Here is a 72089-nt window from a genome sequence, read left to right on the forward strand (position 1 = left end):
AGAATTTGCCAAACAGGGCATCCATGTGGGAGACTGGGTCTGTATGAGCAGCCTCGTGGGGGGCCATGGCGGTCTGGGTAACTCTGTAGGTCCCCGCTGGGGAGGGAGAGAACTCCTGGATGGTGCGTTCCAGCAGAGAGACCGTAGAGGCCGGGGACGGTGTGGCTTCCTTGGGGAGACCCCTGGGGTTGCCTGGGGTGGCGTGGAGAGGAGGAAAGTCTGTATCTGACCTGAAATCCACTGTGCCTGCGGATCTGTGATCCTGAGACAGGAGCTGTGCTGCGGTGGCCATCTTGGATTTCTCCCTCACGTCCAATGAAGCGAACAGCGGGCCGAGATTGCGTTTAGCCAGTCCACCGGTCATTCAGAAATGTGCCCCAACACTTCGGGATTCCGCCCCTATAGCTCGGGAAGCGGAAGGGTAGCCGTGCCGTGCGGTAGGGGTTCCGTTGTTCCGCGAGGCAGCGGAGCTTTAGATGATCGCGGCCATCTTGGAAGCCTCGCGCATGCGCACTCGGTGTATATCTAACTTTATACTTACTATTGGCATAGTGGTTGCACTTAATAAGAGTGATTGAGTTGGTTGGTTTAACAATTCAGTTGCTTTAAAGTGGAACTTAACCCAAAAGGGGAATTTCCACTTTTTTGCATCCTTTCCCCCTCCTCTTTATTTATTGCCCTTTTTTTGGGGGGGAGGTTGAAGGAACGGGTACCTTGTTTTGACAGGTACTGGCTACCAAGTCCGGCCAGTTCACCGTGGCGATCTGAGCGGAAGTTCGGCCCTCTTCTGGGACAAATCACAGGTCCCAGAAAACTGCGGGACCATTCACAAAGCGCAGCATGGCTGTCGCATGTGCAGTGGGAAACTGGCTATGAAGCTGCAAGGCTTCACTGTCGGTTTCTCTTATGTAAGATGCTGCCATCTGGACCCGAAGCTGATTGAAGAATTGGCTCGGTTGAGGACAATGCTGGATCCTTGGACAGGTAGGTGTCTATATATTAAACGTCATCAATTATTGTATTTGTAGCTGGTGAGTTTTGATTTTTCTGGGGTAGACTGGAGCTCCTCTTTAAGTAAAGGCAGCTCCAAGAACAGATGGTTAGCAACAAATGTGTGCTGCACTTTAAGCACCCTTAAAATTAAAAAAGCGATTTCCCCCAAACAGAAATGAAAACTTCCACATTCCACCCCTCTAAAACAAAAGGCCACAAAGGCTTAGTAGCAAATAAGTTTGCTATGGATGGGACAGCAGCTATTATTGAGCACTGCCTTCAAATTTACCACTAACTAAAAGTAAAGACAAAAAGTAAAGATCAAAAAAGGCAGCAAAGGGGTGATTGCCTAAAAAGTAAATCAGTAAAAACTGTTTTATAAAAAGCCCTAGACTTTCTCTGTGCAGTTTGTCTCGTTTGCTTTCCTTATCTATTTCCTACAGAAGCGTTAAACCTCCTTATAGCAGTGAGCAGGCTGGCCTTTTCAAAAGTGTCCATAAGCCCACCTGCCATGGCTGAAAAGAATGCATATTTGCACATAAAATGGTCAGGGTTGTGAATTTTGGACTAACAGGATTAATGGTGAATTCAAATCTCACGCTTAGTTATCATGCATTTCCCACTGGATTAGTCAGTGAAACCTTTTTAAAAAAATGCAGGTATAACAGCGGAGTATGCATAAACAATAGTAGAATCTGACTGGTGGTCAATATGGGGAACTCCACTTTTTAAACATCCTACATATTACGGTAATTGGTGGAAAAAAACATGTTGCCTGTTTCACTGATTGTATTCCTCTTCTGGGTTCTTGAGCAGGAAGCAGGCATGACAATGGGACCCCATGAATGGGGCTCAAAGGAAAACCTGAGGATTACTGTCTTAGGAAGCACCATGGAAAAGAATGCTCATGTTTTGACAGCAAGGCACAGAGTGTCCCACGTATTATGTTGCAGACTGTCAGTGATAGATTTCAGTGTATAGTGAAAGGTGCTAGACTGCTGCCCTGCCTGCTCTTGCTCGTGGGTCTTCATTGTTTCTGTCTCAGCACACATTGTGAATTTAGTTTTATATACTTACAATTTACTCATATAAAGGTAACCTGAGGGTCTTAATACTAGCTTGTTAAGGCAAGGATCCTCACACGCATAGATACAGATATAGAATTGGGTATATGGGATTGTATGATATTATCATATATATATATATATATATATTTTTTTTTTTTTGTGGTTGAACTGGATGGACATGTGTCTTTTTTCAACCTGACTAACTATGTAACTATGTAAGATACACATTAAAAGGATCTCCAAATAATGCATAGCAATTGTTGCAGACAATGGTGTTGATCAAATAATCCTAAATGGAATAACAGTTGATGGACTGTATATACAAATTTTGTATCAGTGTCAGAAACCATGAAGCAGATGTCAGAAGAACAGTTAAATCACACTTGTTTAAAAATAAAAGTAAATAGAACAAACGTAGTCAAAACATAGCCAAAGTTTGGTAACCGGAACGGATAGTCAGACAAGCCAAAAAGTCAGGTAGCCAGGGAACAGTGTAGTAGAACAAGCAAGATCTGGAGCCAGAAGGAATGTGAGCCAAGCAAGACTTTAACAGGAATGCAGGAGAGTCTCTGTGATGGTGACCAAGGTGAAGGCAGAGATCATCTGGGCTGGATGGCTTAAAGCGGGGGTCCACCCTAAAATGGACCTTCCGCTCATCGGATTCCTCCCCCCCTCCGGCGCCACAATTGGCACCTTTCAGGGGGGAGGGGGGTGCAGTTACCTGGATAATCCAGGTAACTGCACCCACTTCCGGGCTAGCTCTCTGCGGAAAGGGGCGTACATTACGCCCCTTTCCGCAAGTGCCCGCCCCCTTCTGCAAGTGCCCCGCTGCCTGCTGGGAAACACACAGATCCCAGAGGCAGCGGGGACCGTCCTCATTGCGCAGCGCGGCTCGCGCATGCGCAGTAGGGAACCGGGAAATGAAGCCGAAAGGCTCCATTTCCTGATTCCCATACCCAAGATGGCGGCGGCAGCACTCGAGTGTCGATCTAGAGATCGGCTTCGGGTGCCGACATCGCGGGCGCGCTGGACAGGTAAGTGTCACTATTTTAAAAGTCAGCAGCTGCAGTATTTGTAGCTGCTGACTTTAAAAAAAAAAAAAGCGGAGTCCCGGCGGACTCCCGCTTTAAGTAGGCAGGACTGATGAGCAGGATATCATAAACAGGTGAGTCACTGTGGAGAGATAGGAGCTGTCAATTAGCCGACAGCTGAGCGACCAGCTCAGAGAAGGAAGGGCTGAGCCCAGCCCTGACAACAAACAAGTCCATCTAGGTCAACCAAAAAATAAATAAATAATACAATCCCATATACACAATCCTCCCCCCACAGTTGATCCAGAGGAAGGCAAAAAAAAAAAAAACCAGCAAAGCATACTCCAATTTAGTACAGCAGGATGAAATCTTTTTTTCCTCTAGATGAAAATAGTGCCCCCTTGTCCTCTGTGATGACCTTAAAGTGAGTAACTCAACACCAAAATCACTATATGGACCCGTTATGTATTTGCACATGTTGATCATATCCCTCTTAATCTCTTCTTCTCAAGATAGAATAAATTCAGTTCCTCTAATCTTTCCTCATAGCTGAGTTCCTCCATGCCTCTCATCAGTTGGGTTGCTCTTCTCTGCACTTTCTCCAGTTCCCCGATATCCTTTTTGAGAACAGGTGCCCAAAACTGAACTACATATTCCAGATGAGGTCTTACTAATGATTTGAACAGGGGAAAAATTATATCTCTGTCTATGGAGTCCATACCTCTCTTAAAGTGTTTGTGTTAAAGTGTTTAAAGTGCACACAGCCATGTATATATTGTTTGCCATTTTCTAAAATTATTCTTATCAATACAGTTTTTCTTATTCACGATCAGAGGTCATGTGACTGCCCAGCGCTGTCTTTCTCTGCTGTATGTATTACAGGGGATGGGCTGAGCTCTCCCTCTGACGTCTGTTGGGCAGTCACGTGATCTCCCTCTGTAATACAAACATCGGAGGAAGACAGCGACCAATGCATATGACGAAGGCACATAAACTGACCACGGTGTTAGGGCTCAGCAGCCATGATGAACTGTATTCAGTTTACAGGGGGTTGGGCAGAAACTGGCAGGATCAAACAGGTATTACAGGTGTTACAGGGGGCCAAATCACACAGCACAAGTACTCTGCTGTATAACATGCTTTAAAGAAACAGGATCAATATTTTTTGGGTTAACAAACGCTTTAATACAAGAAAGGACTTTACTCGCTTTGGAAACCGCAGCTTGGCATTGCATGCTATTATTGAGCATATGATCTACCAAAACCCCCAGATCCTTCTCCAATCCACAGGATGGTAATGCTTAAACAAGAGGATTCAATGTTGTATTCAACAAGATAAGTAGAAATCAGAAGTGGAGAAGGCAGAAACACTGCAAGACATAGTCTCATGCCATAATTGTGCCACAAGTTAACCAATGCATTTCACTGCGGTGGGCTTCTTCAAAGCGTGTGCTCTTATATAGTGGAACTCTGCTATATTGTTCCATGGATCCATCAGACAATAACCACTAAATAGACCTCTTAACTTGTACTTACTTGTCTATGGAGCTCTATGGAACTTCACAGACCAAAAGGTGAACTGCTGGCAGAATAAGGCAATCATCTAGTGGACTAACACATAGAGGCCAAAATGCTTTTGTCAACATCATCAACTTTTGCAGCTATGATGTCTGATCTTGTTGGTGTGATGCCAGCTGATTAGGGTGGGAAAAGGTGGAACATATAAAAAACATGCCATAGGGGCTGACCTTCTAAAAATAACAGTTACCTGGATGTCACTGGCTGCAACACTTTTTTCTTCAGGGATCTGTAACAAGCAAATTGAGAACTTCTGATATACATGTTTGCTCCAAGTCAATGACCCAGAACTATTAAGCGAATTGAGTCAATGTGATTGAGAAGCAACTAACATTTCCTGAAGTAGCAGTCAGCAATGGGATATTTAGATTTTTTATTAACTCAAAAAGGGTGTGGTACCCTTTCTTTTGGGATAAATATGTTCTGTAATTACCACTTACGAAATCTTCATATGTGTGTGTAGCACTGACCCCCGAAGGAGCTGCTGAATTTGTTTGGGCCTGCACTCTGCTAGTGAACCCCTATTGACTTGGCTCAAACCCCTTGACACAGCTGTGGTGCAATGTTGGTGTGGAATAAATGGTGAAAGATAACCCCACAATATATAATGCAATGACAGTATACGTTGGTTGTCACCTGGGTATCCAATGGCTCCACCTGCTGGAGAAAGAAAAATACTCCACACCAATGTACTTAACCAAAATGTGTATTTTACTATGGTTATGATAAGATGATAACTACAGTGGTTGTGCTGTCACATCAACATAACGTAACAATACAGTGAATCTAAACAACAGATAAATATAGCACAAATAAGGGATCTCCCCCTACTTTAAGTTCTAGTGCACAGCCTTGTAATAACACACAGTCTTTGATCTTCTTTCTTCTGCTAGCTATAAAGGTCTGTATTGACAAAGTAAGATAATACAAATTAAATCAAATACAATTAAAACAAAGTGAGATAATAAGGGTTAACGTAGAAATGGATCCTGGAACTGTTTCTGGAGGTAATCCGATGGTTATTACCTTTGGTATGGCACGGTACTAAAGTGTAATGAGGAGTAGGCTTTAGACCTGCCTAATGTCAGCCTTTGTTAGATCCTTCTCCATGGGACTATAGGTCCCAGCAACTCTGTACAGAAGTCTGACTGTATGCAAGTGCGTAATAAAGTGTGGCCCACAGCCCACTCACCAACTGGATCTGATGAAATGCAGTAGTTCCGCTCCGGTGCACTGTGTCTTGCTTCTAGCTCCGTCACACCGCTCAGTTCTGCAAGATGCACTGGGTTCCTCTAATGGCTCCAACGGGTGTCTCTGGATCCTTCCCGATCCGGTTACTCAGTCTCTCCAGCTATCAGATGAAGAAGGTTTGTCTTTGCTGCGATCTGCAGTGGCTGTAGGCCACGCTCTCTGGAGACACTCCTCACAGGTCCTCACAGACAGGCCATGCATCCAGAAGAGACCTAAGATGGCCCTGCGGGGCCCTTTTATATCCTACCCAGCATGCAGTTCAGTACAGGGTGGTCATGGGTAGGTCACCTGGCATTCTGGGTAGATAAGGTCAAATATCCAAAGTAAACACTGACACTTCCTGTTATCTTTCCAACACTATGAAAAGGAAAATCATTTCCAGTTTTGGTCACTAGATGGTGCCAAATACTAAGGAATAACATTGTCCACAGGTTTACATATTAAAGCATTACTAGGCAAAAATATCAGCGCTACATGTGTTTTAACCCCTTCCCGCCGAGCGTACGCAGATGTGCGTACTCGGCTTCCAGGGGGTATACCGGGATGATGCCCACACCTGCAGGCATCATCCCGGTACCGTTTTTTTCAGCAGGCGATTGGCTATCCAGGCATAACAACCGATGCAGCTAAAAGCCGCTCGGCTGTTATGCCGGAGGAGCGGGAGTGGACGTCCCCCCTCCCGTCGCCTCCCGCCGCCTCCCGCAGCCTCCCGCAGCTGTAACCGGTGCTCCCGCTCGATCGGGAGCACCAATTCAAATTCCGCTGCCTCCGGCTGTTGGGGAGGAGCTGGAACGAAGCTGTAATCGGCTTCGTTCCAGTCTCCTCATAGTAAACATGGAAGCGACGTCATGACGTCCCTTCCCGTTTACTCGGCTGTCAATGCGCCAGTTTTAAAAAGATATACGGTATTCAGAATCGCCGTTTTCAGCGATCTGAATACATTGAAGTGTAAAGGAGGGGTGGGGGGTCTTTTAGACCCCCGATCCCTCCATAAAGAGTACCTGTCACCACCTATTACTGTCACAAGGGATGTTTACATTCCTTGTGAGAGCAATAAAAGTGATCAATTTTTTTTTTTTTTAAACAATTTAGTCATTTTAAAATAAATTAAATAAATAAAAAAAATAATAATTTTTTGAAAGCGCCCGCCCTCCCTTCGAGCTCGCGAAGCAAAGAAAACGCATATGGAAGTCGCGCCCGCGTATGTAAACGGTGTTCAAATCACACATGTGAGGTATCGCCGCGATCGTCAGAGCGAGAGCAATAATTATAGCACTAGACCTCCTCTGTAACGCTAAGCTGGTAACCGTAAAAAAAATTTAAATCGTCGCCTATTGAGATTTTTAGGTACCGTACTTTGTCGTCAATCCACAAGTGCGCGCAATTATAAAGTGTGACATGTTTGGTATCTATTTACTCGGCGTAACATTATCTTTCACATTACGCAAAAAAATTGGGCTAATTTTACTGTTTTTTTTTTTTTTAATTCATGAAAGTGTCCCTTTTCAAAAAAAGTTGCGTTTAAAACACTGCTGCGCAAATACCGTGTGACATAAAATATTGCAACAATCGCCATTTTATTCTCTAGAGTCTCTGATAAAAAATATATATATAATGTTTGGGGGTTCCAAGTAATTTTCTAGCAAAAAATATGGATTTTAACTTGTAAACACCAAATTCCAAAAATAGGCTTAGTCATGAAAGGGTTAAATTAAAGTAGATGTATGAATCTGAATAGCTTAGATAAGATTCTACATGATAATGTATTTTCATTATTTTAGTATTCTAAATTTTTTAAATAATATCTAGAAATCCTGTCATGAAGGTCTGTCTTTGGGCACTTCCCGTAAGAGGGTACCAACACTTTGTCCCTGTCTTCCAATTGTGCTCCTGCATTGGTACCTTGTCAAACAGGCTTCCAAAGGATATTACAATGCCTGTTTCAACCCGCATTGTGAAGGCATGGTCCAATGTCATTTTGAGAAAGCCCACCTGAGACATGCCATGCAGCCATTGCTGGAGTGCATGAAGCCAGGAAATGGCTGCAAAGAGGCTGGAGAAATCAGAAGCACAGAAATGTGACAAAGGATGAAAACATTTCGAAAACAAGTACATTTTTTAAAAATGTAATTGTTTATGACACACATGGATTTTTTATATATTTTTATTTGTATATATTGATGAACCAATCAGGGCCTTTTCCTTGCCATATGGCTCACGCTAGGCCTGAGGAAGTAGTGAAACTCCGCAAACGAAGTGTCAGTTCCAGCTTGCTCTACTGAATACCACCGTCCTCCAGTTCACAGAATGATTCCACTCCACGGATGTTTGGCAGTTTTTTGTTTACACGCCTATTGCTAGTGTACTTTTAGTGAGTACCAAATTTTAAACATTTTTATTAAAGCACTCTTTTAATACTGCACTTAGATTGGCAACTCTGTTTCCATTTCCAATGTTCCTATAAGATTTCTTTGCTGCTTCTTAGTCTTCAAATGGGGCTGCCTTTTTTTTAACTACATGATATGGACTTTCATAAGCTATGACTTGTTTTCTTGTCATTATTCCTCTTGTGAATGTTTATATGCTATTTTAATTTGCCCTTTTCCCCCCTCCCCCCCTCCTTCCCCCTTGTTTATGAGCAATCTGATGGTGAAATATACAGTGTGAGCCCTTGTACACACGGTCGGAGATTCCGACGGAATGTGTCCTATCGGACCATTTTGTTGGATATTCCGACTGTGTGTGGTCTCCATCGGACTGTTTCCGTTGGATTATACGACGGACCAACTTTTCCAACTTGCCGGTAAAATTTTCCGACAAAATGCTCCGATCGGACATACTCTGATCATGTATAGCCTACTCCGATGGACAAAATGCCACGCACGCTCAGATCAAATTCCTAGACCAAAGCTATTGGCTACTAGCCTCAATGTAGTCCTGTCCTAACAAAATAACGTCACCACGTCATGTACAATCGGACAACTTTGTCCGACCGTGTATGCAACATCACTTCCGGACCTTTTCTGGAATTAATCCGTCGGAATTACTCCGACGGATTTGGTTGTCAAAATCTCCGATCGTGTGTACAAGGGCTAAGAGTTAGCGCTCACCTTACCCACCTGTATACATCAGTTCCAGTCTATGTGGACCTGGGTTAAAAACCCCAGAAGAGGAAGCGAAGAGCGAAAGAGGAGTCAGTTGACCATAAACACATAGGAGCTGTTGTTTTTTACCCTGATCAAAAGCAGAAAATATACCAATATATTCAAGCAATCCTATGTTGTAATAGTTTAACTGCAGCTTTCCATAACTTCTACAGTGTGTATATTAATCCTTTTGACAGAGTATGTGTTTCCTATTGTTATTATCTCACATGCACAGTGTCAAATAGCTAGGTTTGTGCTACTGTATGTGTGTAGTGGTCACCGTCCAGTATATTTGTATATGAACTTGTTTATTGCAATGTAGATTTATGCAGCTCCTGTTATTTTAGCTAACCCTGTCTCTTCTTGTCTGGAATTCTGTAGCTAGTTTTAGCTTAGTGCTCAATAACCAGCATAGGCTAGAGCCAGGTTAGCCATCCAAAGGCCACTTCTGGTAGTTATAGTGTCTGGCTGCATGACAGATTAGATGCTGCTAGGGACTAAGCACAGAGTAGATAGGCTGACTCTGAGTTCCAGTGCCACATCAGGGTTTCTGTTGGTGAAAAGTAGCATCCCTGGCTGGTTGGACAATGTCTGGAGGGTCTTTTAAATACTGCAGGTGGTTTTCAGGTCTCCAATAGACAGACGAATACCACATTGTGATCATCCTCAGGAGATGCTGCAACATTCATCTGAAGGTGTTTCTATTAATAACTATATATACCTGGGTATATGTGCACAATTCCACCAAGACTCTTTGTTGATAATACCTGTTTGTGCATTGGATGTATGTACTATTATAAATATTTTCTTATATAAAGCTTGAATTATTTCCATACTGTGCGCATCTATACTTATGATTATTATATACTGGATGCAGTAGTTCTGGTTTCAATTACTTTGATTACTTTGATTTGATTACTTATTAATTTTCCAAGAAGGGAATCCACTCTGTTCACAGAGGCCCAAAGTGGACATGATGATGCCATTAGTTGTATAGACAAGACCAAATTTAGCCAATTACATTGACTGATATCACCAGCATCCCACCTCTTTGTTTCTGTGTGCTGCAGAGTGTGGAATGACCCATTCAACAGATGATTGGAGTAAAAACAAGCATTATTTTGATGTTCGCATAGAGAGGAGTTTGGAGGATGCCAGAACTCATTGCTACTTATGAGTTGTGGTTACTTGGATGTACAACAACACAATTACTGCAGAAGGTTGCAGTGCTTTTAAACTTGAATGGGACTCCAATTAACTAAAATGGCACCCCAATGCACAAATGCCATGCATTATGTTGTATTGATTGGAAATCAGTAAAATGTGTCTGTATATGCAGTAAAATATGCTTGTTAAGCCCCATACACACTATCAGATTTTCTGCAGATTTTCTTCAGATTTACCAAAACCATATAATATGAGGTCAAACCTAAGGAGTTTCAATTTGTATGCAATCAGGCAGGGCCTTGCATTACATGGTTTTGGTAAATCTGAAGACAGAAATCAGCAGAAAATCTGATAGTGTGTATGGGGCTTTATACTCGCTGTGGAACCTAAGGAGTTAATGCTTTGCATTGTGTAAAAATGCTGTTTGATCCTGTATTCTCTTAACCTCCTCTTCTTCCACTGTCCCCAATCTATCTGCTGAGAGACAAGAGCCTTGGGGCAAGCTGCACATGCTCAGTTTGGCGTAGTTTTTTTTTTATTGGGAGGATGCATGATATCAGCATAGGGCCAATCAGCACTGTCCAGACAGAGGGTCAGATGTCCTGCATCCTCAAAGGACAATCAGTGGGGAATGAAAACTCCTCCTACAAGCTTTAACCAGACACTGACAGAGGTCACAAGACTGCTATATACTGCTGATGAGAAAAAATATTTATCAGTTTATAGTTACTAAAATAATTGCATGTTCTGTGTACTGTGGGAGACCAGATATAGTGGGTCCAGGGTCCTGAGTTTAGTAAAACTTTAATGCATAGCAGTAAAGTGTAAATGGACCCCAAGCCCTTGTACACACGGATGGACATTCCGACAACAAAATCCGTCGGATTTTGTCCGAAATTGGTGTTGCATACACACGGTCGACAAAGTTGTCGGAAAATCCGATCGTTCGGAACGTGATGACGTTATTTAGTTACAATGGGACTACCTTCAGGCTAGTAGCCAATAGCTTTGGTCTAGGAATTTTATCTGAGCATGTGTGGCACTTTATGAATAGAAATGGTGCTGCGCTTCTGCCGTGAAAGTGAAAGCTCAGAGGGATCCGAAGATCATCTCTGGCATAAATTCAATTGAATGAAAAATATCAAAATATCAAAAATACACAATATCTATAATAGAAATAAACACATGGTGATAAATAAATAAAATATATCACACTAGAAATACCAGGAATCAATATAAAAAAAAAAATAATAATATATATATATATATATATATATATATATATATATATATATATATATATATATATATATATAAATATAAAGTGCAATAGTGAATAAATAGGCAAAAAAACTGTAGAATTAATAAAATGTGAATATATATTGTGGTGTATATCCCAAACAGTGCAAAGGAAACACAGTGTCACATAAAGTGCAAAAAAATTATATAGCAATCAATGAAAAGTCCTCTAAGCCCTTGTACACACGGTCGGACATTCCAATGGACAATGTCCGATAGGACCGCATTGTCGGATAATCCGACAGTGTGTGGGCTCCATCGGACTGTTTCCGTCAGAGTGTCCGACGGACCAAGTTTTCCAGCTGGGCTATAACATTTTCCAACAACATGATCCGATCGGACTTTGTCGGATCATGTGTAGAGAATTGCGATCGGACAAAGTGTCACGCATGCTCAGATCAAATTCCTAGACCAAAGCTATTGGCTACTAGCCTAAACATAGTCCCGTCGTAATGAAATAACGTCATCACGTTCTGAACGATCAGATTTGCTGACAACTTTGTCTGACCGTGTGTATGCAACAGTTTCGGACAAAATTCGTCGGACAAAATCCAACGGATTTGGTTGTCAGAATGTCCGACCATGTGTACAAGGGCTAATTATTGCTAGAAGTTATTAATCCGTGCCAAACCAAGTGACTAGTGCCAGAAACATCCAGAGTGTTCACCAACTAGTGTATAAATTCAACATTTATCTTACAGCTGTAAGGTTAAACAGCGTAAATAATAACTCCTGGAATGGATGGAGCGAGGGGGAACACACAAACCAGCGTCCAGTTCCTCTAATCATGACACACAATGTCCGTGGTGGCTAAGGGAGAGTACTCAGAAGACAGACAGGGAGCCGGCCATAGTGTAGTATTTTTTAAAACCAGAATAAGAGCCTATCCGATCTAATCCTGGGATACGATCCTAGATCTTATCCCAGTTGAAGTCACAAGGCAAGTGACGTAACGCGTAGGACACCGGACGTGACGTAGTATGCACGAGCGGACCGCTCAGCGTTTGTTTTCATGTGCAATTACTTCTTTTAACTTGTGAGTAGCCTGTGTTTTTTAATAAACTATTCTGGGTTTAAAAAATACTACACTATGGCCGGCTCCCTGTCTGTCTTCTGAGTATTCTCCCTTAGCCACCACGGACATTGTGTGTCATGATTAGAGGAACTGGACGCTGGTTTGTGTGTTCCCTTCTCTCCATCCATTCCAGGAGTTATTATTTATGCTGTTTAACCTTACAGCTATAAGGTAATTGTTGAATTCATACACTAGTTGGTTAACACTCTGGATGTTTCTGGCACTAGTCACTTGGTTTGGCATGGATGAATAACTTCTAGCAATAATTAGAGGACTTTTCATTGATTGCTATATAATAATTTTTTTGCACTTTATGTGACACTGTGTTTCCTTTGCACTGTTTGGGATATATACCACGATATATATTCACATTTTATTAATTCTACAGTTTTTTTTTGCCTATTTATTCACTAGTGCACTTTATATATATATATATATATATATATATATATATATATATATATATATATATATATATATATATATATATATATATATATATATATATATATATATATATATATATATATATATATATATATTTTTTTTTATATTGATTCCTGGTATTTCTAGTGTCATATATTTTATTTATTTATCACTGTGTGTTTATTTCTATTATAGATATTGTGTATTTTTGGTATTTTGATATTTTTCATTCAATTGAATTTATGCCAGAGATGATCTTCGCAGCACCATTTCTATTCATAATTTATGCACTTTTTATTAGATTTGGTTTGGCTCATACGGTGTGTGCAGCATTTGCTTTATGTGATTACTTCACCCACTACTCCTATTAGCGCAGGAGCCACAATTATCACATGTGTGACACTTTGTCCGATCGGAATTCTCTACAAACGATCGGACGATCATGTTGTCGGAAAATTTTTATATCCAGCTCTAAGGCCGCGTACACACGCGCGGACTGTTTGCCCAACCTTGTTCGTCAAACAGTTTCGGCAAACAGTCCGCTCAAAATTTGCATGAGCGGACTTGCCCACACACGGCACTTTTTGAGCGGACTGTTTCAGCAAACTGTTTGCCAAACAGTTCGCTCAACTTTTGAAATGAACGGACTCGCCCACGTAAGGCGGAGGCAAATCCGCCCATTTCGAGCGCGTGTACAGGTAGGCGGGGCCCGCGAAGGAGACGTTGCGGGCTCCGCCGCCTGGAATGGACTTAAAGGGGAACCCCAACGCCGAAAAAAATCGGCGTGGGGTCCCCCCAAAGTCCACAACAGACCCTTGTCCGAGCACGCTACCCGGCCGGCCAGGAAAGGGGGGCGAGCGAGCGCGCCCCCCTCCTGAGCCGTACCAGGCCGCGTGCCCTCAACATGGGGGGGTGCCTTGCGCGGCCCCCCCACCCCAAAGCACCTTGTCCCCATGTTGATGAGGACAAGGGCCTCTTCCCGACAACCCTGGCCGTTGGTTGTCGGGGTCTGCGGGCGGGGGGCTTATCGGAATCCGGGAGCCCCCTTTAAGAAGGGGGCCCCCGGATACCGGCCCCCCACCCTATGTGAATGAGTATGGGGTACAATGTACCCCTACCCATTCACCTGTGAAATAAAGTACAAAAAAAAACACAACACAGGGAAAAAATATTTTATTGCACAGCTCCGGGGGTCTTCCGTCTTCGGGGGTCTTCTCGCCGGACTCCTCCGCTATCTTCTTGTAGCTCTTTTGCTAGCGGAGGAGTCCGGCTTTCTTCCTCCCCGCCGCCGGCCTCTTCTCCCGACTTCGGGGGTCTTGTCCCCCTCTTCGGTTCTTCTGCCGGGCCACCGCGCCTTCTTGTAGCTCTTTTACAGGCGGTGGCCCGGTCTTCTGTCGCCGCTGCCTTCCGTTCTTCTGTCGCCGCCTTCGGTTCTTCTGCCGGGCCACCGCGCCTTCTTGTAGCTCTTTTACAGGCGGTGGCCCGGTCTTCTGTCGCCGCTGTCGCTGTCGCTGTCGCCGCCTTCCGTTCTTCTTCTTCTTCTTGTTCTTCTTCTTCTCCAGGAGATGTTGACACGTCGCTCTCTCCGGCCGGAATGGCAGAGCCGCGCTGTGCGGTCACTTATATAGTGACAATGGGGCGGGGTCACATGGTATATGTCACATGGGTTGGTCACATGGTGACCCCGCCCCCTTACGATGTCATAGTCCCCATGTGACATCAACCCATGTGACCAACCCATGTGACATATACCATGTGACACCGCCCCATTGTCACTATATAAGTGACCGCACAGCGCGGCTCTGGCATTCTGGCCGGAGAGAGCGACGTGTCAACATCTCCTGGGGAAGAAGAAGAAGAACAAGAAGAAGAAGAAGAACGGAAGGCGGCGACAGCGACAGCGGCGACAGAAGACCGGGCCACCGCCTGTAAAAGAGCTACAAGAAGGCGCGGTGGCCCGGCAGAAGAACCGAAGGCGGCGACAGAAGAACGGAAGGCAGCGGCGACAGAAGACCGGGCCACCGCCTGTAAAAGAGCTATAAGAAGGCGCGGTGGCCCGGCAGAAGAACCGAAGAGGGGGACAAGACCCCCGAAGTCGGGAGAAGAGGCCGGCGGCGGGGAGGAAGAAAGCCGGACTCCTCCGCTAGCAAAAGAGCTACACGAAGATAGCGGAGGAGTCCGGCGAGAAGACCCCCGAAGACGGAAGACCCCCGGAGCTGTGCAATAAACTATTTTTTCCCTGTGTTGTGTTTTTTTTGTACTTTATTTCACAGGTGAATGGGTAGGGGTACATTGTACCCCATACTCATTCACATAGGGTGGGGGGCCGGTATCCGGGGGCCCCCTTCTTAAAGGGGGCTCCCGGATTCCGATAAGCCCCCCGCTCGCAGACCCCGACAACCAACGGCCAGGGTTGTCGGGAAGAGGCCCTTGTCCTCATCAACATGGGGACAAGGTGCTTTGGGGTGGGGGGGCCGCGCGCCCCCCCTTCCCCAAGGCACCCCCCATGTTGAGGGCACGCGGCCTGGTACGGCTCAGGAGGGGGGGCGCGCTCGCTCGCCCCCCTTTCCTGGCCGGCCGGGTAGCGTGCTCGGACAAGGGTCTGTTGTGGACTTTGGGGGAACCCCCACGCCGATTTTTTTTGGCGTTGGGGTTCCCCTTTAAGCCCATTCCAGGCGGCGGAGCCCGCGACGTCTCCGTCGCGGGCCCCGCCTACCTTCACACGCGCTCGAAATGAGCAGACTTTCCTCCGAGCGGGAACAGTTTGCTCATTTCGAAAGTAGCCTACACATGGGCGGACTGTTCGCTCAAACACAGTTTCAGCGGACAGTTTTTCGGAATTTCCGAAAGACTTTGTCCGTCAAACTGTCCGCTGAAACTGTCCGCTGAAAGCCCACACACGAGCGGACTGTCCGCCCAAACACTGTTCAGCGGACAAGGTTGGGCGAACAGTCCGCCCGTGTGTACGCAGCCTAAAACTTTTTGTTGGTCGGACATTCCGACGGAAAAAGTCAGATGAAGCCCACACACAGTTGGATTATCCGACAACATGGTCCGATCGGAATGTCCGACCGTGTGTACAAGGGATAAGAGTTTTCCCAATGCAATATTCTAGGGTGAAGGCTTATTCCTGCATTGTATATACACAAAATTCAATGTCAAGTATGTGCTCAGAACAGGAACCCTCATTGTAGCTACAGCTAGAATACACAGTCAGGCAGGAATTCTATTTTGCCCAGAATCTACATTTTCTTTCTTGACCGTAGTTATCCTTTTTATTGCATACCAAATACAGACTTGAACTTCTAACGATACAGAAAAAGCCCAGAAATGTAAAGTATTTTATATGATCACTAAAAACGTATAGTTGGCAGCTCTGACCTACATTTGCAGTCAAAGTACATGATGCATAATGTGACCTAGTGCTCACGTTATCTAAAACATATGGGCCACACAGACTAACACTGTAGCTGAAGTTTGTTTTAAGAGAGGTAAAAAAATGTCAGCATTCAATGAGAGATTTTTTTTTGAGTATTTAACTGAATACAAAGAAGTGAGAAACATTGGCGTACGCGGCTTTAAGAGGTAAAGAGTTAAAGGAAAAAAATCACTGCATATGAGTTATCCCAAGACTTGTAGCTCTCTCCCAGCCAAGAAAAATTGTGGTAAATTGCAAACAGGTGTTTCTGCTTCCTATGCCTTCAAAAGTTGCCGTGTAAGCATTCTGTGTGTGCAGGGAGCAGTCATCATAACAATACTAGAGCAATTCTACAGCACCTAAACTGCTTTCTTTGTATTAAAAATGAAAAAGTACACTACAATGAGGAACACCTTCAATTTTGTATTTGTCTTCTTTTCTCAGTTTTCATGAATAAGCCTTTCAACCATTTCCTGCCTGGTCTATTGCAAAATCATGGCCGGGCAGGACCTTCATGACATATGACGTCCTCTTGGAATGCACTTTGTGAAGCCATGCGGTCATGCTGGGGGCATGATCTGTCACCCGCTGTGTCCACCAGACACAGCCGATTATACTGTAGATCACTGCATTGGCCTGATGCTGGTACCATGTGATTGCTGTGACCAATCACAGCAGATCACATGACAATTGTAAACAATAGATGGCTTCCTTTAATGACATCCATTGTGTACAATTGTGTTGCTAGCTGTGATTGGTCACGGTGATCACATGATACAGACAGGGCCAATCACAGCCCTGCAATATGGCCAATCACAGCTAATCACAACAACACTCTATAAATAAATCAGTTTAATTCAGTAAAATTAATTGCTTATGCCAATGAAATTCATTGGTATAAGCAATCATAATGTGTAAGAAAAAAAAATCCTGATCACTTCTCCAGAGTAGTACAGTGTTACTATGGTAACACTATATTGCTCTGGTCACAGTGTATTAAAATATAATCATTTTTTTTTTTAACATACTGTCACCAGTCCGTGTCCCCAATCATGGTCACACCAGTTATGACACTGTATTGCACTGGTGACAGTATGTAAAAAAAATGAAGTTTACTTTTTTTTTTCATTTCTCAATTTTCCTAAAAATTGTGACAAAAAATTGCAACTTCAAAAAACTTGCCATGCCTCTTACTAAATGCCTTGGACTGCCAACTTTCCAAAAACGTTAATTTGGGGGATATCTGTACTGTCCTGGCATTTTCAGGCCTCAAGAAATGAGATAGGCTGTCAGTACATAAGAACTGATTAATGTTCAGATAAATGCCATAGTTTGTGGACTGTATAACTTTCCTACAGACTAAATAATATACACTGTTTTGGTTTATTTTCACCAAAGAAATGAAGCAGAATAAATGTTGGCCTAAATGTATGAAGAAAGATGATTGCTTTGCAACATTTTATAACAGAAACACAGAAAAAAATTGTTTTTTTTTTTTTTAAGCTTTTCGCTCTATTTTTGTTTATTTAGCTAAAAATGAAAAGTAAAAAAATACAGTGGAGATTAAATACCACCAAAAGAAAGCTCTATTTGTGTGAAAAAATAAAATATCATATAGGTACAGCATTGCATGACTGCGCAATTGTCATTCAAAGTACTATAGCACTGAAAGTTGAAAATTGGTTTGGGCAGGAAGGGGGTGAAAGTGCCCAGTACTGAAAGTGGTTAATCTACTATTGCTCTAGCAAACAAGTCATAAAAATGTATATACTAATGTGAATATTGACTGAAGTATTTAATAGTATTAAATGATGTTAATATTTGAAAATGGTTATAATTTCCCAAAGAACAATTAGAAAAATTCGATATTTGACATGTACTACATTTCATCTTTTCATTCTGATGCACACTGAGCATTAAAAATGCTGCTTTTAGGGGTGCCTGGTGTTTGTTTCTTCTGCCTCTAAATGCCCCTCCATGTTAGCCTATGTGTCTGTGCACAAATAGATGTTTAACTGCTTCCTGACCGACTCACGCAGATATACTGAAGGGCACGTACTGGCAGAATCACGTACCTGTATGTTGCCCTTTAAGGGGTGGGTTTTGGGCACGCGCCCGCCGGGAGCTTCATGAGCGCGATTGCGGGTCCTGCGGACTCGATGTCCGCAGGGATAACCCGATTGTCTCACGGAGAGGAAGAACAGAGAAATGCTAATGCTAGTGCTTAACTCCTTCAATGCCAGTCAAATTTACACGGTAATCAATGCATTTTTAATTGCACTGATTGCTGTATACATGTGAATGGTCCCAAAATCGTGCTAAAAGTGTCCAATCTGTCCGCCATAATGTCACAGCTTAAGTGGTTAATATTATATAAGAAAAAAGACTGCGCTGTATATAAACCTAAAACTATAGCTGCAACTCAAAGTGAAATACACACAAACAAAGAAAGATTAGATAAGGAGCAGCGCTCTCAGATTGACATATTGTCCAATGTGAATGCAAACAAATTGAGAAAAATTCTAAATAATAACAAGTCCCACTGAGTGAGTCATGTGACATATATAAAGTCCTCCAATGCACAGTGAAATCTTGGGAATTCCTCCAATGAGAAAATTAACAGGTTAACAGGTAGTGTCAGCCAGAGAGCAGAGACATGCATAAGTAAACCTAAGGCTCAGAGTATCTTATATATTAAAATACCTTAACCACTTGCCTACTGGGCACTTAAACACCCTTCCTGGCCAGACCAATTTTCAGCTTTCGGTGCTCTCACACTTTGAATAACAATTACTCATTCATGCAACACTGTACCCAAATGATTTTTTTTCCTTTTTTTCCCACAAATAGAGCTTTCTTTTGGTGGTATTTGATCACCTCTGGGTTTTTTATTTTTTGCGCTATAAATGAAAAAAGGCTGAAAATTAAAAAAAAAAAATGTTTTTTCTTTGTTTCTGTGATAAAATTATGCAAATTATTAATTTTTCTTCATAAATGTTGGCCACAATTTATACTGCTACAGATCTTTGGTAAAAATAACCCAAATTAGTGGATATTATTTGGTCTTTGTGAAAGTTAGAGAGTCTACAAGCTGTGGTGCAAATCATAAAAAATTAATCACATCTGATGTACTGGTGGCCTATGTCATTTCTTGCGACCCGAACAAGCCAGGAAAGTACAAATACCCCCCAAATGACCTCTTTTTGGAAAGTAGACATTCCAAGGTATTTAGTAAGAGGCATAGTGAGGTTTTTGGTGTTGTAATTTTTTCCCACAATTCTTTGCAAAATTAAGATTTTTTTTGTTTTTTCCCCACAAAATTGTCATTGTAATAGGTCATTTCTCTCACATGGCATGTGTATACCACAAATAATTCCACAAAATACATTCTACTACTCCTCCTGAGTATTATGATACCACATGTGTGGGACTTTTTCACAGCCTGGACATTTAGAGAGACCCAAAATGCAGGGAGCGCGTCACGTGTTCTAGAAGCATAAATTACACATCTAACTTGTTGACTACCTATTACACTTTTGAAGGCCCTGGAGCACCAGGACAATGACATGTGCCACTGATGTGGCACTGTTGGCAGATGGCACTGACACATGGCACTAATGGGACGTTTATCATATTTATTCGGACAGCCTCTATTCATATAGATGTCTCTATACAATGGGAGATTATTATTTACCAATTGTTTCCAGTATAGACACATAGGAGAAGAGGGTTTCTGACAATGTAGAGCAATAGCTTTTCTCTCATAAAATAATGTAATATTAACAAACACTCGCTCAGACACTGTAGGGAGAATAGCCTCCATAAGGCCCAACAAACATACAGACATTGAGACCGGCAAAGTAGCGGAAGTAATAGAATTCAACAGATCCACCACTTCTACCCAAAAAATAACTATATATGGACAGGTGCAGAAGATGTGTGTGAAATACCCTTGAGCCGCATACCAGCTCAAACTGGATCATACGGTCTCTCAAGGATACCAGAGATTGCAAAGGAAGATCCCACACACTCCTCCAGTCTTCCATGTCCAAATCCAGTATAGCTCGCATCCACCTAACTCTAAGACCCTCTAATGGTAGGAGGAAAACGAATGTAAGGTGAGAATACAGTCTCAAGGTTGACCTCTCCAAACATTCAGACCTAAGTACTGATTCTAAAGTAGATTGTGTAATCGTTAAAATATCTTGTGGGAACTGAAAGGTATGGGAACGCTGGCAATATCTGAATAAATGAGAACTAGGCAGATTAAAAGTTGAGCTAAGTGTAGAGAAAGTAGAGTTTCTGATCAGTAACCACCTGAGAAAGTAATTCAATATTATACTTAGTCCATGCAATAGGCTCTGGTAACTTACAAAATTGGGGAAGAGTAGGATTAAGCCATAAAGGAGCATTTGAAGAGATCACATCCTTAGGATAATGCTCACATCTAAGGCCAGCCTCCCAAGCTCGAAGAGTGTTAAGCATTGAGGAAGTCAACTGATAGGGTGCCTTATGGTCCCTAGATACAAGTACTTTAAGGGCTTCCATAGAACCTACTGCTACTGCTTCCAACCGAGTGAAGGAGTTTGACAAATCTGGACTCAGCCACCATACGGCCGTAACCAACTGAATGGCTAAAAAATATTTATATAAATCAGGAAAAGCCAAAACACCCTGGTCACAAAGGCATTTGGTATAATTTTCATTTTTAAAAGATTAATACGCTCCACTAAGGACAATGGTAGGGCTATATTAATTTGAATGTGTTAATTATTATTTATTAGTTATTTCAGAAGAATACTTATGCATTCTGCTAGTTCAACCCAGAAAGGAAATGGAATGAGCTGATTAGACGATATCGACTGGATATCGACTGGAGTCGGATGCATCTGAAAGTCATGAATGGAACAAAATCAATTTCAGAATACATATTGGCCTAAACTGATGAGTACATATTTATATATATATATATATATATATATATATATATATATATATATATATATATATATATATATATATTTTAGATATGTATTATAGTGGAAAGTAAAAAATATGATTTCTTTTTCAAAATTGTCAATCTTTTTTTTGGTTTAAAGCGCAAAAAAAAGAAAATCGCAGAGGTGCTGTATTGAAAAAAATGGCCTGGTCATTAAAGGCGGTAAATCCTTCTAGGGCTGAAGTGGCTAATTATTGATCAAATGAATAAACGCCCAAGCACTTGTTGCACCTAAATGCATGTACCCGTGTTTACACATTTCAAGCATTTTTTGCCAAAACATTGCTGCCAGAAGGAAAGGCATTTAGGAGAGCTAGGCAACATTGTTTAAAGCAATTGTGGTACAATGTTGCATTGGTGTACCATGCTGCACATTACTGCAAGGCATAGATATGGATGGGCTCTGGATGTAAAGTTCCTTCTCAAAACAAAAGCAATGATAATGTTCTCCATACATACTCACCAATACACATCTGTTTTCTTACTTTCTCAGTATTGGAGATAAGCAAATAAAGTAAAATTTACTCTACTGGCACCTCATAAGTTTCACGCCCAAACTGGCTCTGTTAAGCCAGTTTCACGCCCAAACTGGCTCTGTTAATACCATAGAAACAAAAGAAAACTGCAAAATAAGTTACTGGACTTTGTTTGAAAGTATGTTTTTTTTTGCTTTTATAACTAATGTTTTCTTTGTGAAATTTAAATTTATGCTGAAGGCAGTACAGAGATTATGCAACAGATTTACAAAAAAGTTTCAGTTTTAATAGAAAAACCTCCCCGCTTTGCTACAAGCACTGCAACAATACATAACCTTTCCTCAACCTTTTCTGAGCATTTATTGGTAAAAATCTGTCTCATTTGGATAATCTGTCTCAGACCTTTGTAAACCTGTCTCAGTGCATACACAGGGGTAACACATTTATATAAAAAATTTTGCAAATATGTTGCTTAAAGAGGAAGTAAACGCTGATGGGTGTTACTTCCTCTTTGCATTGCATAGTAGCCCATTATGTGACTCGTACCTGCAGGAGAAGCCCGTGATGTCCCCGTCTTCCTCACTAGTAGCGAGCGTCCATTCTTCACCCCTCTTCCTTCCGGGGCCACAAACTCCGACTCGGTGACTGGCCGGAGTCGCGTGATGTCGCATAACGTCACTTCTGCCCATGTGCGTGGGAGCCACCTTTAACAGCATGACCCGAGCTAGAAACGCCACAGCGTGCCCTTTCTAACTCCGGCAGAGGAAATCGCCATATGGCGATTTGCAAATATCTCCTAGACCCTGCAGGTCTGGGAGATATTTCAAGCACCTACAGGTAAGCCTTAATCTAGGCTTACCTGTAGGTTAAAGTGGTTGTAAAGGGTTTACAACCACTTTAACCTCCCTGGCGGTATAATTATTTCGGATTTTAGGTGCTGAAAATGGTACAATTATTTTGCATGAAAATTTGGCGTTTTAGATTGTAGTCCTGAAATTCTTAGGAATAACTCACTTAAATCTGTCCAAACCAGAGTCTAGCAGACATCCCGGGTATGATAAAGTTTGAAAAATGAAATCATAAATTATAATATAATAAATAACTATAAATAATTGTACCAAATAATAATATAACAATAATAAAAATTATTCAATAATGTAATCAAATCAAAAACACTGAAATTTGCTCAGTTGCAGAATTGTCACTGTCATTACTTTTCAGTATTTGATGACGCATCTCCCCACAAATCGCTATCGCTCAATTCTGCGAGTGATTCCAATTTATTATCACTGTTTTCTAGCTGGTCTAAAATCATTTTTGATGTAAAAGGACAGTTTTGATTGCTATGGACAATCTCCAGTTTCCAGGTATAAAGAACAGTTTTTATAATATAAAACTGCATGCAGGACACTGGGCAGACCACTAGGGACAAAGGGGATGTGAAATAATTACATACAGCAATGTAATCTGTACGATTACATTATACTGTATGTAATGTGTGTGTTTCACTTTTTGAATTTGGCGCCGATCTCTGTCCCCGTGCGGCGCAACACTTGCAGGGAACGGAGATCAGCTCCGTGATGAATCGAGCGGAGGATGAGCCGCTCACACAGAGCGGGGACATCACTAGATCCAGGGGAGAAGGTAAGTAAACCTCCTCCTGCATACAGCAATGCGGTCCCGAGTCTGGCTCGGGGTTACCGCTTTTGGTACAAAACTTCCACCCCAAGCCAGACTCGGGAACACCGCCAGGGGGGTTAATGAGCAGCAGTCTGAATTGCAATACTTGTGTGCCCAATTTTGGGATTAATTTACTAAGGCTATATCCAAATAACTAAATACTGAATATGCGCTGGCCAGATGAGCACACTGGAAAGAATAAGATCATGTCATTTAGAGATGTAGATCCACGTCAATCATGATGCCCAAAGCCTGCTGATCCACTGAAAGAAAAAATAACCCACTGTTGAGAGCAGGTGGCCTGGTGTGGTTCAGGAGGGGGAGCTACACATTTGGCCCCTCCCTTTCCTCAACAATAATTTTGGGGGAATCTAATGCATTTTTCGTTTTTGCATGGGCTCTCCCTTAAAATTTATACCAGATATTAAGGGCCTGGTGTGAATGGGGGTCAGGGGGTAGGGGGAGGTAGAAGGAACCCTATGCTTCAAACCAATCCCAGGTATTTTCATCTTATCAGTAATGGTAATGCCTGACATAAGAAAATTAATCCGTTTTTTCCCAACCGTTTTCCAACTTTCCGTACTGGGAGATTGTCAGTCTTGTGCCTAATTCTACCATGGATTTACAAAACAAAAATGCTTACGGGCATATTTATAATTATATAATTATTAACCAAACATTCACTGCAGGTGAAAAAAGCACTCTAATTTAAAGTACATGCACTGGAAAGATACATCTGCAGTGAATCATTGGTGAATGTTACATTCACTGTTTTATAAATATACTGCATATTTTTCTTAATTAAATGCAGCTACAGGGATTTTAGGATTTTCAGCATCTGCAACATATACAGAACTAGCGAGTAACTGCTTGGGATGCTACCTTCCTAAAACATCCTCTTCTTATCCACTCTCTCTTTCCAAGCACTACATCACAAGGTAGTTTGCACTTGTATACAGGCATACCCCACTTTTAAGTACACAATGAGGTTTATTTACTAAAGCGGGAAAGTGCAAAATCAGGCTCACTTTTGCATAGAAACCAATGAGCTTCCAGGTTTTATTACAAAAGCTTAATTGCAATAGGATTTAATAGGTAGAATGTCAATGAACTGCTGCATCAAGTTGGCAAGCTGTATCCAGGGTCAGAGCAGATGTTGGGTAATATGGTGAGGTTTGCCATTTTCATACCTAATGCACCTTACTGCAAATGCTGGCAGATTTCTGACCTGCCCAAATTCACTCACTTGGGAGTTGGGACAGTCCTCAAAGTATGCATAAAATGCTATAATACTGCATAATTGTGCCAAGGGTAGAGACTCAGGAACCTACACAGCAACCATGGTCTGGGTTGGATGTTCACTAAATCCTTTACATTGGAAGGCATGTAGGCATGATCTGGTCATCCTCCAGCACTGCAGTTGAATAACATAAACATTAATTCTTGACACAGCTGGGGCGCCATATTTATTGCTTTGTAGCGGAGAGGGGAGTGATAATATGCTACTGGTGCTATTTACCCTTAGGGGAATGACTTGAATGTTTTCTATCTCCATGATAAATTGTTCCTTTGAAAATGGTAAACTGCAATATATTTGACCTTTGTTCTTGGGGTTAGATTCACATTAATGTTATTAAAATTACAAACTGACAAACAGCTCAGTTCTGGGAAGTCAGGCACTGATGTTGGACAAGATTGCATATACATATATATATATATACATATATATATATATTTTTTTTTTCTTGTCTGTTAGATAAATTGCATAGTTAATATTGCAAAACTAGCAGTGTTCAGTCATAGTCATTTATTAAGTTAATGGAAGTAGGAGTAAGCCATAAACATTAAAATATTTTGGCAGTGTTCTTTTCCTTTCAGTCATAAAATTCCATTTACAGTATCAATGAATTTCACCAAGAAGTCACTGCAAGATGTTTTTTTTTATCTCTAAACTGGTTATAAACCTTCATATATACCCAGTGAAGTGACTGGCCTCAGATTATACAAAGAGATGAAACAAATGCTCCTACATAAATTGTACCTGCCAATCTGCAGTGATTTGTCCTGTACAGCCTTCTACAACACAGAGATTAACACAGAATCTGTCAGCATCTCTCAGCTGCACAAAGCAGAAGCATCCATCTGAATTCACACACTGTACAGCGAAGGGAGAAGAACTCTGAGCCCTGATTAGAGGGAATGGACACACCCCCTCCTCATTCTACACAGTGAACAAGTGCAACTGTGGCTGTGAACCACAGGCTGTGCGCTGGAGCTCTCCCCCCATCTCCTTTTTTCTTTTGGTGTCACAAAAATGTCTCACTCTCAGAGCTTTGGAGAGAGCCAAGTACACAACATAGAAGGATAAGCTTTGTTCATATTTCATTTCTGATGTTTACGACCACTTTTAAATACATTTAGATGTACCTTGCAATAAGTAATATTGACTAAGCTTATATGTAAATAATGATTAGTTGTACCAAGAAAGTTTCTCTGGCAGACTGACTGCTACCTGAAGGTAAGTTAAGACATGCTAGTACTTGCACATGGTAGCTTGAAGAGTTAAGCCTCATACACACGATCGGACTTTGTACAAACTTTCCTGTGGATTTTTGTACAAAGGGCGTCGGCCGAGAACTTGTATTGCATACAGACGGCAGGACTTTTTCAGCCAACTTTCACCAAATCATGTGGTTTTTCTGCTCTTTACCGCCACCTTTGGTCAACTTCTGTATTGTTGTCTGATCTTTTGCATTGGTTCTGAGCATGCGTGTTTGTACTTTGTACAAAAGTCCTATGGTTTTCTGTACACACGATCAGACTTTTCTCCATCGGACTTTTGTTGCCAGAAAGTTTGTCCGTTCGCACAGCCAACAAAAGTCCGATGAAAACCAAAAACATTTGTCCGATGGAGCGTACACACGGTCGAATGTTGCTCCAAAACAGCTAATTTGCATGTTTGTTGTCAAAAAGTCTGATCGTGTGTACAGGCCTTTAAGGCCCATACACACGACCAGATTTTTTGACAACAAACATGCAAATTAGCTGTTTTGGAGCAACATCCGACCGTGTGTACGCTCCATCAGACAAACTTTTTTGGTTTTCATCTGACTTTTGTTGGCTGTGCGAACGGACAAACTTTCTGGTAACAAAAGTCCGATGGAGCAAAGTCTGATCGTCTGTACAGAAAACCATAGGACTTTTGTACAAAGTACAAACAGGCATGCTCAGAACCAATGCAAAATATCAGACAACAATACAGAAGTTGACCAAAGGTGGCGGTAAAGAGCAGACAAACCACGTGATTTGGTGAACGTTGGCTGAAAAAGTCCTGCTGTGTGTATGCAATACAAGTTCAGGGCCGACGCCCTTTGTACAAAAATCCAAGGGAAAGTTTGTACAAAGTCCTATCGTGTGTATGAGGCTTTATTGTATTTAAAGAGAAACTTTACCTTGGCCACCATTTTTTTAAATCCCTGCTTATCTAATGCTATGTGGCCCTTAGTCCATAAACTCGCCCATACAGTGGATCCAGCTTCTTTGCTGAAACTGCTCAGGTCCTGCACTATTAATTTCTTCCATGACATCATCAGGAGGCAGCTGTCCCCTCAGTTTTCAGGAAGCCATCCCTGATAATGTGCCACCAAGCAAATCCTCCTGATTCATTTGCTGATTGGAAGCCAATGCCACAAATCCCAAAAGACATAAGGACCAGGAGACATTATTCTTACCTAAGATAAAATAAAGGTCAGGAGGTAGGCCAAAGCAAACAAAAAAAGGCAATAAAAAATAAAGGGATGGAGTGGAGGTTGTGGGATGTAAAGTTATTTTTTTAATTTGCAGTAGTCATTTGTTAGGGGTTTTTGATTGTATTAACTGTAATATTTTATATTTCTTTTTCCAGGAATAAAATGTCTGTTTACTTATTTGAGATCCCTTCTGTTTCAGTGAAAACCTTGTAGCACTTTGGGTTTTTAACGTCCACCTCCACCTTCACTTTTTAGATATTAAAAAATGATATGGTGACCACAACACTTCCGGCGGAAGCAGTAAGGGGCAAATCAGTCATCACACTCCATGAGAGGAGCAGGCGTTTTGGGTGTAGTGGGTGGGTCTTAGTACATAAAAGACAGCCCCTCAGCTTCTGAAGAAGCCCAGTGGGAGGGACGTAACACATCATGCGGGGAAAAGATACATGAGACCTAGTGACGGCTGATAGCACGCCAAGGCAGCGATTTTTACTTATATTCCCTTTCTTTGATGTAAGTGCATTTGTTTTTGATTTTGCAATAAACCTAAGCAATATTACGCTATACATCTCTCACTTCATTGGTATATCACATACCTTTACCATCCCAATGGAAACCTGACTACCGGAGGTGCAGGAAGGAGATATCCAAGGCATTGATGTAGGAAAAAGGCCTTGTGTTTTTAAAGCTTACTGCTGGTGAGTGGGGACCCAGGAGGGGAGCACAAGCAGGAATTGAACACGTTTGACAATTTTTTTGCATGGATGGACTTTCACTCATGATTGCACCATTAGGAACTTTATAATTGCAGTAGCACTTTAATTATAGTTTATTTATTTTTATGTATAGGAGCAGCGCTAATTTTAATATTTTGTACTATTAAAAAATGATTGCCCAGCACCCTTACAAATATAAAAGTAGTACTGACTGCAATACCTACCTCCTCTCTGCTTCTTTAACCTGAAGACTTGCCACTCCTTGAACTAGCACCAGTCCTTAATAATACCTAGCATCATCCAACTCACTTCCTGTGAGTCATGGTATCATGTTATCAGAACCAACAGTGCTTGGAGTCAAGGAGTAAGGAACACCTCAGCTGTTCCTGTTACTCCTTAAATTGGAACTAGCACTTATGGAAGGACCCATGATCTCAATGGACAGGCCCAAAGAGTACAGGAACAATGAATAATACAATTTAAAAAATAGGCAGGGGGACTTAGGGGTGAGGTAAGGGGGGGGGGGGGTGTAGAAAAGCTTTCAGGAAGCCGGTTGACCAAGCAGAGCTTTCTTGCATGCAATAACTTTAAACTGTAATTGTTTTGCTATGATCTACATCTGAAAAAATAGAGCAGTCACCTGAAATGAAGAATGTGAATTTTTCAGGGAAACTGCATTGATGCATAATTGATTAACTAAGTAATGTTAACAGACACAATCTGCTGATGAACTAGGGATGGGGGCTGGTACTGCAGACTAGGGGATTGGACAGATATTTTCAGGGAAACAATGAACCTGCTAACTCAATGGGGTTGATTTACTAAAGGAAAGATACATTTTCACCTTGTAAGGTGTTACCCCCTTCCTGACCAGGCCATTGTTTGCAAACGGCACTGTGTTGCTTTAACTGACAATTGTGTGGTCATGCAATACTGTACACAAATAAAATTGATGTCCTTTTTCCCCACAAATATAGCTTTCTTTTGGTGGTATTTGATCACTTCTGCGGTTTTTATTTTTTGCGCTATAAACAAAAAAAGACAATTTTGAAAAAAACAATATTTGTTATGTTCTGCTATATAAAACATACCCAATTAAAACATTAAAAAAATCGAATTTCTTCATCAATTTAGGCCAATATGTATTCTGGTACATATTTTTGGTAAAAAAACAAAAACAATAAGTGAATATTAATTGGTTATAGCATCTACAAACTATGGGATATTTTTAGGAACTTTTTATTTTTTTTAATTGTCTTTACTAGTAATGGCGGCAATCAGTTATTTTTAGTGGGACTGCAACATTGAGCCGGACAAATCAGACACTAAGTGACACTTTTTGGGGACCAGTGACACCAATACAGTGATCAGTAATAAAAAATAAAATTCACCGTCGCTATATAAATGGCACTGGCAAGGAAGGGGTTAACACCAGGAGCGATCAAGGGGTTAAAGTGTTAATAAACTCACAACAGTAAAATATGTCTGTATATGCAGAATAGTATACTTGTTATACTCCCTGTGGAACTTAAGGGGTTAATGTTCTGTATTGTGTAAAAAGGCTCTTTGATCCTGTATGGACAGATCCTCCCCTCCTGCAGAGTCTCTCTTGGCAAGGCCAGATAGGACACAGTGAGGGTAGTAAAGCTGCGCATGATCAGTATGGTCTGTATTGCTGGAGAGAAAATTTTCTTGTTGAGCTGAGATTTTATAATAATAATAATATTGACATCACACATGTGGGTGTGTATACAGATCCTAAATGACAGCCCAGTCCCTCCCTCCTCCTCCATGCCCAGTAACTAAAAAAGAACACAGTTGGGTGGAATGTTACATCTTGATTGATGGATGATCCGCCTCCCATAACAGCATGAGGACACAGGCTATAGTGGAAATTTCCTCCTACCTGAACACTCAGCACTCAGGCAGACCCTGCAGTTTATCATGTGGCCATGGTATACAGATCAGCCAAAAGGGTATATAGTGGTAGTATTTTAATGTAAAAAGTAGATTTATAAGCTGTGGGCACTGCTGGAGGGCGAATTAACTATTTTCATATTACTGGGTTTAGTAACACTTGAAGTGTGCTCCTAAGGAATGCTTTCTAACTGTGGGGGGAGTGGATGCACTGGATGAAAAGAGATATCCTTGTTTCTGCTTACTAACACAATACACAATATCTCTCTTTTACTCCCTGACAGAACAGTGGTCTGCCTTGTTAACATATGCAGAACGTCCGTTCTGACTTACTTCCGGAAGACCGACGGGTCCCACCACAGATCGCATGCACAAAATCACATACAGGTATGTGATTTTACGCAGCTCTGCAGCAGTATATATGTGGTGGGCGGTCGGGAGGCGGTTAACTTAATAACCATGGTGAAAATGCACTTTTCAGAGATTATCCAATCACATGCAAGAAACATAACCATGGATATTTCCAATAGCATTTGTGGCACTGAAGGCCAAAATAGAGGAGGAAAAAAAATTAAAATAGCACACATAAATGCAATATGGCAGTGATGGCGAACCTTGGCACCCCAGATGTTTTGGAACTACATTTCCCATGATGCTCATGCACTCTGCAGTGTAGTGGAGCATCATGGGAAATGTAGTTCCAAAACATCTGGGGTGCCAAGGTTCGCCATCACTGCAATATGGTAATGGAATATCAGGTTTAATGCATTACCTGTTTTGGAGAAAATCATAGCTCACAAATGGAATGAATATCAGAGGTAAGTACTATCTTGTTTATCCAATTTTAATATTATTTAGAGTATTTTGAAAAGAGGATATTAAAAAAAGCACTTCTGAGGGCCACAAAATCAACCTCTTGACAGGCCAGCAATGGTTAGACCTCAGATGACCTCTAAACTTTTGATTGATTTAGCAACTCAAGCATTGATATTCCGAAAGGCTTCTTTTTCAAACATGACACCTGCAAAATTTGCCAAATCTAATGAAGGACCAGGGAAATATTTTTAATGAAGGACCAGGGAAATACCTTAAAGTGACACTAAATGATATCCTTATTTGCCAAAAATAATCAATGCACCCCATTAATTAATGGCTCTTTAATCTATTTTTCATTAAATAATTTCTTACTGTGTTTTCGGCCTCCTTGTACTGTCCAGTTTGAGCCAGCAAAATCCTGTAACCACCCTCTAACAGCATCAAATAAAAACAGAGAGTTTGGAGATTTTGGAGGAGGCTGAGATTAATAGAAGTTTCCTCTTGAGTTAAGAAAATATACTTGAAAATATTTATTTTTTCTTTTAAACCAGAGTTTAGTGTCAGTTTAAACTCCTATAATACAGTTTATATTTTTTCTACTATATAACATTAAAGAGGTGCTTTAAAATACTTACACTGTTTGATACTGTATGTGTGTGTTTTTGTGTTTCTGAAATGTATACGTATTTCTTTAATACATAAAAAGGGCGAGTGAGGTGAGACACTGAGAAGGTCGGGTTTGGTTTGCCCTTTAGAAAATTAAATGTTAAGTGAAAAGTTTATGCAATGTCTTTTAATGTGTCATAAAGAGGCTCTCTTAAACCCAATGGACGCTTCCACAGAGTCTTCTTAATTTTCAATTTGGAAGAGAAGATATATAATTTAGGAAGGCTTCCAGAATCACGGAACATTCAGCATTAAAACATTCAACACTAGATGCATAGATGAAGGCTTCTGGTTTGTCAGCATGCCACTAACAGTACTAGAATCTGTATTTAATTTGAGTACACTAAGATAGTGGTCATTTTAGGTCAAAAACAGCAATATTTTTGTGAATTAGCCACAAATGAATGCTTCATTCTCGGCGAAGTAAAGGGAGTCCAGGACACCTAAAGACTTTAGTGATGAAAATAGAGTCTTCCTGATATAGCATCACACTTATTTTGCCTTCCCAGAGCAGTCAAATTTACCCTGACGACAAAAGTCACTTAAGTGCAACAAAGAAGACATAGACTGTTTCTGTTAGTTGTCAGTAGAAAATACAATAAACAAGATAGCGGATTGAAATAAAGCTGTTTAAAGCTAAAATGTTATAAAGTTGAACTTGTTAAAACAACATAAGACACAAGCCAGAGTGTATTTTTTTCCCCCCTAAGGCTAATGCTAACATGCGATTAAATCTCTTCTACTTAGAAATTTAACTGCTTGTTGAGAGTCATCTTATTAGTAACACACTGATTTCAGTGTGCTGCAGAGGTGACTGCCAATACTGTAAGTAGCTCTAACTTACGAACTCATTCACACCTTTTCACGCTTTTTTTTGTAATTGATGTGTGCTACATTATTACCCCCCCCCCCCTCTTCTCTTCTCCATGACATAGGGAGATGTGCTTTTCAGTTCACACAGATGAACAGGGCACAAAAAAACATTTCTTTCCAGAGATATAAGAAAATGCTTTCAGTGGTATATTTAACAGATTAAATACGTATATTTTAATTATTATTATTTGTATTCAATATTATGGTTAATATTATTATTATTAATGTACAGGATTTATATAGGAGACATTACAAGTACAATATGGGATAGGAGGACCCTGCTCATGACAGCTTAGAATCTATTAGGGAGGGACAAGTAGTACAAAAGGTGATAACGTTATAGAAATGAGTTGATAAAGATGAAAAATATGATTGTTAGAAAGGTAGGATAGGCTTCCCTGAAGAGATGAGATTTCAGGGATAGCCTAAAGGTGGACAGAGTGAGAGATGCCTGGACAGATAGAGGTAAGGAGTTTCAAAGGAAAGGTGAGGCTCTGGAGAAGTCCTGGAGGTGAGTATGGGAGGAGGTATCAAGGGAACTAGAGAGCTCTTGGGAGGAGAGAAGTGGACTTGGAAGGAGTGGAAGGTAAAGTTTGGGTGAAATTAGGTTGATGATGTTGCTGGGGGCAGATTGGGAATGGCTTTGTATGTTGTTGCTAGTATTTTGTTTACATAAACTTTGCAGCCTGTTCATTTTGAATGGGCACTTAATGAGCATTGGTGCTTAAAAAAATACCTGCATCATACAATGCACCACAAGACACAGTGCATTCACATTGCACATCGCACTGAAAGACAGGTGCATTTCTTTATATTTAAGGATGAGCCGAAACACCCCCCCAGTTTGGTTTGCACCAGAACCTGCGAACAGACCTAAACTTCGTGTGAACTTTAGAACCCTATTAAAGTCTATGGGACTACAACGTTCAAAATCGAAAGTGCTAATTTTAAAGGCTAATATGCAAGTTACTGTCCTAAAAAAGTGTTTGGGGACCTGGGTCCTGCCCCGGGGGACATGTATCAAATGCAAAAAAAAGTTTTAAAAACGGACGTTTTTTCAGGAGCAGTGATTTTAATAATGCTTAAAGTGAAACAATAAAAGTGCAATATTCCTTTAAATTTCGGACCTGGGGGATGTCTATAGTATGCTTGTAAAGGGGCGCATGTTTCCTTAGAACTGTCCCTGCACAAAGTGTAATTTCTGCAGGAAAAAAGTAATTTAAAATCACATGCGGCTATAATGAATTGTCGGTTCCCGTAATACAGAGAACAGTCTATAAAAAAAAATAAAAAAAAGCGTGAGGTTCCCCCAAATTCAATTACCAGGCCCTTCAGGTCTGGTATGGATATTACGGGTAACCCTGCGTCAAATTTTAAAAAAAAATGACGTGGGGTTCCCCCTAATTATCCATACCAGACCCTTCAGGTCTGCTATGGATATTAACAGGAACCCCATGCCAAATAAAAAAAAAAAAAATGACGTAGGGTTCCCACTAAAAATCCATACCAGACCCTTTATCCGAGCACACAACCTGGCAGGCTGCAGGAAAAGAGGCGGACGAGAGAGCGGCCGCCCCCTCCTGAAACGTACCAGGCAACATGCCCTCAACATTGGGAGGATGCTTTGGGGGGTCACAGACCCCTCAAAGCACCTTGTCCCCATGTTGATGAGAACAAGGGCCTCATCCCCACAATCCTGGCCGGTGGTTGTGGGGGTCTGCGGGTGGGGGGCTTATCAGAATATGGAAGCCCCCTTTAACAAGGGGACCCCCAGATCCTGCCCCCCCAGTTTGAAATGGTAAGGGGGTACAAAAGTACCCCTACCATTACACAAAGAAAGTGTAAAAGAATGTTAAAAAAGACAAACACACTTTTGAAAAAGTCCTTTATTAAAAAAAAAAAAAAAAAAAAAAAAGATTCCAGCAGTGGTTATCCACTCTTGCTATCCAGCGACAGATGATCATCTCTCCGGGATCCAGCAATGGCTGATCTGATCCGTCCAGCGCAGCGTAGTCCATCCATCCTTCCTCTGTCTCCACTGGCGGTGACACTGCAGGATCCCAGCAGCCTGACATTTCTTCTGACCCCACCCCCCTCTGACGCAAGTGGGGAAGCCTGGCTTCCCCAATGACGTCCCCCTCTTATGTAACGCAGGTTTCCGTTACATGTTATCCCAGCATGCAGTTATCCCAGCATGCAGCCCAGCAGGTCAGGAAAGGGTGGGGACGAGCGAGGGCCCCCCGAACCATACCAGTTCGCATTTCCTCATCATAGGGGGTGGGTGCTTTGGGGCAGGGGAGGCTCTGCGCCTCCCCATCCCAAAGCACCTTGCCCCCATGTTGATGGGGAAAAGGGCCTCTTCCCGACAACCCTGGCCAGGGGTTGTTGGGGTCTGTGGATAGGGGTCTTATCAGAATTTGGATGCCCCCTTTAACAAGGGGGCCCCCAGATTCTGACCACCCCCCATGTGAATTGGTATTGGGTACATCTTACCCCTACCCATTCACCAAAAAACAGTAAAAAGTAAAAAAAAAAAGAGACTTTTTTTGACAAGTCCTTTATTAATAGCGCTGAGCTGTCTTCTCCCACCACCGCCGCCCCTCCCCGAGCCGTCTTCTCTTGCTGCCGTCTCTCCCGGTTCTGTGTTCTCCCACCGCTGTCCTTCCCGGTGCTGTCTCTCCGCCAGGCAGCGGATGACAACACATAGGGGGGTCGGGATCTGGGGGCCCCCTTGTTAAAGGGAGCTTCCAGATTCTGAGAAGCTCCCCACCTGCAGACTCCGACAACCACCAGCCAGGGTTGTCGGGAAGAGGCCCTTGTCCCCATCAACATGGGGGCAAGGTGCTTTGGGATAAGGGGCGTATGTTGAGGGCATGCGGAGTGGTATGGTTTGGGGGAGGGCGCTCGCTCGTCCCCTTCCTTTCCTGACCTGCCAGGCTGCATGCTCTGATAAGGGTCTGGAATGGATTTTGGGGGGACCCCACATAATTTTTTTGTTAAATGTTGGTGTGGAGGGGTTCACCTCCAAATACATACTAGACCCAAAAGGCCTGGTATGGACCTGGGGGGGACCCCACGCCATTTTCTTCACAAACCGCTTAGCAACCAGTTATAAGTGTTTAACCGGGTGTTTAACCGGGTGTTTAACCGGGTGTTTAACCAGTGTTTAACCGATTGCGGACCAGCCGCCACAGGTTGGTTCGCTGCACAAAATCACCTTATTGTACGTGATCTTGTGAGGCCGCAAGCTCCGTGAGTCCGACCGCAGGTCTCACAGACTCGATGTCTGCGGAGATACCCGCAATCGCCTCACGGAGAGGAAGAACGGGGAGATGCTGAGGTAAACAAGCATCTCCCTCTTCTGCCTAGTGACACTGTCACTGATCATAGCTCCCTGTAATCGGGAGAGATGATCAGTTAAGTGTCACACACAGCCCCTCCCCTCACAGTTAGAATCACTTCATAGGGCACACTTAACCCCTACAGCGCCACCTAGTGTCCCTTCAATGTCAGTCACATTTACACAGTAATCAATGCATTTTTGATCGCACTGATTGCTGTATAATTGTGAATGGTCCCAAAATAGCGCTAAAAGTGTCTGATGTGTCTGCCACAATGTTGCAGTCATGATAAAAATCACAGATCGCCGCCATTACTAGTAAAAACATTTTTTTTTTATAAAAATGCCATAAAACGATTCCCTATTTTGTAGACGCTATAACTTTTGCACAAACCAATCAATAAATGCGTATTGTGATTTTTTTAACCAAAAATATGTAGAAGAATATGTATCAGCCTAAACTGAGGGAAACTTTTTTATATATATTTTTGGGGGATATTTATTATAGCAAAAAGTAAAAAATAATGCGTTTTTTTCAAAATTATCGTTTTTTTTGTTTATAGCGCAAAAAAATAAAAACTGCAGAGGTGATCAAATACCAACAAAAGAAAGCTCTATTTGTGGGGAAAAAATGACATACATTTTGTTTGGGAGCCACGTTGCGCGACCACGCAATTATCAGTTAAAGTGATGCAGTGCCGAATCACAAAACGTGCTCTGGTCTTTGACCAGCCAAATGCTCCGGGGCTGAAGTGGTTAAAGTTCAGTCACTTTTTTTTGTTTAAAAAACTGATGCCAGCAAACATTAAAACGGATGAAAAAATTGACATCCGTATCTGTTTTTGGTCCATTTTTTTACAAAAAGAAAACGTGACTGAACTGAAATAAAAAAAAAAAACGGAGTGCCCATGTGAAACCAGCCTAAGGCTAATTTAATGCAGACAAGGCACCAATTGAGTTTAATTACCACCTTAATCAGCCACTGAACCTGTTTAATTAATATGTGTTCAGTTTTAAAGGGATTAGGTGGCAACTCACGTTTGTTGCCAGCGGTTTAGACATTAATGGCTGTGTGTTGAGTTATTTTTAGGGGATAGCAAATTTACACTGTTATACAAGCTGTACACTCACTACTTTACATTGTAGCAAAGCGTAATTTCTTCAGTGTTGTCACATAAAAAGATATAATAAAATATTTACAAAAATGTTGGGGGTGTACTCACTTTTGTGATATATATATATATATATATATATATATATATATATATATATATATGTACATATACATACATACACAGGCGGTCCCCGGGTTACAAACAAGATAGGGTCTGTAGATTTGTTCTTAAGTTGGAACAGGTAAGTTTTTTTAAGTGTAGCTCCAGCCAAAAAAAAAACAATTTTTAAGCTATTAAGCTATGTGATAAAGAAAACGTTAAGTAAAAAAAAAAAAATTTTTTTAAATGTACATTTTTTTTTTAAAGTTACACCCAAGCACATAAAATCCCCCCCCCCCCCCCCACATATATGCATGTACAAACATAAACACATGCATCGGGGGAAGCCTATGCATCAAAGTATCAAATGTGATACACATGTTGCATATTGCCATGCACACTGAAGTGAGAGCAATCTTTCTAGAGCCAGACCTTCTCTCCTATCGGGGGCTTTTAAAGCATTACCTATGGAAAATATAGGCTACTGAAGATTGGCGCCATTTCACTGGGAAACGCAAATTTAAAGTTTGACATGTTGGATATCTATTTACTCAGTGCAATCTCATCGTTTGTATTTTATCAAAATAAAGGGTAATTTATTGCATTTGTATGCCCCATAAAATTAAATTTAGTGTATTATTTACTGAAATTTTGAGTTTCCTATAACTATGTAGTAATATCATGTGAAATAAAAAAAATGAAACTACCACTATTGTGTCTGCTTTGTCTGCTTTGAGAAAATATAATCATCAGACCTAAAATTATTTCTTAATCATGTGTGCAAAAAAATTTGTAAATGGCAGCAAGAGGGTTACAGCAAATTCCAAGCTTGTAATTTAACCCGTTCCCACACGCGCTATAGCCGAATCACGGCTACAGCATGGGCTTACTTGCCAGGAGGGTGTCTATTGACGTCCTCCTGTGATTGCGCTTCCCGCGCGCCACAGGGGGCCTTCGGATTCAGCTGATCACAGATCACAAAATTGCCCACCAGTGCTGCAAATCAGTGCCCACCAATGCTGCCAATCAGTGCCCACCAATGCTGCCAATCAGTGCCCACCAGTGCTGTCAAACAGTGCCCACCAGTGCTGCCAATCAGTGCCCACCAGTGCTGCAAATCAGTGTCCATCAGTTCCTCCTCATCAGTGTCAACTATCAGTACTGCCTATCAGTGCCGCCTACCGATGCCTATCAGTGCATATCAGTACTTATCAGTGCCCATCAGTGCCACCTATCAGAGCCCATCAGTTCCTTTTGTCTTTTGATATACTTTAGGGTATTGTTTGTATTAGTCTCTGACCATTTCAGTGTAATGTTTGTTTTGGCCATTGCACTGATAAAGGCTTGTCCTTATCAAATCTTGTCCCTAAAAACACATATGCCGCATACGACTGGACTTTCCGGCAAACTATGTCCGACGGGATAAGTCAGTCTGACAATCCGATTGTGTGTGGGCTAAGCCGTTCGTTTTTAGGGAATAAAATCCGGTGGACCTAGAAATAGAACATGTTTCAAATCTAACCGACGGACTCAATCCTGACGGACTCAAATCGGGGAAACCGTTTCGTCTGTGTGCTGGTCTGACAGACCAAATACAACGCAAGGGTATCTATTAGCTACTGGCTATTGAAAGTTATGTTTACGTCATCACGTTCAAAACGAACGGACTTTCAAACGGACTTAGTTCATTCGGAAAGTGAGTTGGAACTCCGCTGAAAGTCTGCCGGGAAGACCGTCAGACCTAGTTTTCCGGAAAGTCCGGTCGTGTGTACATAACATTTTATCTATGCCCCTAACTAGTGCATTGTTCCTTTGGCAGAATCTCAGGCTCATGGGGTTAAAAAAATACTCAATTAGGTAACTAATTTGAAAGAATAGTTATGTGTGCTTAGCAGGTAGCTGAACTGAACTTTTCTTCTTTTTAAGGCTATTACCTCACAGCCAAAATGCTTGTGAAGCTGGGGTGATATCAACAATCTGAACCTTTTCTAAACTCAAGAAACTATGTTCCTTTCAGTGCTAGTTTCAGTGATCCAATAAAAGGTTATTTTATGATAACGCATTGTAATAAAATACGTGTTTTCCTTTGGGTGGTTAGATTATACTGTGGGGATTTTCTGGCGTGATGCCTGGGCCTGCTGTGATAAATGGTAAACTCCCAAGATCAGCAGCCTGCTAAGGAACATGAAATTTGGGATTTTGCTGTAGCATGTGATGAACATGACAAGTACTTTCTTAGGCCGCGTACACACGGGCGGACTATCTGTCCAACTAAGTCCATCAGACAATCCGACAGACAGTCCGCCCTACTTTTGAATGAACGGACTTGACCACACACGACGAACAGACAGTCCGCTGAAAGCTTGCACGATGACGTGTACGGCACGTACGACGGGACTAGAAATTCGACGTCCAATACACTGCAATGCAACCTTCGGCCGTGTAAATCCTTTCTGAGCATGCGCCATACTTAGTCCGTCGAACTAGCCTACTCACGAGCGGACTGTCCGCTGAAACCAAGTTTGGACGGACAATATTACGGAAATTCCGAAAGACTTAGTCCGCCAGACTGTCCGCTGAAAAAGTCTGCTGAAGCCCACACACGAGCGGATTGTCCGCTGAAACACGTTTCAGCGGACCAAGTCCGTCAGACAGTCCGCCCGTGTGTACGCGGCCTTAGTCATATAGCTTAGAATTAATGGACTCAAAATTTCTGAGATATCTAACAATCTGTACAGTATATTACCATGAGACCTGCATAACAGCAAACAATATATGTGACTAATTATGATGTCAAAGCTAAAAACATCAAGCAGGTCTTAGTTACTTTTGTGAGTACCTCTATTTATATAGTATCCAAGCTGTGAAAAGAGCAAAAGAACACAAGAGCAAAAGAACCCCAAAACATTTTTCCACTCAAGACTTGCTCCTTTCATCATACACAAATAACTGGGTTTTGGCTATCACAACCTGTCTCCACTCTACATCAAAAAAATGTAAGCTGCACTTAAGAGTAACTGCACAAAAGACTACATACAATAATATCTCCACCTACAAAACCAACCTTCTTTATTGACGTGTTTCGACACTGCTGGTTTGCTCACAAGGACAGGGGAAGTCCCCCTATCCTTGTGAGCAATCCACCCGCAGTGGTGAAAGTGGTGTTCAGTAACAGTGTGCTCTCCACACAGGTCCCAGACAGACTCCATGTGGAAATAAAATCGGCTGTTCAATCACCTCCAATCCTGACCCTGGGGGTCAACAGGAAGTTCTCCTGATATAAGGCTGTGCTCCTGTTGCAGGGGTGGTTGGAGCAAATCCAGTTCCCTGGCTGTTGAGGCGGACTATAAAAGTCCATCCTTTGCCCCATTGCTAAGAATGGGCTTTTCTTGCTTTGACAAAAGCCAAACAAGATCTTCCAAATGCCTTTTCAGCGTGTAACTGTCTATGAATCATGAGAGAGAGAGAGCGAGAGAGAGAGAGAAAAAACAGCCCGTGCAGCAGATATTATCACATGGGTGGAAAAAAAGGAGTCCAGCCAGTGCTACATACTGTATATATAATCATAAGGGTCCATTCACACCTATGCCATTTAAAGTGGTTCTAAAGGCAGAAGGCTTTTTGTGTGTACCCCCAGCCCCCCTCATATTTACCTGAGTCCAACATTAATCCAGCATTGTGCATCCTTACCCCATCCCAGAAGCAGCAGCAGGAGCCATTGGCTACTGCTGCTGTCAGTCACGGCTAGTGAAGAGGGAGCAGAGGGCAGGGGCCGAGCTGCACTGTGCGTGTGAACGGACACACAGAGCGCATCTCATGCATGAGTGCCCCCATATCAAGCAGCTTGCTATGGGTGCACTCAGCAGGGGGGAGGAACCAGGAGTGGCAGTAGGGGACCAAAGGAAAGGGGGATCAGAGCTGCTCTGTGCGAAAGCACTGCACAGAACAGGTAAGTATATCATGTTTGTTATTTAAAAAAATAAAATTTCAATCACTTTAACCCACACTCATAATCTATACACCGGTTAGACACTGGGGTTGAGTAACAAACGGGAACTAGGCTATTCATTTTATAAGGGAATTTTCACTTTGCAAGGGAAATCTCTCTTAGCTTAGTAAATTAGCTGAAAAAATGGCATCTTGCATAATCAAATAATTTGCAAACACACCGTTTTTTTCCCCTTGTAGATGGATTGGTATTCCTTGTAAAGTGAATTTTCACCCCATTCACTAAGCTAAGGCAAAATTTCCTTGCAAAGTGCAAAATTTCCTTGGGAAAAATAACAGCCTATTGGCCTTTAGTAAATCAATCTCATTACATGGATAGTGCTTTTGTCACATCCGTGCAATGTGTGTCAGCTGAAAAAAGTTAATGTCCATTGGATAACGCATTCCATGTTCATGGCAATGAAAACAAAAAAAAAGGCACATGAAATGCATGTAAACAAATTTAAGAATTGTACCAGTGTCAGTGTGAATGTCAAATCAATAATTAAAAATACATGTAAAAATATATATACATGCACACAGAAAAATATGAATGCATCCTAATTCAATAAAATGATTAACAAAAATCAGACAACATTCTACTAACTGGTGTGACTGTCTATTACTTAAAGGGTAACTCTACTTTGTAGGGAAAAATATTGCAAAACAAATAAAATAAATAACATTGTATATACAATTGCAACACAAACCACGCACCATCGTAATATAACATTATTGAAATTGACCTTTCCTGTTCAGACTGCACTCCTGTAATTTTCTGTAAAATGCAATACAATATGGCAACCTGGAGGAGTTCTGTATACAGATGGTGTATGGAACACCCCCCAGAAATGTAATTTCCTGATTGTGTGATTGGCTCACTGCACTGAAATACAAATCATATTTTGGGTGGATCCTCTGCAATAAAAATGTATTTTTTGGTGAGATACTACCAAAGGGTTAATCAGGTCTAAGGCTCCATTCATCTGCTGTAAAATTGCACCATGAATGGGGTGTCATTTGAAGTGACGAGGATCGCACAGGCGTCCAGCGATTTGCCGCTTCATTTCAAATCATGGGCAGAATTGCTGCGATTCAGTTTGCTCAGATGTGAACTGAGCCTCAAGAGATGCAGTCCCTGCCACTTTTCTCATTAGAACCCTGCACGTGCAGCAGCTGTTCAATAATGAAAAAGTCACTCCCATTCGCATTCACTCTCATTCACATGGATGCAGACAAACAAATATCTATTTCTTCAGAATAGCAAAAGTTAGAAATTTCCAACAAAGTTTGTTAACCCAGATTGGAATGATTTTTTTTTCTCAACAAAAGTAGAGTTACTCTTTAAATAAACTCTAATTTATTAGCTAATGTCTCATAATACAACGTGTGAATAGACTTTAAAGTTGATCTATCCACATTTAAAACATGACATGATCTCTTTTTTCATATACTAATAAAATAATAGCTTTATCTAGTTATAGTAAATCACTATCTCACTGCGCTATGTAATTGATTCATGACAAACAACATTAAACTAACATCAGAACCATTGACCAAAGTTGACTTATGACCATAGTGTGGAAAATGACCAGATTTAATGAATTCACACACTGTACCAATTTGATCCTTTAACCACAAGATGGAAAAGACCACACATGAATTTAAAGTAACACTAAAGAAAAGTGCAAAATTTCTACCAGAACATAACTCCCTTTGATCCAGTGAAACATGATAGTCATAATGGTCTCTCCAAGAGTGCAAGTGCAATATTCAGATTATCCAAATACAAAGGAATTGGCAGGATATAAATGAAGATAGGAAATGGAAGACTGATAAGATACATTATGGTTGTTTTACTAAAGGCAAAAAGGCTGTTCACTTCACAAGGGATTTGTCCTTGCTTAGTGAAAAAGGTGACTTCCTTGGTCCAATTATGTGAAAGCAAAAATATTGTATGGTTTTAATTGTATTTATTTATTTTGCACGTGATTGAGTATTCCTTACAAAGTACATTTTCAAAACATTCACTAAGCTAAGGGAAAATTCTCTTGCAAAATTGTAATTCCCATGCAAAGTGAACAGCAAATCAACACTATCATGTTGAATGGACATTTATCTCAATCTTTTGAGGACAGTAAGCTACAAATTTTGGAATAAAAAGAGCAGGAAATAGAAAAAATAAATAGTTCATCCGACAAAGAAAAAAGGGAACCAAAAAACAGGGGATATAAAATACAATTGTGCTATTTACTGTATTTATATTCACTTATTTATCAAGTGAGTAGTTTTGAAAACAAAAAATAGAAAAGTAAATACAGTACATTTGTATATATATATATATATATATATATATATATATATATATATATATATATATATAGGCACACCCCAATTTTAAGTGGGGTTTATTTACTAAAGCTGGAAAGTGCAAAATCAGGCTCACTTTATTTATTCTTCTAATGAAGAACCACCAGATCTTGAAACAAGGGTTGGGTTTGTTTGCAAATAGAGATACACATACATTTTAGTTACAAATTGGGGATAGAGAAGACAACGCTGTATCCTAGCCTAGGCTGAGAGCAGCACTTTGCAGGCGGCAGATCGGAAAGAGTCCCCGCCAGCTTGTGCTATTAGTGTAGCGCCAGTCTTATGGGGCGGACTGGGCTGAAAGGCAAATAAGTCTAGCGCCCCCATAAAGCGGCCGCACTGCTTCTGCAACTGTGGGGGAGGGGGGCGCCACATCTAATTTTGACTGTACTATCATCCTGGACCACCAACCTTCCTCACTGTGTTTTCTGCTGCACCATTGGCCTGGTTATATCTTCTTAGTCCTCTCCATAAAATTATCATACATTTGTGCTTAAAGTAGAACTATAGGGCATTTTTGACACAATTTTGGAACCATTGTCATTTATACAGCAATGATTGCTATACAAATGCACTGATTCCTGTGTAAATGACACTGGCAGTGAATGTGTTAACCACTAGGGGGCAGTGTAGGGGTTAAGTATATCCTGGGGAGTGATTCTAACTGTGAGGGGGCGTGGCTACGTGTGACATGTCACTGATCTCTGCTCCCGATCACAGGGAGCAGAGATCAGTGACACTGTCACTAGGCAGAAGGGGGAGATGCTTGTTTACATTAGCATCTTCCCGTTCTTCCTCTCCGTGAGGCGATTGTAAGTATCCCCGCGGCAATCGAGTCCAAACCTGGAAGCTAATTTGTTTCTATGCAGAAGTGAGCCTGATTTTTCACTCTACAGCTTTAGTAAATAAACCCCATTGTGTACTTAGAAGATAGAGGCCTACCTCCCATTCCCGTTTAGTGACTAAAAAAGAGCTGCTATTAACAAAAACACAAAGCTTTTCTTTTTGATAGTTACTGGTCCTCTTGCAAACCAGCAATCAGTAACTTCCAGTGACTTATGCACCTGTATGGACCCTCTAAATGTAATGGTTGTGGCTAGGCTGTAGCCAGCCTGAGCTTTGTTTATGTTTTAAAACAAAGGGACACAGTTCGCTTCTGCCTGCTACTGTTGATTGTTCTTTAGTGGATCCAGTGAGAGTATTAGGTTATGAAAAATTAGTCTGTCCTAACCAATCACTGAAGGGGTTTTTGCCAGTTATTTGGGGGAGAGGATAAAAGTACAGGAAGGTTCTTGTCTCTGCCTGAGAAGGGTGTAGGTGCAGAGAGGTACATGCATTACTTCCCATACCCTTTGCCTGAAGAGGAAAGCCAGAAAATATTTTTTTCTGCTAGCTGTTTGCCTGGACCTAGGGTGCCCTACATTGGCTTGTGATAGAGGTTTGAAGGGTCCTAACTTACCTTAGCCCATCTGGGCCTAAAGAATGCTGTGAAAATGTACTGCACAGAGTTTTTTTTTGGTGCTGTCTTTGGTATCCTGTACTCTTAACTCTCTCCATAAGACAACTGAGAATATAAATTGTAAGAAAACGATTGATGGATTGGATGTATGATTGCTACCATTGGTGAGTTGGTAAGTGTTTGGGTACAGCCAACCAGACCACAAATAGGGAAATCAGGGAAACCTGTTAAAAAACCATCTGCTCCTAAGGGGGGTCATTGCTACATACCTTTAAAGGACTTCATGCTGTCAAATAGGGAAAGATTGAATTAAGCAGGCCTGGCCGGGTCATTTTCCAAAGTGTCAAATTATAATAACAGTTAGGTCCCAGTTGTGTGTATATTGATTGATAACATTTAAAATTAAACACAGCCAGGTCTGAGTAAAAATCAGGCATTTGAAATAGGCGGCAGTGTTCTCTGTTTTTGAACTAAAACCTCCAACTAACAAGAACTGACAGATACTTGGCAGCTTAAAAATAAAAGTATAATGTATTATGTCACATATGCACAATACATGATACATTTTGACCCCTCTCCTTCTAGTTGAGATCTGAATTCTGTTATCCTGCAGTAACTGTATTAGGTTACTGCTGGGGACAGGGTGCTACTATGTTTTTTCAGCAGATAGTATAGGAATAGTTAGCTGATCTAACCTCTCCCCTATATCCTCTGATACGCTACTGGCAAGGGACCTCTGCAAAAAAGTCACACTAAAATTACAGCCAGACATGTGTATACAGGTTGCACAGCTGATAGAGTGGGATCTGGGTGCAGGATATCAATGCTCCTAAGTCCTGCTGGTACTGCTTACAATGAAGGGACAGCTCTGAAGTTGAGAGTGAATGATTCCTATATGTTGACAGATCATCCCCTGTGCGTTAACATGCATATTCACAACATTTTTTTTACAGTTAAAGGAGGCAGTAACTACTGTGTTTGGAGATGTGCTTTTTTGCCATTTGTAGCACCCCCAGTGCAGTGTTTCTCAACTCCAGTTCTCAAGGTGCCCCAACAGGTCATGTTTTCAGGATTTCCATTATTTTGCACAGGTGAGTTGAGAAGCACTGCTCTAGTGTGCTAGAAGGGTGGTAGTCAAGCCTGGGTGTGTTTTGATATGGGTTGGGAGTGACTAAGAGCAGAGCTGGGTGACTCACAGGCAACATCACCAATACCTACCACTTCTTTCCAGAATGTTCTAGTGTTTTCTGGAAGGGAAGGAGGAAAGGGGAGGTGGTGCTATCGGCGGTGTTCTAAGGAGCCCTGACCAATCCCCAATCTGGATTGGCAGGGGGCAGGCCAGCTGGGGGAGGAGTTTATCAGGTGGAAGCTGAAGATGGAGTATTAGGCTGTCGGGTCCTTTCAGGGAGCTCCCCAGTCTGGGGGGTGACCTTGGGCCTAAGGCTCGGGTACGGACAGGACCCTTCTCACGACATATGGATGTGTCCTGGACAGGTGGCATGGAAGCAAGAGAGGACAGTGGGAGAGCACTGCCAGGCAAAGTCTCCAGGAGAGGAACAACAGGTCGCAACCAAGAGGGCTGGTGAGTGTTACACAGTTGGGAGATCTGTGAGGCATGCCTGGGAGGACTGGGAGAGTGCAGTCTGAGATGGGTGCAGAGACAGAGGAGTGGACTGGGGTGTCATGGGCAGTGGAGAGAAGCAGCTGCAGCCATGAGGCCTGTTAGTGCCTGAAGATGTGGTACTGGGCTCAGTAGCCATATGGACAGCTAGCACTGGGACTATCTACAATTTTGCTACACTAAAGGGGCCTTCAAAGAGCATTCACCTTTGGCCTGGCTGAGCCAGCGTCAAGCCTAAAAATAAGTGCTAGCTAGTCTGGGAAGTGCAAGTAAGTGATGTTCTGGAGGTGTTGAGGAGAGATAGTCTGCAAGCAAGTGATGTTCTGGAGTTGAAGAGTTGAAGATTGTATATATACCGGAGGTGTATATATTCGGTCCCATGTATATTTTTATGCAATTAGGGCATCTCATGAATATCCCATCCCCATCCAAGTTTATTCCCCTCAATAAAAATACAAAACAAAGTTCAAGGACTAGTTTTCTGCCTGAGGGTGAATGAGAACTTTGTGCATGGCTGGGCAGGGTGGAAGACAGACTACAACACTCAGCAGCCCCTACAGGGGGTATCGCTACACATTACTACCACAGTTGGATATTTTTGTGACTTCCATTGGCAAAGATGACAAAAATAGAGGCTTACTGGACTTACCTAGGTGGACATAATGTATTGCTCACTTCCTTCCACTCTTCACATTGCTAACATCCCATAAACTAACAGAGGCCTAGTGGCACATAGATTGCCACATCTTTCATTCAACCCTGGGGATTACTTCTCTCCATGTTTGGGAACTACCTTTTTAACTTGGGTCTAGCCTCCACCAATGGCTCCAACCTAGCCTGCATCAACCAAAAATCCTGTGCCTGCTGCTAAAGTTGTGGTAATTTTTTTCACCACCATTTTTTCTAGATGAAAAAAAAAAATACTGGTACATATATTTTATACATATATTCTTTTCTTTTGTGTTGATTTGTATTGATTGCTGAAGTACACTTAGAGTGAGTTCCGATGTTAGTCATGGAAGTATTTACTCTTGTTTTTAGTGTGAGACCACTGTATGCCAACCATATTTATTATGATGTGCACATGTGCATAGCATATACATTGACTCACACTATATAACATATTCATTTAGTTTAGTGCAAAAGAACTTAGTTTGTGTTTTGGTCGCCATGGAAATGTTCCCACATAAAGGTAAAACCTGGCTATTGGTATCTGACATAGGGAAAGTATGTATGTCTTTTTACTTTCTGAATATTTTGCCAAATTTTGTTTGCTCAGCGCATTTAACATATGGTGGCCAGCTGAAAGGTGTTTAGAGAGGGTTCACTTTAACTTGATTATGCTGTAAATCTTGGCTGAAATATGTGTGGTATAGTTGTCATTTTAAGGTTGAAAAGTGTTACATTTCAGTTTACTTCATCTAAAGTCAGATGGTCCAGAAAGAAAGAAAAAAAATATATATATAAAACGGTAGTACGGGAATTTTTGCATGATAAAATGTCTTTCCACTAGCAGAGACTAAAAAGTAGTAAAATGGTTTAATTTCTGAAGAGACAACTGTAAGTTGAAGGCATTTTTATTGGAAAGACCAGCCTGGGTTACAAACAGGGTCTTGCGTTGCCACTATACTACATGCTTTTGATAGCACCTTTTCAGTGCTTTACTATAACAGCACATGCATTTGTAAGCTTTTTTTTCCAGTTTCTTACAAAGTTACATAGTTTATATGGTTGAAAAAGACAAAGTTCCATTCAGTTCAACCTATGTGTGTGCAATATGTGGGACGCACAAAACGCCCCCTACAGGTCAGACTTAACGAACACATAACTAACATCATTATTGGTTTCCCAAATCATTCTGTGTCTAAGCACTACTTGAGATTTCACAACAAAGACCCTTCCAAGACCCTTTTTTTAGGGATTGACAAATATAAGCCTCATTGGCGGGGCAGCTCTTTAGTGAGGGAAATTTCAAAACTCGAGATGTCTTGGGTCCATCGCCTCAAAACTTATATCCCCTTTGGACTTAATATTGACACTGATGTCAATGCCTTCATTGACAATTCCTGATTCATTCCCTTTTTCATTCCCAATATTATGGTTGATAGCTTCATGTAAGACACATATACATTCTTTAGGTATTATGTATGTCAAATCTATTTTCTATATGTACCATGATAGTCTTTGCGGCCTTGCCAGTTCTGAGATGTTGGACTGGGTTATGATATCTAGATATAGGTTATTTTCATTATATGTATACAAATTTGTTTTTGCACAGATTTTATGCATTACATATTTTAAATTTTTGATTTTTTATTTTTTTTATTTTTTAATATATCTTATTATATCCTTTTCATTTCGGATTCGTGGTTTTTTCTTTCGTATTGATAAAACCTTCGTCACCATTCAAGTTATTGTTCCTATGCAATTAAAGGGTTTGACTTTGATGTATGAACAATTTCTTGTGATTATTTTGGTGAACCCATACGCATGGAATATTTTTATAATCACTTTCTCTGGTCATTATATAGTCAATAGACCCTCTGATCAATGTGATTCCTTTTGGCTATCTATATATTTTTAGTGACCATTGATGTATAGGGGTTAGACATGTTAGATATGTCGAATGCGGTTTAACATGCTTTCTTTGTACCGATCCCCTTACATGATTTAATGTTATTTATCCCACTATTTGGTTAATTCCCTTTTATTTTTGGACTTTTCCTGTTTTTATATATTGGGATGCGGTGCGGTGCCGGTGTAATACTTACTTTGCACCTGGCGGCGCACTAACACTCAGGAGCCAGCACTTAATGTCATTTTCAGTATGTGCAAGCCTTTTTTATCCATTTTATTTTTATTTTATTTATTCTTTGAATATCCGCTGCATCTGCATGATGTTCATCAAGTCAGCGATCTATAGTATATCGTAGTCCTTTTGTATCACCAGCAGTGGACAGATCGTATCTTTAGGGCTATTTGCCATTATTCACAATGGCGTGCTAGTACCCAGCCCTGCATCTCAGAATGAGGCTTGGTACGCTGTAGTATCTTTATGAGGTGGAGCGTCACTGCGCTGCCCGTTCCCCATTGACAACGTCAGGTGTGACGAAACGCGTCTGGGAGGGCACGCAGTGACGCCACCACGCTGTTTGAGAGGAGGACGGGCTCCTGTTTTACCGGCCGGTTTCTTATTACTGTTTATACAAGCTGTATTTTACTCATCCACATGTAAGTGTGCTACCTTTTTCTTTAATAAATTGTTCAAACGATATCATGCCATGTTAGCCCCTTTCTTTTTCGGGAATTACTGAGCTCCACGAAGCATATTAATATCTGGAGGGCACTATTGGGAGATGGAGATTTGACCCACTAAAAAGGAGGATATCTTTTGATGGGACCCATCGATTATATACCAACGCCCAAATTGCTTATTTTCTGGTAAGCACATTCATTGTACGGTGACGGGCACTTTTATGAGCTTTTGGATCGTTTCTAATCACCGTGGTGTCACAAACGCTTATTTGGATCCACATAGGAACTTCCCTTGAATGGACTTTTATTTATGTTTTTTTACTTTACACATTGCTGTGTTCTTTATGCACTTAAGGTGTTTTTCCATTGTTATAATCATTTAAGGTTAATACCTATTTATTTTGTTATTACTTTTTGACATTTTTTACTGTAGGGTTGGCGCAGTTTTTTGTTTCTGTCTATGTGTGTGTTTGTGTGATTAAAAGTTAAAGTGTAAGCAAAGTTAAAAAAAAGAAACATACGAGCAAAATGGCAAAACAAGTGGTAAAAATTGTCAGAAAAGAAAGAAAACATGCAGAAAATCATTACTGAAAATGGATATATCACGTTGAGGAATGATACTCTCCAGTTTTCCGGTATCAATGTTTTTTTTTTTTTAAAAAGCGTCAATTTAAACTTAAAAAGCAGATCAGAATATATTTTCACCAATTTATAGTGCAAATTTGTTTTATAAAGACTAAATAACTTTGCAAACAAATATTTCTAAAAATCGAATCTAAATTAAGGGTAAAAGGGTGTAAAACTACTGCACTTTTACTGTGGTATCTCAAAAATTATTATGGACTCAAAAACGGGTTTTGAAATTCAACTTACTGTCCACTGTATCTCTGATATACAGTATGACCTGGCAACTATGTGCAGATTTGTCACCTTTTTTTTTCTTTATAGCATACAGTACAAGCATGTAATAAATGTGATATAATAAATAATAATATAAATATGATATAATAAATGTACCACAGAATACATCTAAAATGTTATTATCTTGGGATCTTATTCTGTCCCATTCTACTTGGCCCCACTTCTCTCATACGATCCCCAAAACGCCGACCTTATGTAGATAATGGTAAATTCGGACATTTGCAGTTGAATTAAATGTATTCAATTTACTTTTCTGGCCATTTATATATATATATATATATATATATATATATATATATATATATATATATATACAGTATCTTTAATATATAATGTTTTATAAGTAATTTTCTAATCCTATTAACATGGCAAGTACAGGTGGAAGGATTAACCACTTCAGCCCCAGGAGAATTTACCAGCTTTCTGAGAGCACTTTTGCGATTCGGCACTGTGTCGATTTAACTGACAATTGCACGGTCATGCGACGTGGCTCCCAAACAAAATTGACGTCCATTTTTCCCCACAAATAGAGCTTTCTTTTGATGGTATTTGATCACCTCTGCAGTTTTTATTTTTTGTGCTATGAACAAAAAAATAGCGACAATTCTGAAAAAAGCGCATTCTTTTTTACTTTTTGCTATAATAAATATACCCAAAAAATATTTAAAAAAATATATTTTTTCCTCGGTTTAGGCCAATATGTATTCTTCTACATATTTGTTGGTAAAAAAAAATCACAATGAACGTTTATTGATTGGTTTGTGCAAAAGTTATAGCGTCTACAAAATAGGGAATCGTTTTATGGCATTTTTATTGATGATTTCTTTTTTACTAGTAATAATGGCGGTGATCAGAAATTTTTATCATTACTGCAACATTATGGCGGACACATTGGACAATTTTGACACATTTTTGGGACCATTGGCATTAATACAACGATTAATGTTAAAAAAAATTGCATTGATTACTGTAAAAATGTTACTGGCAGTGAAGGGGTTAACCACTACGTGGCGCTGTAGGGGTTAAGTGTGTCCTAGGGAGTGATTCTAATGGTGGGGGGATGGGCTAGCTGTGACATGTCACTGATCAGTGCTCCGGATTACAGGAAGAGCTGATCAGTGACACTGTCGCTAGGCAGAACAGGGAGATGCTTGTTTACATGAGCATCTCCCCATTCTTCCACACCGTGAGACGATCGAGGGTATTCCTGTGGACATTGAGTGAGCGGGACTCGCGATCGCGGTTACGGAGCTCCCGGCGGGCGCACGCACCTGCGAGCCGTCTCTTAAAGGGCAACGTACAGGTACATTAATCTGCCTGTACATGCCCTTCTGCCGCAGTATATCTGCGTGAGGCGGTCGGGAAGCGATTATTATGTTTTCTGTTTATATAAGAAGAAACCTCCAAACTTGACAAAATAATAAGGGAAACAAATCATAATTAAGTCTTATTTCTGATTATTTAAAGGCTCTCTTCAGGCATTGCCTGTATTTTAACCCTCAACCTTCCTCTAGAGCTTGCCCAAGCATTATTGCTTTCTTTTATCTTGTTCCTGAAACAGAAACAGCTCTTATTACTCTACATGACATCATTACAAAGCTTGTAAAAGTTTTTTCAGAGACAGCTGTTGAGAGTTCAGTTCCTATTGAGGTAGACATATCACCAGAAATACATCTCCCAAGAGCCTGTTCCCTACACACAGTGTATGGAAAAACTCCTGGTAGTCAAGACAGATGCACTGAAATCAAAGAAGCAAGGCAGATTTCATAAAGGATTTGAGACTGTTCACACAATAAAATTTTGATTATTCACTTCAGTTATTCACTAATTTGAAAAGAAAATCCCTGTTTACTTTTATCTGCACACTATTGGATAATTTAAGTATTTACACATTTTGATGGAGTGGAGTGGAAGGGGTGGGGGGTATACAAAGTGTACAGTGCAGTGTACAAAATGCACAATGTTGTAAGCTCCAAGAGAAAGTTGGAAATATACTAGATTCCTTGTAGATCAACACTTTTTTTTTTTTATACTTGCAGCATTTTTAAAGGGATACAACAGGAAAATATGCATGTATTGCAGAGATGAACAGAATATGTTATTTTTTATTTTATCTTAATAAACATTTTAAACAAATTTTAATACACAAACCAGTACTTAATTTTATTGAAGCATGTTAGTGTTTTTTTAATTGATTGATTTACTCTAGACTATCTTCTATGTATAATGCTATCATATCTAACCCTTACCAGATCCCTTTTACTGTACGGGAAATAAACCATATTTCACATTTAATAAGCCTGCTTCTTCTTCTGCTACAGCAGTTTGTCTTAAAGTTTCCCTGAACTTTGCTGGGTCCACCAAAAACAAACTATGATATCTTGAGCACCAACCCCCAAACCTTCCGGAGCTGGAACGCCAGCTGCTGCCAACCCACATACTCCCAGATGATCACATGTTTTTGCCTTTCTTACTATCTGAGCTCCCTCAGTTTTTCAAAAGTCTGTAACTCATTTAAATCTGGCACTTTTCCATTGATGTGGTTAATCATTTTTCCATTCATTAAATTTGAGAAAAAAGATAGCTCTTAAACTCACATTGTAAAATGCAGATCATGTTGGCCCCTTGAAACAATTGCATGTGGTTCTTAGTCAGCATTTTGGAGCTTAAAAAGAAAACACAAAACTTCTCAGTTACTTGAAAGTTGATGGAATGTTGGAAGAATGCCACACTGAGTAAAGGTAGACACTCTTATAGAAAGTGACATTAGTATACCATTGTAAATTACATTTTTGCATTGTGAAACAAAGAACCGAGTGCTTTGTGGGACTTATGACAGAAAGCATTTAGGTAGTAACTCCAACTTTCAAGTTGCATTATCTAAATGATGAAGTGACTTTGCCACGATACACCCATATTATAACCTGATCCTCTTAGGATCATTCCAGAACCGGAATCATTTAATTTGACTTAGCACGGTTACGCTTTATACAATAAGGAGTGGTGTGAGTGGGCATTGTCCAGTTGATTACCTCTGTACATATGGCATATGATATTGGTGAAGCCATAGAGGAGGAGATCAGACAGACGTTCATGGGGAACCCAGGGGAACAAGCACCACCAGAGGAAGATTCCATAAAAACTATGTTTAAACAACAAGAAAAAAAAGATAAAACAGCTAAATTGGAAATGTAACATTTTGTCTCTGGGGTCATATATCGATAAGGGCATAATACCCCGGTGTCTACATGAGAAAGTGATCCCCGTCGAACACTTACAAAATTAAAGATTCCTCACTAAATGGAGACAAGAATGTATGAACCATGGCTTTACAGTGATGACATTAATTGTAGAAGACGAAAAGTTACGTACAACTATCTGAATTACAAACTCAAATTGATGAAAGCTCTAAACAACTAGAGCCCTTTACTGACAAATCAGAGTTTAATAAATATAATGAGCTTCTGACAAAAGAAGTCACTAGGATCCAAAGAAATCTCACTGAACAATCAAAATTCCAGAGAGATCTTGAGGATTGGGCAAAGAGACAAATTTTCAACCTGTCCAATAATAGGGGACGGAGTAGGTCTAGAAGGGGGAGGGGGATTACGATCTAGATCCAGGCCCTGCCTCGGAAAGGGTTTAAATATTTGACTGTTTAAACATTTGACTGTTTAAACCCTTTAAACATTTGACTGTTTAAACCCTTTAAACATTTGACTGTCGTGGTGTGGTTATGTGGTTTGTTGGATGTGGTTGTGTACCTAGATATGTGCTTTTAATGACAACATTGTCAATGTTTTATGATTGTGTATTGCCTATTGACTGTGTTCTATTTTTCACATTTTTTTCAATAAAGATTTTTCAAGGAGAGACTGCAGGTTGCCCTGTCCCTTCTTCACATATTTAAACTACTAGTAGGTTCTTTTCGTTTCCCTCTGTTAAGATACACATGGAGCATGGGTTTGTTCATTTACCTACTTATTTGACTGACTAATTGTTCTTTTGCCTCCCTGGAGTTTGAATTCATTTCTACTCTCACCTTCACATGCTTCAGCTACTTTATTTTACTCTCTACCTGTTTGCTGTTGCACATTACAATACCTAAAGTTAGCATTGGTTTATTGATCAATTTTGATATTGCTAAAAACAAAAAAAACAAAAAACACTGCCTGCCAAAACCTGTCTCAACATGAGAACAGCTTGCCTGCTACTGACAGCCCCAGTAGATGATGGCCATTATATATAAAGGGGTGAGGTCTCTTAGAAGATATCATTGGCCATATTTGGTCAATGAAGTGACCGGATTAAGATGCAATGGTGTACAACTAGCCAAGGAAGACCCACATCTACCAGGTCTTAGCTAACTAGACACTCCACGTGGTGCTAACCCAGTAATAGCAAAATTGCCTCTCCAGGAGAAATGAGCATCAGCAGGTTCCAAGTACAAGGAACAAATTCAAGTGTTACCTTTTTCATTTTTATCAAAGTTTATCAAGGGCTTAGCCAGAGCCAATAATGATCCAGGGTTTTCAGTTATCTTGTCTACTTTAGCATTCCTAGTCCTCCAACTTGGTGGTGAGGTGAGAACACCTGACCACTTTGAACAAAACACTAGATCGAACAGCATGACATTTTGGCAGGCAGAGCCATTAACATACATCTACAATGAGACTATAAAAATCTAGTGAGCTATGTCATGAAGAAAATCAGGGTTAAAATATGTTTGGTAAAAGTGTTTCCTTGGGGATAACCAGAGAAAGTTGTTAGGATGTATGCTGGTTTAGACAACCAAAGCATGTTTTTGACATAATTAATGAAAGGGCAGTAGCATTGTCAGGAATAACATGCGCTGGTATCCTGTGAAACAGGCATGACCAGAAATGCATGGATTTGCACAGAAAATACCAGGTGCAAATATTGTAAAAAAATAATGTGATTTATTAAGGACAATGCCAGTAAAATAATAATGTAAACACACAGCCAATACATCAAGATACCAAAACCCCATGCACCTGAACCAGTCAATCTAATGAGTAAGAGTGATCACAATATATAAACTGCCTAAACTAATTAACTATATACAGATAGCAGGGTAAGGCTAAGAGGAGTAGTCAGTATCAGAGTCAGGGTCATACATGGAAGATCATGCAGAGGGAGACAGGGACAAGCCAGGACAGGGAGAGGGAACACCGGTGCAGGAACAAGCAGGCTGGCAAAAGAACAGGAACAGGTTAGCAGGTCATGGGACACATGGCAGAACACCAAGGCCAGATGGAGTAGCAGATATCCCCCCCCCCCCCAGCAACCAGCTTCAGGTGATAACTAATTGCCAGGAACTGCTGGTTCCTGAATGACACCCACTGGTGGACACTGTAACTATAACCTATACACCTGGGAGCCATAGTGCCACCAGCAGGTGATTCAATTCCTGACAAGTACGGTCCTACATCCTGCACAGAAGTGATGGCACACTAGAAACCACAATAATATTTATCTCTGCTAGATAATTCATTATTTTAGACATAAAAGGAACTAAACTAGTTCACCTTCCTACACATAGTTAAAGCAATCAAATATCTAATGACAGAAATGCCCACACTGGAAGATGAACATTACATGTAAGACAAGTCTACATACCATTTCAAGATAATACCAAAATCATGCTTCTACTGGAAAAAGACATCCCAAGAGTCCACGAGATTTAGGAACAACTCACAAGTGATCTTATTAATAATCCTTATGCTCAAAGGCTTCTGAACTTGTAGAAAATAAGATATTTAGCATTGCTTAGTTAAAGACCTTGGATGTACAAGTTATGGCCAAAAAAGTTAATCTAAATACACAGGGCTGCTTTTTACACCTTGCCCCCTCTGACAGTTGGCGATCGCTCTGTGTGCAAAAAAAAAATACTTTATATGGCTTACCTGAGCCTGCTCCCACATCACACCCTGGTGCACTTTGATTGCTAACAGCAAATTGTACTATGTACAGTGCCTGTAAACCAGACTCATAGTATGACCTATATCAGGGGTAGGCAACATGGGGCCCTCCAGCCATTGCAGAACTACAAGTCCCATCATGCCTCTGGGAGTCATTTTTAATTGCCAGCCTTGCAATGCCTCATGGGAAATGTAATTCCACAACAGCTGCAAGGCCCCATGTTGCCTACTCCTGACCTATATCCTTTATTAAGTAGGTGGGCTGACCAGATGCATTTAAAAAGCATTTGTTGTTAACGTGTTCCCCAGAAGACCAAAAAACATACAATTATTGATACATTTATTATACATTTATTTCTTTATCTATTCTCTATTATTATATTTACTATTATAAACTGATCATTCTACAATCATTAGCATATGTACAGTAGAATTTATTGTTCTTGTTTTATTAAAACTACAATAATTTTGTTTTTGTACTGTCATGTAGCATCTGATTTTGGATTTTTGTGGAATTGGTCCATTAAGGCAGCCCAGGACCCTGTTCGCTCACCCATTTCTTTAATATTCTCCCATTCTCAATTTAATAGAAATGTCTCTAATTTTAATCTTCATTGTAGTTTCTTTTGTCATACACTCCCTTCCTTTCTGTGCCCGTCCTCCCGATGGAGACTCCTTTTTGTGGGAGTGTACTTTTTTCCTCTATCTCCGACACTGGTGCCTGCATGGACACACGGGTCGGGCGGTGTGGAAGCCCGACCCGTATAAATGCTGGTTGCCTTTTTAGAACATTGGTTCTCGTCGCGGTTACTGTATAGGCAGTGGTTTGCTAGGTTTAGCGAACCTCTCTTCTGCCTTCTCCACGTTCCCCGTGTTTGCCTACGGCGGCGTTCTGGTTTCCGTAGTTACGGAGCAGCCGCCGCAATGCATCATGGGGTTTGTAGGCCTAACCACCCGAGACGCATGCGCAGTCTTGCATTTCTGTCCGCTCACATCCAACGTAATTCACTTTACGCTGGGTGTGTGGGAGATAAAAGGCACACCTACTCCGCAGGTGTGTCGGTCCTGCTAGACTACACAGCGTGGAGATTCCGTCGTGAAGGTTAGTTTATTGATAAGCACTGGGTCTATCCACACAGCCCATGTTTCTTATCCTATTTTTAAATTACATTTTCTTCTTTCTCCCCGCTTTAGGGGTTTCTTTATTCCTTATTATTTTTGATATTTTACCACCTATAGGTCCTACACACGTCGGCCAACTTCTCTGTCTACTGCAGTCCATTGCCAAAATCTTCAATCAGTGTGAGCTTACACTGAACTCAATGTAATACTGCAATACCCTTTTTTTTCTGCGCATGGTAAGCCTTTTCCCAGTAATTATATTAATTAATTGAGCATAATGCCATTTTAATATAATAGCTTAATTGTTTTTTATTGATAAATTTACCCATGTTTATTAAAAAAAATCTTTTTTACTATTCTGTTTTGATTATATGGGCCCCATTAAGGGTAGATTTCTTACCAATTTATCTGTAACTTAGGTCCATACCTTGACACTACATTCCTCTGAGAACATGCGTACCTGTATTCAGTAGCACTCCTGCTGAGACACACTCAATATTAAATTGCTTAGGTAGGTCCTCATTGCTGTTTTATTATAAACCACAGTGGTACTTTTTCTAAATCTGTTAAACCATATATGGGCGCCTCTTTTTGGCCCCATGGTCTTCAACTATAGTGGATTTTTGTCTGTTCCATTTGTCTCCTGCAGCCACCTTCTGGGGATTTTTGGACTGGTCCGCTCTCCACGCCTTTAAGGGGCCTTCATTGCATCGTGCGGGCGGGGCTTTCGGTTGGAGATTGGTATGCATAGTCACTGATTCTAATTTAGACTGGGCCTGTGTAGCCCAAAAACATTTTTTGAAATTTGTGGGCGTATTTAGAGTTTGGGCTGCTTTTCATGTTTAAGTTCCAATTCACTAAATCTGTTGTATTTTGTTTACAGTGAATTTCTCCCTTTTCTTGTTTTTAAAATACCTCTTGTCAATTATTGGCTCTCCTGAAGAAGCCTCTGTGTAGGCGAAACATGTCGGGATTCCATCAGAACAGCCAAGAATTCTTTTATTTGAACTAATTGACGGACTGTGGTCATTTGTAATGTATTAGTATTGTTATTTGTGATTTCAAAGTTTTGATTTCATTATCTCCTCCTTCTTTTTTTTTTATTATTACAATTAATAAAATCTTTTTCTATTTTTATATCAAATAATTTCTTTATTCTAAAAGCACCGCAATAATCCCACCCATTTCCTTCTCTTTCTATCATACAATTATTAATATTACTTTGTGTTTTGGCTAAAATATGTAAGCTTATCACCATGCATCCTTATGTCTGGTGAGTCCTGTGTTAACATTTTGTGTTAGCATTGATAGTGACTACTGTTTGCAAACTTTGTTCATACAAATGTTGTAACAACAGGTCTACAATACATTTTAGGTATTTATATGCAGATTAAAAACTTGCCAAAAAATACAGTAAAACTTCACAAACGTAATTTGTTCCACGACTCTGGTCATGAACCGAATTGGTCACAAACCGAGGCAATTTTTCCCATAGGGTTCAATGCAAATCAGGTTAATCCATTCTGAACTTTTTTTTTGTTTTTGAGCCACAAAAATATGAAACAAACTATGGTACAGTATGAAGAAAGAGAACACTAACCTTGCTTGAGACGACTTGGCGTGGAGGAAGGTGGGTGGGTGGCGGTTATTATTCGAGGGAGAGTCCCCCTTCATAAGGACATTTAGAGACCGCTCTGTGCTTTAATCTTTTAAACATTCATCCGTGTTACCCACATGAAGAGAAAATATACTCCCATAGCATAATACCATTTTCCAAATGTTTTATTGAGTGTATACAGTTGAAAACTTACTCACATCCTCTCTGTATGTTTGAAATGTTTTAAAACCAGGGATTTGCGTTCCACGGCCCCAAACCGGAAGTGACGCAAAGACACTAGAAACTCCACTGTCACTCCTATGTTCATGTTAACTGGATCGAACTCTATCTATATCACTCATTAGTCACCTGCTCCCTCGGGATGGTTGCTCATGTCTTTTCATTGGTACTCAACACCAGTCCTATTTTCCTAAAGTAGTCAAGAGTTTCTAGAGGTGTCTACTCAGTGCTTACTTTCTTCTACAGTAAAATATGCATTTTCATAGAGCAATCTGTTGAACAAAATGTACTTTTGTGGTTGGAATGTGCCCCCTGGAATGTGCCACCCTCAAATTAATTTCCATCACTGTTCTGTCTATGGTTCATAAGCACCAATGTGAGCATACTCAATCAGTATTACAGCGCTGGGCAGTAATGTAGATTTTACAAATGTAGGGAACATTATTTTAAACTGACATTGTATCTAAAGAAAATTTGTTTTTTTTCTTTCACAAATTTCATTGGTTCAGTCACATTTTTTCAAAGTAAACACAAAGAAGTATACGTTTACATCCGTTTTTCATCAGTTTGTCGTCAATTTTTCATCCGTTTTTGCACCAATTTTTTACATTCGCCAGATAAAGTTCTTAACCACTTAAGTCCCAAAGGCGTTTTTTTCATTCAAAAACCGACCATTTGTCCATTTAAATCCATTTTTCATACGCTTCGTTTTTTTTCAATGGAAGAAAAATAGGGCCTTGATCCATTCCAAAAAATGGATGTGGATGGAAGCAGATGTAAATGGATGATCATCTGTTGTTTCTATGTTTTTCCATAGAGATGCATTGATGCTCCTTTTTTATTCATCAACAGATGGATGAAAAACGGACAAACAATCCACATGTATGAAAGGGGCCATACTGTAAATATGGAGGTCTATCGATGTTTTCACCCCAGATAAACGCAACTTTTACCCAAGATTCACGCCTTAAGATTCAATTAAAAATGTGTGTGAATCTTGGATGAAAATATTGATAAATAGATCCAATAGACTTAAAGAAGAATTCTATGTATTGATATTTTATTCGAAGTTACATTGGTCCAGCTTGGACCAAGTGGCTGATCCCCCTGGATGCTGGAAATCACTGAAGTACACTGCTGCTTCTGTGATCTTCACTTCCTTCTGGGCCCTGTGCTGAGCTCCTGTTCTGCTGCATTCCAAACACAGGAGGTCAGCCACTTAGCACTAGTACCATTCAGAGAATGTAGTCCCTGCCCCTCCACATTGTCCAATCAGAGAACACTTTGCAATAATTCTGGAAATGCATTCTCTGACTGGCACTGGTGCTGAACGGCCAACCTCTTGTGTTCAGAATGCAGCTGGGCAGCAGCTCCACACAGGACCTTGAAGCTAGTGGAGATCGCTGGAGTAGCAGTGTCTACTTCAGTGATTTCCAACTTCCAGGGGCATTTGCCAGGTATGGTATACATATAGTTACTTTGGTCCACTGGATATGATACATAGCCGCATGAGTGGTGTCTTCTGAGAGGACGTCATATGACGTCCACTCCAAAGGAGGAAAGTCCCACCCGGCCTATAGCAGATTGACAGCCAGGCGGGACTTTCCTCCTTCGGACTGGACATCATATGATGCCCTCTCAAAAGGTGCCACTTGCGTGGCCACAGGGTCCCACAGTGGTGCATTCTGTCACCGACTATGTCCACCGGACACAGCCGATGACTGATCAGTGTGTTAAGGCAATATGACAATCTGGAGGCATTCTGTACACAGTTGTCTCATTTCCTGCTTGTTTGATTGGCACATTGATTTTCCCAGAAGTCTACACTAAGATAAAAGTCAGGTTTTAGGCACCCCTTGCAATGGAAATGTAAGTTTTGGTGGGATAGTACCCAAGGGTTTATCACATCTAAAGGAATGCAGGCACTGCAGCTTTCCTCATTAGAACACAAAAAGTGCATCAGGTGATTAATAATGTTCCAGCCCCTCCCATTCAAAATGAGTATGTTATCAGTCTGATGAAATAAAGAGCTATTTCTTCACAGGGAGAAAGGTAGGAATTTTCTACAAAATTTGATAAAATCCCTGAAGTGTAAATCGATCACCCAAAGGGGTTTGTTTTTTTTCTCAACAAAAGTGGAGTTGCGCTTTAAAGGTGCTATTTTCCTTTAACCCCTTGCACACCAGCCACCGCAGTTGTACTGCGGCAGGTTGGCTCCCCTGGGCGAAATGAAGTTACCTTACATCACTTCACCTTTTGACCACTAGGGGCACGTACATGCCATCGAACGCACACGCGCATGCCCTCGGCTCGCCAGGCACCTGTAATCACTCATGACAGAGCTGGAACTGGGATCTGTGTGTGTAAACACACAGATCCCGGTTCTCTCAGGGGAGAGGAGACAGATCGTGTGTTCATACTAAGTAAAGGGAACACAATTAATCCCTTGATTGCCCCCTAATGTTAACCCCTTCCCTGCCAGTGACATTTATACAGTAATCAGTGCATTTTTATAGCACTGGTCACTGTATAATTGTCACTGGTCCCAAAAACGTGTCAAAAGTGTCCGATGTCTCTGCCGCAATATCGCAGTCCCGATAAAAATTGCTGATCTCCACCATTACTAGTAAAAAAAATAATTATAATAAAAATGGCATACATCTATCCCTTATTTTGTAGACGCTATAACTTTTGTACAAACCGATCAATATACGCTTATTGTGATTTATTTTTTATTTTTACCAAAACTATGTAGAAGAATACATATCGGCCTAAACTGAGGAAAACATTTCCCCTCAGATCTACAGCGACTGGACTTCCAAGTGCATGTGTAGTGCAAAGTGGATTTACCTTTCGTAAATAACTCCCATTGTGTTTTTTTAAAAATTGTCGCTATTCTTTTGTTTATAGCGCAAAAAATAAAAACCGCAGAGGTGATCAAATACCACCAAAAGAAAGCTCTATTTGTGGGGAAAAAAAGGACGTCAATTTTGTTTGAGTACAGCATTGTGCGACTGCGCAATTGTCAGTTAAAGCGACGCAGTGCCCTATCGCAAAAAAAATGGCCTGGTCATTGAGCAGCCAAATCTTCCGGGGCTGAAGTGGTTAATGGTTCTTATAGCTGCAAAGGAAGTTTAGTGAAATTAGAAACAAGTTCACATTTGCACTGTGTATTTTTTAAAACACTACCTTTGTATTTTACACGATTCTTTCTATTTATATTTCATTCTACATCTGACTTTGTTGAAGCAAACCAGATTTTCCTTCATTTTTTTTTTTTTTTTAACAATTAGCAGTTAGTGATTGCTTGCTACTAATTCTTTATAAGCACAGTCTAGCTGAACTTTTAAAAGTCAGTCTGGAGTTGCAGTTTTGTAGAATAAGAGATGATTAGATTATAGAATGTTTGGCTGCAAATCCATTGTCCTCTGCTCTGTGTCATGTAAAACCTTCAGGAATGTAAGATCCAACTATTTGTGTTACTATGAAATATTTCTCTTCTAAAGAATCTGGCAGCAAAGGAACACTTACATTGAGCCGAGGACCATTTCCTGGAATTAGATATCTAACTTTTAAAAAAGCAGTGTGTTTTAAATATTTTTGCGCAAAACACTATAAGAATTCTTAGGACTGTCCATCATCATAATAAAGCTAAAAATGTTTTCTCTAGAGAGCAGAGTTAAAAATCTGTAATCAGTGGACCCTTGTGTATTGTTAATAGATTTGTTCTAAATCCATATTACCCAGCACATCCTGAACAATACTATTTCTGTTTTATTGAACATAGTGGATTGTCTGTGATCAACAGCTTGTAGAATTTATTATTTATTTTAACTTTGCCATGTACAACCAATGGCTGTTGGATGTGCCTCCATAATGTGGATGTGAAAAGAGTTTTGATCAGTATAGAGTAATTTACTCAGCAGATACCTCAAACGCAAAAAAAATCAGTGCTTCTGATTCTTACCTGCTTCTGTTCTGAATATACAAGCCAAGCCAATCTACTAGGTTCTTTTACCCTTTCGGTGCCAGAGGTGTTTTTGTGCACACATGTTTAAAAAATTATTTTAGCTCTAAAGATGATGTAAAACTCTAAAAAAAATTATATTTTCTGAAAGCAGACACCCTAGAGAATAAAATACGGATAGTTCCAATTTTTTTATATCGCACAATATACTGCAAAGGTCTAGGAAACATAAAATTCCAGTAAAAAACACACTCAAGTGAATGTAAGGGAAAAAGAACGTGATAAATTACCCACATTTTTAGAAAAATATAAAAGATGAGGCTATGTCGAGTAAATAGATATCCAACATGCCAAACCTTAAATTTGTGTGCACCCGTAATATGGCAACAAACTTCAGTACCCTATATTTTTTTATAGACAATGCTTCAAAAGCCCCCTGTAGGTATCAGTTTAGTGTTATGTAGGAGGTCTGGTGCTATAGTTATTACTCTCACTCCGGCATGCATGGTGATATGTAACGTGTATCACAATCAACGTTTTTACATGTAGGTGCCCCGATGCATGCGTTTACGTTCGTACGTGTGTATATGTGGAGGCGGGGGGTCTCAATATTTTTTTACTTAACTTTTTTCTTTTCATCACATGGGTGACCCTGCATGTCTCCTCTGGGCTCCATTGAATGTTTTGCAATGCACATTGCACTGGAAAACATTGCTTTCCTGCTATGCTAATCAGGCTGACCCAGACGTGACATCATAGATGTCACTTTCCAGGTCACAGCAAAAAGGGGAGGAAAGCTGATGTGTGTCCGCTCCGCCCCCCCCCCCCCTCCAGTTGCCAGCACCTATCGCAGATGGGCAAGTGGAGCCCGAAAAACATGGCGAGGGGGGCACTAATACTGGGGGCATGCCTGTCAGTTTCACACTCAATACTGGTAGCTGCAGCCACCAGATTGTGTGTAAAACCCCATAAAATGTACGGACCTGGCAGCAGAAGGGTAAAAGTTGAACTCCAGGTATGGATTTTATTGTATAGGTACATTTGTCCAGCTTGGAAGAAGTAAAAGTAGAAGAGAAGAATCTGGCTGGCCTCACATCCAATAAAATCACCTTTATTTAAATATGTTCAAGAAAGACTCTCCACACTACATTCAATGGAACATAGCACTCCCACTAACGCGTTTCACGCCAACAACAGTGCTTAGTAATAGCATATGCATATCTCATACCTTCGGAACCACTGTGAGAGTTAGAGAATCACTGTAGTAGTTACTGTTACTACAGTGTTTGCTGCTGTTTTTGGGATCCCATGCTAAGTGGCTGCCCTGCTGCACAGTAACCATAGAAGGTTGCTCACCTGGAATGGGCACCATTCGCAGAATGCTCAACATTTTCATCAATGAATGCAAAGTGTTCTCTGTGTGGACAAGATGGAGATTGTAACACCACCACCTTTCCACTACGTCCAATCAGGATATTCCTTACATTCATTAAGAAAAATGCAGGACATTCTGTGAATGCTGCCCATGCAGAGTGAGCAGCCCCTTATGTTCACTATGCAGCAGGGCAGTTGCTTGGCATGGGACTTGGAACACAGCAGGCATCACTGTAGTAGCTGCTATTACTATTACAGTTCTTCTCTGCTTCTACGTCAATCCCACAGATATGGCATATGCATACTTACCCAAGGCCTGGCCCAAGCTGGATCAATGTAACAAGGCATTACAATTCATACATGGAGTTCAGCTTTAAGGTCCCATGCACATTGGTCATCAACACCTGCATATGCCATTGTTGTATCTTAGTGTGTCTGATGCTGCGTACACACGATCAGACTGTCCGGCGGACTTAGCCCGGCAGACAAACCGCCGGACTTTGAAGCAGAGACCCACCGGATTTTCCGAACGAGCGAACCTGCCCACACACAACTGGACTTTTCCGGCGGACTAGGTCCGCGGACTATGACAGGAGTACGCCATACTTTTGAAAATGAACGGACTTACCCACACACGGAGGAAAGTCCGTTTATTTTTAACGCGGCTCCTGGTAGGCAGGACTAGCGAAGGAAGTCAATGTTGACATGTCGCTGGCCCTGTCACCTGGTATAAACTTAAAGGGGAAGCCCTACGCTGAAAAAATGGCGTGGGGGCCCCCCCAAGGTCCATATAAGGCCCTTATCCGAGCACGCAGCCCGGCCGGTCAGGAAAGGGGGTGGAGATGAGTGAGTGGCCCCCCTCCTGAGCTGTACCAGGCCGCGTGCCCTCAACATGGGGGGTGCTTTGGGGAAGGGGGGCCGTGCGCCCCCCACCCCAAAGCACCTTGTCCCCATGTTGATGAGGACAAGAGCCTCTTCCCGACAACCCTGGCCGTTGGTTGTCGGGGTCTGCGGATGGGGGGCTCATCGGAATCTGGGAGCCTCCTTTAATAAGGGGGCCCCCAGATACCGGCCCCCCACCCTATGTGAATGAGTATGGGGTACAATGTACCCCTACCCATTCACCTGTGAAAAAAATGTAAATAAAACACAACATAAGGTTTAAAAATCATTTATTGCACAGCTCCGGGGGTCTTCTTCCGTCTTGGGGGGTCTTCTCGCCGGACTCCTCCGCTATCTTCTGCTCTTTTGCTAGCTCTTTTACTAGCGGAGGAGCCCGGCTTTCTTCTTTGTCGCCGCCGTCCGGGGGTCTTTTTCCCCTCGTCGGTTCTTCTTGCCGGGCCTCCGCTCCTTCTTCCAGCTCTTTTACTGGCGGTGACCCTGTCTTTTGTCGCCGCCTTCTCTTCTTCTTCCTTGAGATGTTGACTCGACGCTGTCTCTGGCCGTAATGACAGGAACGTGTTGCGTGGCGACTTATATAGGGACAATGGGCGGGGTCACCGGGTGATGTCCCCACCCATTATGATGTCACAGTCCCAGCATCCTCTGGGACTGTGATATCCATCCAATCTGACATAGTTTGAGCTATTTTGCAAAGAAGAATGGGCAAAAACCTCACTCTATAGATGTGTAAAACTGGTAGACACCCCCCAAAAAGACTTGCAGCTGTAATTACAGTGAAAGGTAGTTCTACAAAGTATTGACTGAGGGATTCTGAATACAAATGTACACCACACTTTTCACATACTCTATTTGTCGGCGTATAACACGCACTTTTTCCCCCTTAAAATCAGGGGAAAATCGTGGGTGCGTGTTATACGCTGATCCGCTGATCCCCGCCATTGTGAGCCTCTGGGCAGCTTTCAGCTGCCTTCGGCCCTTCTCTGTGGCTTTCGGCCATTCTTGGCAGCTTTTGGCCACCTTTGGCTGTTCTCGGTGGCCGAAAGCTGCCGAGAACGGCCAAAGGTGGCAGAAAGCCGCCAAAAAGTACCGAGCACTGCTGAGATACACAGGACATCCGGCTCTGTATCTCGGCAGCGCCATTTTTAAAAGGCAAAGCTGCAAATAAAACTGAGCCCTTGTACACACGGTCGGACATTCCGACAACCAAATCCGTCGGATTTTGTCAGGCGGATTTTGTCCGAAACTGTTGCATACACACAGTTGCACAAAGTTGTCAGAAAATCCGATTGTACTTAACGCGATGACGTTATTTCATTAGGACGGGACTACGTTCAGGCTAGTAGCCAATAGCTTTGGTCTAGGAATTTGATCTGAGCATGCGTGGCACTTTGTCCGATCAGAATTCTCTATACATGATCGGACAAAGTCCGCTCGGATCATGTTGTCGGAAAATTTTATAGCCCAGCTGGAAAACTTGGTCCGTCGGATACTCTGATGGAAACAGTCCGATGGAGCCCACACACTGTCGAATTATCCGACGACACGGAATGTCCAACCGTGTGCACAAGGGCTGACAAGGTTGCAAATGACACTGACAAGGGTGCAATGATGGACAAGGCTGCAGAAGGACACTGAGAAGGCTGCATTGATGGGCATTTAAATGTAAAAAAATGTTTCCTTAAACTTCCCTCCTAAAAGTTTTTTTCCTTAAAATTCCCTCTTAAACTTGGGGTGCTTGTTATAACCCCCGATAAATACGGTATTTATTTGTAAAAAAATTTGAAAACCGTTTATCATTTTGCTTTCAGCTCACATTTATGTACCACTTTGTGTTGGTCTATCACATAAAATCCCAATAAAATACATTTACATTTTTGGTTGTGACATGACAAAATGTGGAAAATTTCAAGGGGCATGAATACTTTTTCAAGGCACTGTATCAGCAAAAACCTCACCCCACTCTATGTGAAACAAAAAAAAAAAAAAATTGGCTTGACATGCACTTTAAAGCCACTGATATAATTACCTGATCAGTCCCAATGTTTTAAAGTGTCACTAAACCCACATCATAAAAAAATATCAATAAATGGTGTATTACATGCTATTCATACTCGCTCATTCACAAGGAGATTCATTTTTTGTATTCTGCAAAAAACCTGGTCTCCCTCTTCTGCCCAATGCTCCAATGCAGTTAGGGATTTTGCAGAGCAATGTTGGCAGCTCTGCACATGCTCAATTTTCAGTGATTTTCTATTCTGAGCATTTCACATCTGAGCAGCCCATGTGACTATAGATTCACGCATGTGGGTGTATACACAGTGGTAAATGACAGCCCACTCCCTCCCTCCTCCTCCATGCCCACACCCAGATAAACACAATGGGGCAGGATATTACATGTAGATTGACAGAGGCTTCACCACCCTCTTATTTTAAGGCATTGACTGGTGGGATATAACATAGCCTGTGACTGATAGAAATCCACCCACACCATGTTATTGCCCAAAAATTATAAAAATGTAAGGTCATATATATATATATATATATATATATATATATATATATATATATATATATATATATATATTTGTATGATAAATTAAAACAGTTTATTGATATTAATTATTTATTTTTACTCTGTATGAACTTTTTTTTTAATTAAAATAATTATAGTTCCATCATCCATATACAGAAATAGAAGGGACACTGTAAATTAAACAGTGTGTGTTTAGTATCAATTTAACCACATGCCGACCAGCAGCCGCAATTGTACTGTGGCAGAATGGCATGCCTGGGCGAAACAATGTTATGTAATGTCGCCACTAGCCGATGCCAGTGCCCAGCGGTCTCGATCATCGACGGGCTCCCACGATCGATCAGGGCACACAGAGAAACCCGGAACTGTGTATGTAAACACACAGTTTCCGGTTCTCTGAGGGCAGAACTGACAGATCGTCTGTTCATACAGAGTATGAACAGCAATCTGTTAGTTTTCCTGCACAGTCCCCATCACCCTTCAATTAGAACACAAACTAGGACACACATTAACCCCTTCACTGCCCCAAGTGTTAACCCCTTCACTGCCAGTGACATTTTTACACTAATCAATGCATTTTTAATCGCACTGATCGCTGCATTAATGCCAATGGTCCCAAAAATGTGTCAAAATTGTCCGACGTGTCCGCCATAATGTCGTAGTCACGTTAAAAATTGCTGATCGCCGCCATTACTGGTAAAAAAAAAAATATTAATAAAAATGCCATAAAACTATCCCCTATTTTGTAAATGCTATAACTTTTGTGCAAACCAATTAATATATGTTTATTGCAAATTTTTGTTTATGAAAAATATGTAGAAAAATATGTATCAGCCTAAACTGAGGAAAAAAAAATGTATATATACTTTCTTTTGGGTGTATTTATTATAGCAAAAAGTAAAAAAAAAATCGGTTTTTCAAAATTGCCGCTATTTTTTTGTTTATAGCGCAAAAAATAAAAACTGCAGAGCTGATCAAATACCACCAAAAGAAAGCTCTATTTGTGGTAAAAAAAGGATGTCAGTTTTGTTTGGGAGCCATGTCGCACGACCGCACAATTGTCAGTTAAATCGACGAAGTGCAGAATCGCAAAAAAGTGCTCTGGTCTTTGTCCAGCCAAATGGTAGTGGGCTGAAGTGTTTAATAAACACTGCAATACCCATAAGTTCCACATTAAACCAAAAAGAGAGGTGGTGATTCCTGAAATTTTACCTCATGTTCTGTGCAGAATTGTGGGAAAACAGTGGGCCAATTACGCAAGCACTAAATGGGATTTCTGAAGTTGTTGAATGCTCATTGTATTAACCACCTCTGGGAAAATATTATCGTGGCTCCAGATGAAATTACAATTTTTTGTACTGCTAGAAAACAATAGCTGGCCTTAAAATGAAATTATGGTTTTTAAAAATTATAAAATGACTTGTGTAGCTATTATATGTATATCTTATTATCGTTGTTTAGGTGAAGTTTGAATATTCTCTTAAAGCTAAAAAGCTCAAAACAGTTTTAGCTAGAATTCATATTTAGAAAAAAGTGTCCAAAGGAAAATAAAAAATCTTTAAATGGGGAATCGTATCTCCAATCATCATGTGCAACTTTTCCAGGTTTGCTACAAGAGCTTGTACAAAATAAACTCCGTAAGTAAAAATTTTAAGATATTATCTTGAAAACACACTGCTCTTTCCTCCATTGGGAACACAAGGCTTTTTCTGTATTTCCTAATCAAAACTGATCTACCCTTATGCAAAGCGGGGTGGCTGGTTTTGCAGGCAAAGGAAAACATTTTCTTAAATGTCTTTATTAACAGTTGATTATACTTCTTGTCAAAGTGAGGTTCCTTCTGTCATTTCTTCTGTCTTAAAAAAAGATTTAACTTTTAGGACAGAAAAATAAAACTCAATCTCTTTTAATAAAATTTGAATTTTAAATATTCATTTGACACTTAAAGTAAGTCCTCAAATGGATATTTAAAATGTGAACTAACCTACCAACATGGTTTCATGTTTTTAGTCATATTAAAACTTGAGATATATAATACTTATTCAGAATCCCTACTATTTTGCAGAAAAAGCCATAAAGAATTATGAAAACAAGTTATAAAATCATAATAAAAATAGTATATGCAGCTTTTTCTAACACCAAAAATATTTTGTTATAGAACCAACATATATCCCCAAAAAAATATTGCTCTAGTCCAAACAATTTACCCTGAATAAGTGTCCCCCAATGTATGGGGTGCATACTATTGGTGGTACGTCTTCCCTGTAGAGTGTACATGGCAGTGTTTATGTAAATATAGCCTTACCGGTCATTAAGACATTTAGAGGAAATATCAAGGAAGATGGGATCAAGCTAAGTATCAAGGTTATAATTACACGAAAGACAGCTAACTTCAGAGTTATTGGTAAAGACACAAACATTGTAGGCAGCTTTTTCCTCCTTGGATCAATTTTTTGCAACAATGGATTCAGAAATCAATAAATATGACAGGCACTTGAAAGAACAAGGATAAAACAACTAGAATATATTTTCAGATGTCGTAATGTGTTTACAAGTATAATGCTTTAGAATTGTCTAGGCTATGACATTTATGAGAAAGTTGGACATTGAAGAAGAAGTACAGGAAACATATTGGGGCTTATGAAATCTGGTTTTGAAGGAACTTGGCAGGTAAGTTGTTCCAAACATCTTGGAGAACTAACCACAGATCTTCTGTGAATGTAGGTTGCTTAAAATCCTTCTATCAATTCATGTAACCCCAGACAGACTTGATGATGGTGAGATCAGGGCTTTATGGGGGCTAAATCATTACTCCCAGGACCCCTTTTTCTTCTTTACGCTGAAGATAGTTCTTAAAGACATTTGCTGTATGTTTGGGGTTGTTCTCCTCCTGCAGAATTAATTTGGGGCCAATCACATGCCCCCCTGATGGTATGGCATGATGGATAAGTATCTGCTTTTATTTATCAGCAATGAGTACACCATTGATCCTGATCAAATCTCCAACTTCATTTGTATGAAAATGCAGCCCCAAAGGAACCTCCACTATTCTTCACTGTTGCTTCTACTTCTTCCTGCCACTGCCAAATATTTCAAATTTTAACTACTTAAGGACCGCCTCCTGTGTATATACGTTAGTACTTTGAAGAGGGATATCTCGATAACGGCAGCAGCTGCCACAACCGAGATATCCCTCTTTACAGGAGCCGGTCCTGTTTACGATAATGGTGGTCTCCGTGGCGGGTTCACCGCGAGATCACCGTTGTCGGCGGCGGGTCCTTCATGTTGCTGGGTATGGAGACAAGTGAGGCTAAGATTGCCCTCACTCGTCTCTATACAATAGGAGGGTGGAAGCAACATCAAAATGTCACTTCCACCCATACCTCTTAAAGGAACATTTTTTCAATGTAATTTTTTCAAATGACATATTTTTTTTTTTATTGCATTTAAGTCCAAATATGAGATCTGAGGACTTTTTGACCCCAGATCGCACATTTAAGAGGACCTGTCATGCTTTTTTCTATTACAAGGGATGTTTACATTCCTTGTAATAGGAATAAAAGTGATACATTTTTTTTTAAATAGTGTAAAAAGAAATAAAATCAAGTAAAATAAATAAGAAATTATTATATATTTTTTTAAAACTCCCCATCCCGACGAGCTCACAGAAGCGAACGCATACGTGAGTAGTGCCCCCAAATGAAAACGGTAGTCAAACCACGCATGTGAGGTATCGCCACGATCGGTAGAGCGAGATCAATAATTCTCGCCATAGAACCCCTCTGTGCCGCAAAACATGCAACCTGTAGAATTTTTTAAATGTTGCTTATGGAGATTTTTGAGGGTAAAAGTTTGACGCCATTCCACGAGCGGTCGCAATTTTGAAGCATGACATGTTGGG

Source organism: Lithobates pipiens, unplaced genomic scaffold (genome assembly GCF_037356315.1).
Source record: "Lithobates pipiens isolate NorthernLeopardFrog02 unplaced genomic scaffold, aLitPip1_a1.2 Scaffold_19, whole genome shotgun sequence".
NCBI classification, from domain to species: Eukaryota; Metazoa; Chordata; class Amphibia; order Anura; family Ranidae; genus Lithobates; species Lithobates pipiens.